Raw genomic sequence first — 70,687 nt, forward strand, 5'->3', positions numbered from 1 at the left:
CAAACCGGCTTACAATCACCCTCCCCACAAGAGACACCCTGTGAGGTAGGTGGGGCTGAGCGAGAGTGACTGGCCCAAGGTCACCCAGCTGGCTTCATGCGGAGGAGTGGGGAAACCAATCCAGTTCCCCAGATCAGAGTCCGCCGCTCCAAACCACCGCTCTTAACCACTACGCCACGCTGGCTATGAGGCTGGACTAGATGGACCCGTGGTCTGATCCAGCAGGGCTCTTCTCCGGTTCTTAATTTATTAATAAAACTCACAGAGCAATGCTGTAGACATCCAGCCAGCTCTTCTGCTTTGGAGTATGGAAGTGGTGGGAGTGGTGCGTGCAGTCGGGGAAACGGCTTTGAACACGCCCATCCCTCCCGCCTCCTAAAATCTGCACAGGCTTCCAGGCAAGATAAAAAAAAAAAACCCAGGCGAATTGCTGGGTAGATACACTTAAGGATCTGGACGCCCTCAAACAAAAGCGCATGATGAATGTTGCCTTTTTGCAGCGATAGGAGGAGTCAACCTGAAACGCAGGTCACGCGCCCGCAGGCGCCTCATTTACTATTTGCAGAAGAGCCATTATGTTAAGAATTCCTTTCCCCCAGGTTATGGTACGTCTGGCCGGTTTCATCACTTCCCACCTAAGCAGCTTTTTCAGTCATTCTCTCCGGGCGTCCGCCTTAAAGCGGAGATGGCATCAGAGTGAAAGACGCCGGGGAAGAAGGCATCTCGTTGGGAAAGCAGGAAGACGCGGGTCCACGCAGGAGCCCGCAAAAAGCACAGCCTGAGGGTTTCGGTTGTGCTGGGGACGAAACTGCTTGCAAGCGAAGAGACGGCTAGATCTCAATCTGTAGGTAGACGGCGGTCGTCCAAAACCAGACACAAGGCCAAAAAAATGGCTATCTTCTGAGAAACCTCCCTGAGAGCCAGCGTGGTGTAGCGGTTAAGAGTGGTGGACTTTAATCTCGAGAACCTGGTTTGATTCCCCGCTTCTCCACATGAGCGGCGGACTCTAATCTGGTGAACCGGGTTGGTTTCCCCGCTCCTACCCATGAAGCCAGCTGGGTGACCTTGGGCTAGTCACAGCTCTTAGAGCTCTCTCAGACAGCGTGGTGTGAAAGCCAGCATGGTGTGGTGGTTAAGAGCAGTGGTTTGGAGCGGTGGACTCTGATCTGGAGAACCGGGTTTGATTCCCCACCCCTCCACATGAGCGGCGGAGGCTAATCTGGTGAACCGGATTGGTTTCCCCACTCCTCCACATGAAGCCACCTGGGTGACCTTGGGTTAGTCACAGCTCTCTCAGGGTGTCTGTTGTGGGGAGGGGGAGGGAAGGTGATTGTAAGCCGGCTTGAGTCTCCCTTAAGTGGTAGAGAAAGTCGGCATATAAAAACCAACTCTTCTTCTTCTTCTTCCTCCTTGCCGTTACAGGGCCCTCACCTGTGTCCCTGTTCAGAATAGCAGGTATGCAACAAGATTCCCCTGGAATTACAAAGTAGAACTGAGATCCTGACAGTGGAGGAGGAATCTGACCAGATTTCCCTTCCTCTCCAACGCAAACCTCAAAGCAACTTCTTAACAGAGAGGCAAACTCACTATGCAGACTGAGGGAGAAGGGCTAGATTCAAGTCCAGTAGAACCTTAGAGACCAGTAAGATTGCCAGGGGATCTCTCCCCACCTACGAAAAGACCCCAGAGCCGTCCACAGTGAGACAGTTTGCATTATGCCTTCCCCACGTGCAGAATTAGCATGCAAATTAAGGAAGTGGTTATAAAGCAATGCTCCTTTCCCCAGAGGGAGAAAGGAAAGCATGGGCTATGCAGCTGCCACATAGCCAGAGCTCAATAAAGGCCAGGAGCAGAACAACTACATACAGTAGGTGGAATCATAGAGTTGGACGGGACCTCCAAGGTCATCTAGTCCAACCCCCTGCACAATGCAGGAAAATTCACATATACCTCCCCCCCTCCCCCCCAGTGACCCCTGCTCCACGCCTACGAATGAGCCATGGCTCTTCCAACGCAGGGAAAAAAATTCACAGTGACGTAGGGAAAGAAAAGAAGATGCGAGGGGGCAAAAGAGCCTCTTCCTAGGATTATTTACCGACTTCGCGGATACCCCATTTTTCTGGCCAACAAAGGCCCCAAGCTGCTGACACTCTCCCTTTCACCTTCACAACAACCCAGAGAGGTAGGTTAGGTAGAGAGTGTGTGAGATGCAGGGCAAAGGGCAGGGTGGCAATGGGTGTGCACCCCCCCCCCACCGCCGCCACCAGGGCAGAAAGGAGGATGCCAGAGGAGGGTGCCGAGTTGTTTTCTGTTGCCCAAGAAGGTCAGACCAGAACCAACGGGTTGAAATTAAATCAAAAGTGTTTCCGTCTAGACGTTAGGAAGAATTTTCTAACAGTCAGACCGGTTCCTCAGTGGAACAGGCTTCCTTGGGAGGTGGTAAGCTGGATGGCCATCTGTCAGCAATGCTGATTCTATGACCTTAAGCAGATGCTGAGAGGGAGGGCATCTTGGCCATCTTCTGGGCATGAAGTATGGGTCACTGGGGGTGTGGGGGGGAGGTAGCTGTGAACTGGCCTAGATGACCGTGGTGGTCCCTTCCAACTCTGATTCTAGGTGCTCACCTGTAGACCGCCACAGCTCTATGATTCTCCTTAAAGGGTAGAGAAAACTGGCATATATTCTCCCACCTACGATAGAGAAAACCAATTCTTCTGATTCTATGACCTTAAGCAGATCACGAGAGGGAGGGCATCTTGGCCATCTTCTGGGCATGAAGTATGGGTCCCTGGGGGCGTGGGGAGGAGGTAGTTCGGAATTGCCTGTGTTGTGCAAGGGGTTGGACTAGATGACCTCGGCGGTCCCTTCCAACTCTACGATTCGAGGCGCTCACCTGTGGACAGCCACCGCTCGGTTCCGCAGGTACTTCTGGGCCGTCATGACCCCCACGAAGAGGAAGTTCTTGGCCGGGGGGCCGCGGCCCTGGGGCTGGTGGGGCCACCGCAAGCCCCCCGGGGGGTCTCCGTGCAGCAGGGCCCCCGCCAGCTTGCCCCGGCACCCTTCCAGGCCGGCCTGGCTGCGGCGGCCGCCGGTCTTCAGCTCGGAGGCCCGGGGGAGGATGAGCCGGGAGGCCACGAGGAAGCCCACCACCAGTCCCACCAACACGCTGAGCCAGGAGCGGCGGCTTCTGCCAGCCATGCCCCCGACCCCCGGCCTCTGCCCCCCACCCCGCCTCCCCAAAACTGATGGGCGCCCCCCCCCGGGGTGTCAGATCCCTGCAACTGGCTTCCTTGGGGTCCCAATGCGGAGTCAACCCGGATCAGCTCCCTGCACGCCAGCTGCCTTGTGCGGGCCCCCTCCCCAACCCAGCCACGGGGCCCCCCTTGGCTCTGCCGCCCCCTCCCCAAAACTGATGCGCCCCCCCCCCCGGGGTGTCAGATCCCTGCCACTGACTTCCTTGGGGTCCCAACCCGGATCAGCTCCCTGCACACCAGCTGCCTTGTGCGGGCCCCCTCCCCAAACCCAGAAACGGGATCCCCCTCGGCTCTGCCGCCCCCTCCCCAAAACTGATGCGCCCCCCCCCACGGGGTGTCAGGTCCCTGCAACTGGCTTCCTTGGGGTCCCAATCCGGAGTCAACCCGGATCAGCTCCCTGCACACCAGCTGCCTTGTGCGGCCCCCCTTGGCTCTGCCGCCCCCTCCCCAAAACCGATGCGCGCCCCCCCCCCGGGGGGTGTCAGATCTCTTCGGGAGAGGGGCGGAGGCCGCGATCCGGAGCCGATCCGGAGCCGATCCGGAGCCGATCCGGAGCGGCGACGCCCGGCCGGTGGCAAGCGACCCCTCCCCAAACCCGGCCAGAGACCCCCCCTCCTCGCTCGACCACTCCCCCCTCCAAGAGACTCAACGCCTCCTCCCCCCTCCCATCCCCTCGCTAGCCCCTCCCCGCCTTAGCCCAAAAAAAGACCCCCTCCCCGGCTTTGTGCTCCCCCCCAATCCGAAGCCCCCCCCCCTCGCCGGCCCCCCCGAAGCCGCCCCCTCCTCCTCCCCGCGGAGGGCCCCCGGCGCCCCCCTGCCTGCTAGCCGGCCCGGCGGGGCTCCTCCGTCCCGTCCCGGCCCGGGGAGGCTGGCCGCGCATCCCCCAGCGGCTCACTTCGCCATGGCGCGCCGGGGGAGAAGGCAGGAAGGAGGGCGGGCCGGGCCGGGCCGAGGGGGCGGAGGGAGAGGAGGGGGGCAGCGAGCCCCTGCCCGGCGCCTCCCTGCCTGCGTCCCTGCCCGCCCCCCGCCCGCTGCCCCCGCCCCCGGCTTGCAGGGAGGCCGGAGCGCACGGAGGCAGGGAGGCGCGCGCGGTCCTCCTCCTGCGCTGGCAGGGCGCGCCGCTGGAGGAGGAGGGGAACAGCTGGAAGGGGAGGGAGGGGAGGGGGAGGAGGAGCCGCCCCCTGGTTTTGAAGGGGAGGGGCTCGAGGCTGAACCTTCGGGGTGCCAACCTCCAGGTGGGGGGCGGGGGTGAGGTCTCCCGCTACTGCAGCCGGTCTCCGCGGGACGCGCGCGGTTCGCCTGCAGAGCAGGCCTGCTGGATCAGACCCGGGCCCATCGAGTCAAGGCACGAGCAGCAGCAAATTCCCCCTTCCGCTCTCATGTCAAAGATGAGACTATTCCAAATTTTTTCACATGGCTGCCTCTCTTTTGTTTTACACTGGTCTTGCATGGACGAGATCCTGGGAGATCCAGATTTGAACCCCACTCTGCCACAGAAGCTTGCTGGGTGACATGAAAACAGAAGGAAAGCCCTGCTGGATCAGATCGAGGCCCATCAAGTCCGGCAGGCTGTTGACACAGCGGCCACCCAGGTGCCTCTGGGAAGACCACAAGCAAGACGGCTGCAGTAGCATTTATTCTGCCTGTGTTCCACAGCGCCTAAGATGATAGGCATGCTTACAAGAACATAAAGGAAAGCCCTGCTGGATCAGACCAAGGTCCACCAAGTCCAGCCGTCTGTTCACACAGTGGCCAACCAGGTGGCTCTAGGAAGCCCCCAAACAAGACAACTGCAGCAGCATCCTCCTGCCTGTGATCCACAGCATTTCATATAACAGGCCTGCTCCTCTGATCCGGGAGAGAATAGGCATGCATCATGACTAGTATTCATTTTGACTAGTAGCCATGGATAGCTCTCTCCTCCATGAACATGTCTACTCCCCTCTGGGAGACAAAAAAGACTGGATAAAAAAGATGCTGGAACTGACCGAGATGGCGAAGCTTACAGCTTTGATAAATCAGAATGATAATGAACAATTTGGGGGGGGGAATGGGAGGCTTGGAGAATGTACTGTGAAAATTATTTTTTAACGGGACCATTTAAAGGATACTCATTGATCTAATCCCTTACTCATATTTTGTATTAATTTTTATAATTAGGTATTGATTTAATAATGTTGCATACAAGAAGAACAGGTTAATTAAAATAATATTGGGATTAGTTCCATTAGCAAAAGATTATACAATTTAACTTTAGATGGAAGAGGGAGAGGGGGAAGTCATTTGATTGTTAAATTAGAGGCACTATTGGTTTTCTTTTTATTATTATTATTACATTGTTTTTGTTGATATATTAAATGAAGAAAAATAAAAAAAAATTTTTTTGAAAAAACATGTCTACTCCCTTCTGAAAGCCTTAGAACATATGGACTTAAGAAAAACCCTGCTGGATCAGACCCAGGCCCATCAAGTCCAGCAGGCTGTTCACACAGTGGCCAACCAGGTGCCTCCAGGAAGCCCATAAACAAGATGACTGCAGCAGCATAGTCCTGCCTGTCTTCCACAGCACCTAATGTAACAGGCGTGCTCATAAGAAGACAAGAAAAAGGTGGGCTCTACGGCGTTATGCCCCACAGGACGCCCTCCTCTCCCCAAACCCCGCCCTCCTCAGGCTCCACCCCCAAATCTCCAGGTATTTCTTAATTCAGAGCTGGCAACCCTGTTAAATATGACTACTACAACGTACTAAAATATTTTATACTATTTTAATATAGTAGGCTAATCTGGTGAACTGGATTTGTTTCCCCGCTCCGACACACGAAGCCAGCTGGGTGACCTTGGGCTAGTCACACTCTCTCAGCCTCACCTACCTCACAGGGTGACTGCTGTGGGGAGGGGAGATCGTAAGCCAGTTTGAGCCTTCCTTAAGTGGCAGAGAAAGTCAGCATATGAAAATCAACTCTTCTTCTTCTTCAATGTCTTTTGTGTTGCTAGCCTGGGCCATCTCGTTCAGAGCAGTATAGCTAGTAAGAAATCTATTTTCCATGCATTTTGTCGCAATTTCGGGTAGGAATGCCACAGCCTACTAGCTTCAAGAGCTTGGAGGGGGTTTAGCATCCATGTAGGCCTGCGCACCCAGACGTACTTACCAGCAACAAGTCCCACTGAATTGTGTTGGATTTGTTTCCGAGTAAATGCCCCAGGATTGGGCTGGGTGTGTTTTGGGGCTCGCCACACATCAGCAGGCCGTGTGCGAAACCGTGCCAAACATCCGTTCAGTGTCCACAAACAGGAACCCGGATCTAACTGGTCATAACAAACCAAAAAACCAACGGCGAGACAGATCACGTCAAACGAAAGACCAGCCTCAAACCCAAACGGCGGAATCCACACTGAGAACTTTTTTCTCCGTATGTTCATGTCAAAACTGCAAGTGAGACGCAACAGACTTTTTTTGTTTTTTGCGCATGAGCCACACGGCCTCCCTCTGATACACGCGGTAAAAACTCTGGACCAAGTCATATGCAGGCGGGTGACTTCACGGGCCCCGCATCATGCACAATCTCTCCGGCCCATTCTTTTCTTTAAATATTTTTATTCATTTTTATAGGGGATACAGAAAAAGAACTGATAGGGGAAATCTTTACATTTCATTTTGTATCTGTGCCCAGCATAACCCTTCTACATGTCCTTACCCCAGAGTATGTCTGTACAAATAGATACAGAGTGTAACTTGTAATTCAAGCCCCTTAACACTTCATTTCTATTCTGTACTTCGTCGATATCCGCTACAGAACAGTTATAACTGTAATTTTCAGCTAGTAACTCATATTTCTGAACTTCCATTTAAAAAAGTTTAACTGTTTCTCAGAAATATATTATCAAAGACATAATAATCAATTCTGTTTAAAATTGCTCAGCCCTCTCGTTCCAACGTGATTATTTTCTATGTATCTGTCCAAAAATGGCTGCCATTTCTGCTTGTAGTCCTCAATCGGCTTTCTTCGGAGTAAATTTGTTAGCCCTGACATGGTTGCAAACTCGTACAATTTTGTAATCTAATCGGTTAACTCCAGAACATTCTTGGTTTTCCAGTACTTCGCAAATAGGTGGGCCATTCTTTTCCCTGGCGCCCGGAAAACCGGCCTTTATCCGAGCCTTTGATATGCAGCCTAGTGGTCGAGGACTATTTATTTTGACCGGCAAGTTATCTTCAAGTATCCTTAAGATTACGACATTTGGGAACGGGCCTGTTTGATGCCCCCGGTCAGCAACCTACAGCCTGGGGTTCAACATTAAACTTTTGGACTGCCAGCTATCAGGACAGCTGATAGCCCCTTTCTTCTCTGCTGCGCACCTGGTTGGAGATAAACATGTGGCTCGCACATGATGCGGCAGAGAAAGAACAAGAGGAATTGTGTCCTTCACCGGAGCTAATAAGTTACATAAAACAGAGTTGAAATCCCAGCCAAGAGCCACGCCAATCCCTGCAGGTAGCTACAAACGCAGTCTTGGCTCGGAGCATTTCAGCTTGTAAAAGGAAATGCGGGAATTTAATCCATTATTAAGATATGCTGGAGGCCTGTTTTCCCTTGCCAACAGCATCCCTCATTATGAAAAGGGTGGAAGCTGGGAGGGACGAATGACAGGTAGAGATGGAAAATTACTTCGATGTCTCGTGCTGTGTTTTCTTTCGGTTTGTTGCAAAACTAGAGTCAGTCGTGTACAAGTGGTTAGTGCCCGACTAGGCTCCGGGGGAGCCAGGTTCGAATCAATGGCTAAGCGGAACCTCAATGTTCAGAAGCAGTTTTCAGCAAATATCAGTTGATGGAGGCAACGCTGCCCTGTTCGTTTGTGGCTTTCGTGGAAATATCCGGTAGGACACTGCAGGAAACAGGAAACTGGATGAATGGTCAGAGTCTCTGGGAGATCCAGGTTCGAATCCCTGCTGTGCCACAGAAGCTGGTTGGGTGACCTTGGGGGCAGTCACTTCCTCTCCTCCTAACCTACCTAGCAGGGTTGGTGCAAGGACAAAACAGAGGAGAGGAGGATGTAAGAAATGTTGGTTCCCCGTTGGGGAGAAAGACAGGGTGCCAACATAGTAAATAAATGTGTAAATAGATGAACGTGTATCTACTGTAACATTCTTCTTGCAAAAAAAGAAGCAGAGATTATTTCACCGGGACCCTTTTCTTCCAACGGCTGTGCGCCTAGCGAATGTCGCTCCTCTGTAGTCATGGCGCTCTGAGCCTTCTGGAAAGACCGCGGTAATAACTTGAGGGATGAAGGGCCAATTCGCTGGTGCCAATTCAAGGGGCATCTCAGCTTGGGGAAGTTGGACGAACAAATACCAAGTTCTGGGTCAGTATAGGATGCTGAACATATATAGCATCTTATTCAAACAAAGTAAACTTTCACAACTGTGGCCATAATAAAGTCCTCCGTACATAATGTCCAACCATCACCATGCAAAGTGTGCAATGAACAGCAGTAATACCAACAATTAATTGTTTGCAAGCAGTTCATGAGTTAAACATGCTGCAGAATGGAATAGTGATCAGCTCCAAAACAGTTCTCAAGAGCAAAGCTGCCGGAGCTGATCACTATTCCGTGGTTAAATTGTGTTGGAAATTATGTATGGAGGACTTTATAGCTACAATTGTGAACGTTTACTGTTTGAATAAGATGTTCTATATGTTCGGCATCCTATACTGACTTTCATTGATCTTCCACTTAGTATAGAGGTGTTTTTTGACTCGCTCTAGCAAGCTCTGGGTGGCATCGCTGAAAGAGCGTGAGCCGGGCAATTGTGACGAGAGATTTAATTTCAAGCCAAAATGCTGCAATCGAAGAACCCGCAACCGCCTTCGCAACCAGTCAGGCCCCAAAAAAGGAATAATAGAATCATAGAGTTGGAAGGGACCATCAGGGTCATCTAGTCCAACCCCCTGCACAATGCAGGAAATTTACAACTACCCTCCCCCCACACCCCCAGTGACCCCCACTACATGCCCAGAAGATGACCAAGGTGCCCTCCCTCTCATCATCTGCTTAAGGTTATAGAATCAGCATTGCTGACAGATGGCCATCTAGCCTCTGCTTCAAAACCTCCAGGGAAGGAGAGCTTACCACCTCCCGAGGAAGCCTGTTCCACTGAGGAACCACTCTAACTGTTAGAAAAGAGCTGGCATAAATGCAAAGAAGAGCTGGTATAAATGCAAAGAGAAGGTTGTGTGTGTGCTGCCAAGTAACAGCTGACTTAACGGTGACCCCATAGGGTTTTCAAGGCAAGAGACGTTCGGAGATGGTTGTCCATTGCCTGCCTCCACATGGGCTGAGAGAGTACTGAGAGAACTGTGACTGGCCCAAGGTCACCCAGGAGGCTTCATGTGGAGGAGTGGGGAATCGAACCCAATTCTCCAGATTAGAGTCGGCCGCTCATGTGGAGGAGCAGGGAATCAAACCCGTTCTCCAGATTAGAGGCCGCTGTTCACTTGGAGGAGTGGGGAAACAAACCTGGTTCTCCAGATTAGAGTCTACGGCTCTTAACCACACCACACCACGCTGGCCCTCAACAATGAAGGTGTATTGGCATTAAAAACAGAAAAGCAAAACAAAAAACAAAAAGCACCCTGGTTCAAGGGAACGGCAACATGCCTTGAAATCACAAGAATCTTCTGATGGGAAAAGTCGGCAGCCAGTATGGTTTGGAAGCAACCAAGGAGCCAGGTGAGCAGGGGAAAAAAAAGAAAAGCCAGCTAACAGAATGCCTGCGAATCTTCCCTGACGGCGGGCCGGAAGATGCTGAAGGCAGGACAAACACGCCAGTCAAGGCACGAGCAGCAGCAAATTCCCCCTTCCGCTCTCATGTCAAAGATGATACTATTCCAATTTTTTTCACATGGCTGCCTCTCTTTTTTTTTACACTGGTCTTGCATGGTGACTAGAGTCTTGGACAAGATCCTGGGAGATCCAGGTTCGAACCCCCACTCTGCCACGGAAGCTTGCTGGGTGACATGAAAACAGAAGGAAAGCCCTTCTGGATCAGACTAAGGCCCATCAAGTCCAGCAGGCTGTTGACCCAGTGGCCACCCAGATGCCTCTAGGAAGCCCACAAACAAGACGACTGCAGTAGCATTAATCTGCCTGTGTTTTACAACACCTAATATAATAGGCATGCTCACAAGAACATAAGAAAAGCCCTGCTGGGTCAGACCAAGGCCCATCAAGTCCAGCCGTCTGTTCACACAGTGGCCAACCAGGTGCTTCTAGGAAGCCCACAAGCAAGACAACTGCAGCAGCATTGTCCTGACTGTGTTCCATGGCACCTAATAGAATAGCCATGCTCATAAAAAGGTAAAGGTCCCCTGTGCAAGCACCGGGTCATTCCTGACCCATGGGGTGATGTCACATCCCGACATTTCCAAGGCAGACTTTGTTTGCGGGGTGGTTTGCCAGTGCCTTCCCCAGTCATCTTCCCTTTACCCCCAGCAAGCTGGGTACTCATTTCACCGACCTCGGAAGGATGGAAGGCTGAGTCAACCTTGAGCCGGCTACCTGAAACTGACTTTCATCGGGATTGAACTCAGGTCGTGAGCAGAGCTTTTGACTGCAGTACTGCAGCTTAAAACTCTGCACTACCATGCTCACAAGAACATAAGAAAAGCCCTCCTGGATCAGACCAAGGCCCATCAAGTCCAGCAGTCTGTTCACACAGCAGCCCAACCAGGTACCTCTAGGAAGCCCCCAAACAAGACAACCGCAGCATCATCCTGCCTGTGTTCCACAGCACCTAATATAATGGGCATGCTCCTCTGATCCTGGAGAGAATAGGTATGCATTATGACTAATATCCATTTTTACTAGTAGCCATGGATAGCCCACTCCTCCGTGGACATGTCCACTCCCCTCTTCAAGCCTTCCAAGCTGGCCGCCATCACCACATCCTGGGGCAGGGAGTTCCACCTGGAGCCAGCTGCACACTTGCAGCCTAACCTGCCTCACAAGGTCGTTGTGAGGATACAGTGGAAGAGAGGAGAACGACGTCAGCCGCTTTTGGGTCCCCCTTTGGGGAGAAAAGCAGAGTTCGAACGAAGAGAAAGAGAAATCAAAAAATAAAATTATTTGTGCCGTTTTAAAGGCAAGCCTGCTCTGAAAAGGTGTCCTCGGGCTTCCACCAAGCCTGCAGACGGTGGAAAAAAGCATACGCGCACACACACTTTTTTGCCCATTCAAAGTTAACAGTGGAAAAAAAATAAATCTGGGCAAGCGAGCGCCGTCGTCTGTGTCACAATTATTTCCAGCCACCCTCCCCCTTTTTTTCCAGGATGACGCAGATGGCTCGCAGCTTCCACCAGATTTCCGGCACCCAAAGCAGCTCCGCTTGGCCCTTGGCTGGGCCGGCAGCTTCAGACGGCCTCAAAAGCGCCGTTCCCCCTTGGCAGCCACGGGGCAAACTTCAACCGGGCTTGGCGCTGTGATTGATGGAGGTGGCTCGGGATCCTTCTGCCGCTCTTGGGAAAATTTGGATCAATGCTGCCCCCCTGAGGACTTAGAAGATGAGACGCAAAAGGCCTGGCATGCGCCAGTCTGCACATTGCCCTTTCATCTCTCCTCTTGACACAAGGAAGTTGCCTGACTGAAATCTGGGCCACACACTGTTGGATATAGGGTTGTTTTTTGCATTAAAGTTGAAGAAGTGCTGGTTTTTATACTCTGCTTTTCTCTACCTTTAAGGAGTCTCAAAGCGGCTTACAATTGCCTTCCCTTCCTCTCCCCACGACAGACACCTTGTGAGGTAGGTGGGAGCTGAGAGAGTTTAAAGAGAACTGTGACTGACCCAAGGTCACCCAGCTGGCTTCATGTGTAGGAGTGGGGAATCAAACCCGGTTCACCAGATTAGAGTCCGCCGCTCACGTGGAGGAGTGGGTAATCAAACCCGGTTCTCTACATTAGAGTCCGCTGCTCTTGGCCACTACACCACGCTGGACGCACACTCAAAACAACTTTATGCATACATAGCTGGGAATGGTCCCCTCCAATACAAGTTCTATTTGAAGCGTGCTTCAGCTCATTCTCCCCTCTCTGCCCATGTGGCAGGCAAGAAAGTTGATTGATAACTGTGTGACCGCCTTCCAGCACTTCCAAATACAGATCTCCATCTCTTTTAACCAGCTCTTGGATCTCTGTGCCTCCCGACCTCGCCTTGTCATACCCGCCCCTTTGTTTATACTAAGATATATGTATTTCATCGGCCCTGGTTAGTACTTGGATGGGAGACCGCCAAGGAATGGCAGGGTCGCTATGCAGAGGAAGGCGATGGCAAACCACCTCTGCTTCATCACTTGCCCTGAGAACCCTACTTGACGGGACTTTACATGTGCACATACATATTTCTGCCAACGGACAGTCGGCAGAAGTGTTCACTTCATGCAGAGTTAATTGAAGGGTTAAATTCATGCATCTGATGAAGTAGGCCCCACCCTCCCCCCTTCTGTGTGCATGTGCAAAGTGCCGTCACGTCACAGCCAACTTATGGCGACCCCTTATGGGGTTTTCAAGGCAAGAGATGTTCAGAGGTGGTTTGCCATTCCCTGCCTCTGCATAGCAACCCTGGAATTCCTTGGTGGTCTACCATCAAGTACTAACCAGGGCTGACCATGCTTGGCGTCTGAGATCTGATGAGATCAGGCTAATCTGGGCCATCCAGGTCAGGTTCCCCCCCCCACACACACACACACAACCACTTAAACCACAATAAATGTGTCTGCCTTCAAAATGGCCCTAGACTCTGCTCCAAGAAACTAATGAGATTAGGAGAGCCAGTGAGGTGTAGTGGTTAAGAGCGGTGGTTTGGAGTGGTAGACTCTAATCTGGAGAATCAGGTTTGATTCCCCACTCCTACACATGAAGCCAGATGGGTGACCTTGGGCTACTCCCAGCTCTCTTCGAGCTCTCTCAGCCCCACCTACCTCGCAGGGCATCTGTTGTGGGGAGGGGAAGGTGATTGTAAACCAGCTTGAGTCTCTTAAGTGGTAGAGAAGGTTGGCATATAAAAACCAACTCTTCTAATGTAGTAACCCTCTGCAATTCTCAACCACCATTGATCTTCCCCTCTAAATCAGTTTGGAAATTCCAGTTGGTGCAGAATGCCACAGCTCGGCTATTACCGGGAGCTAGATAGAGCATGCATATTACTCCCAATCTACAGTCACTCCACTGGCTGCCCATAAGTTACCCAAAAGTATTGGCTGTCATCTACAAAGCCCTTCATGGCCTCAGACCCCCATATCGGCGAGACATCCCTCCCCCTATGCTCCGCCACTACAGCTTTGCTCTTCCGAGCAAGGTCTTCTGCAGGTGCCAACCTGCAAACGGGCAAAGTCAACAACTGCCCCTTAGTAAAGGTAAAGGTCCCCTGTGCAAACACCGGGTCATTCCTGACCCATGGGGTGACATCACATCCCGACGTTTCCTAGGCAGACTTTGTTTTACGGGGTGGTTTGCCAGTGCCTTCCCCAGTCATCTACTCTTTACCCCCAGCAAGCTGGGTACTCGTTTTCCCGACCTCGGAAGGATGGGAGGCAGAGTCAACCTTGAGCTGGCTACCTGAAACCGACTTCCGTCAGGATTGACCTTAGGTCATGAGCAGAGCTTTTGACTGCAGGACTGCAGCTTACCACTCTGTGCCACGGGGCTCCTCAACTGCCCCTTACATGTGCCTTTTTCGTGGTGGCCCTGTCCTTATGGAACGGCCTGCCTGAAGAAGTCAGGAAATCTCCAACTCTCCTGGCTTTCTGCAAACTGCAAAATTGAATTATTCAGGAGGACTTCTCTACACAGACAATAGGGTAGCACTGATAATAAAAGAATTCGCAGTTACTTGGATAAATTATTGGGGACTGTGGTCTGTTCTAAGGTGTATAGTTTGCTGTGGGTTGGCGCCCGTTGTGTGATTGCGCATCGTTTAATGTGTCATGTTAGCACATGCTTTGCTTCAGTTCTGTTTTTCAGACTTCTGGTTGGATCTAGTCTGGAGAAGAGGAGGTTGAGGGGGGACATGACTGCTCTCTTGAAGTATTTGAAGGGCTGCCACTCAGAGGAGGGCAGGGAGCTGTTCCTGTTGGCAGCAGAGGAGAGGACTCGTAATAATTGGGTTTAAACCTTGGGAGGAAAGGTACCGGCTGGATATTAGGAAAAAACTTTTTTCAGTAAGAGTTGTTGGACAGTGGAATCAGCTACCTAGGGAGGTGGTGAGCTCCCCCTCACTGGCAGTCTTTCAGCAGAGGCTGAACAAGCACTTGTCACTGATGCTCTAGGCTGATCCTGCATTGAGCAGGGGGTTGGACTATGTCCTGCATGGCCCCTCCAACTCTATGATTCTATGATCTTCAACCCCAAATCCTATTCCATTTGTTTACTGAACGCCCCCGTCAACTCGGTCCCTGTTAAGTGAGAAAGGCGGACTAGAAATAATGCAAATGACTAAAATAAAAATAAACCAATGATCTGTATGGATGCATTTAAGATTGTTACAAGGAGACCAGAGAACACGGTTTTCCCCAGAGCAAGCCACGCAAGTGAGACTTACAGCTCGCATCAGACACAATTTATCAAGCTCACATACATATTTCTCCATAGGGAAAAACCCCCACCATAGAAACATCTAGACCGCAAATGTTATATTTTTTTCCCATACAAAGCAGGTAACATTAAAAAGTGACGTGGCACAAATTGTTCCCCCCCTCCCGCCGCTGACTTAGCTTCAGTGGTCCCTAGTGGCACGCTGGCCATTTGTAAGGACGACGTCATTCCATGCCACTCACTACAGGGATTCAACGAACCTCTCCCGCGAACCATGACGGCCGCACCCAAGAACCGCACGACGTCACCTCAAAGTGCACGAGCGCGTGGCGGAGCTCTGTGCACGCTGACGCAGGCACAGTGGGTAGCCTTTTGAGTACTCCAGACCCTTGAGAGTCTGAAAAATCAAGTCCTGAAAACTGGATTTAGAAGCACTTATCCGATTAAGTTTGCTGCACCAATGGAAAACTTTAAGAAGATTGTGTAAGTCTTTGGAGTGCCAGGCAAGCGGTATTCACAACGCTCACCGTTTTACACACATCTAAGCAAACGGTGCGGGTTTGACAGTCGACGACTGCACTTCCTCAGAGTTCTGTTAATTCCCAGAACACCAAAAGCAGCACATACTTCAGCTTTGGTGACTGAAACAAGGAATGGCATGGTCGCGACGTGGACCACTGCCTTGAACACTCCACTAGGTGCTGGAGGACAAAAAGAATTAAAAAACTGATAGGCTTCCTGTTAACAATCCACCATTTCTTTCATGCACTTTGAGTCAAGGTCAGCGGCATTAGAATCTTTTCTTTTCCCACGCATTTGAGGCTGCTGCTACGGTGCTGCAACAGCCCTCCCTCCCGAATCCCTGCACTGAGCAACCTGCAGACAGCGACAGTCGAAGGGGTACACAGTCTGTGCTGGCCGGTGTCGATGGGCGACACCGGCCAGGTTAGCGTCATCCGCCTGACGAAGGGCCCCTGCGTCCTGGTCGCCACGCACAAGACCCGCCACCTTCTCCAGAGAGGGGGTTGTAACCTGGGGGGGGAGAGAGGAGAGAGATTGTCACGTGACCCCTTCCGGGAAATGGGGAAGTCAAACACAGGAGAAGTCAGACAGAGGGAAGAAAACGAGGAAGGTTCAGAAGCAGAGGAGAGCAAAGAAGAGTTGGTTTTTATATGCCGACTTTCTCTACCACTTAAAGAAGCATCAAACCGGCTTACAATCACCTTCCCTTCCCCTCCCCACAACAGACACCCTGTGAGGTGGGTGGGGCTGAGAGAGCTCTAAAGAGCTGTGGCTAGTCAAGGTCACCAAGCTGGGGAGAGGCCGTGGCTCAGTGGTAGAGCATTTAATTGGCATGCAGAAGGTCCCAGGTTCAATCCCCAGCATCTCCAGTTAAAGGGAATAGGCAAGTAGGTAATGTGAAAGACCCCCGCCTGAGACCCTGGAGAGCAGCTGCCGGTCTGAGTAGGCAATACTGACTTTGATGGACCAAGAGTCTGATTCAGTATAAGGCAGCTTCATGTGTTCATGTGGAGAAGTGGGGAAACCAACCTGGTTCACCAGATTAGCGTCCACCACTCATGTGGGGGAGCGGGGAATCGAACCCGGTTCTCCAGTACAAAGGGCAGGGCAATCAAAAAGGCCATCTGTACTGTATGTGATGTGTACCATCTGACTACCTTTCAGCAGCTCTGCCTATGCCCTCTGTGTGCCATCTGGCATGATACACCCACTGAATGCAACACAGCAATGCAAAACTTAACAGTACATTTTTGTACCATGCAGGATTTAAGATCATATGTACATCCATAAGTGCCATCAAGTTGCAACTGACTTATGAGAGCCAGCGTAGCGTAGTGGTTAAGAGCGGTTGACTCTGACCTGGAGAACCGGGTTTGATTCCCCACTCCTCCACAAGAGCGGAGAGGCTAATCTGGTGAACTGGATTTGTTTCCCCTCTCCTCCACATGAAGCCAGCTGGGTGATCTTGGGTTAGTCGCAGCTCTCTCAGCCCCACCTTCCTCACAGGGTGTCTGTTGTGGGGAGGGGGAAGGGAAGGTGTCTGTAAGCCCGTTTGATTCTCCCTTGAGTGGTAGAGAAAGTCGGCATATAAAAACCAACTCTTCTTCTTATGGCGACCCCAGCAAGGGGCTTTCGAGGCAGGTGAGAAGCAGAGGTGGTTTTATTTATTGACTGGACTTTTTACCCCGTGTGTGGGTGGGACAGGACAAGAGAACCACTGGGGAAGAAAAGGGGGCCAAGGCAGGCTTCCTGTGTTCAGGGGCAGTCTTACCAGTGCTCTGCGTGGCTCTGTCAAGACACCTGGCAGCATCTTTCTCAATTTTATCTCAAGATAACCAGCAACTTGACCCAGGCCCCCCCCCCCCCAGATGCCAGGCAGGTACATTTCTGATATCCCCCCCTCCCTTCAAGGCAGCTTGCCATTCCAGGCCTAGGGAGCAACATACAAAAGGGTGGCACAGTAGTGGTCAGAGTGATGGAGCAGGATCTGGGAGATCTGGGCTTGAATCCCCCCCCCTCTGCCATGGGTGCTCTCCAGGTGAGCATGGGCCAGTCAAATACCCTAACCTACCTTGCAGGGTTGTCGGTGAGAAAAGGGAGGAGAGAAGAATGATGGAAGCCACCCACCGGGAGAAAGGCTGGGTATACAGGAAGTAAATAAAATAAAATAATCACGCACAAACCCCACCCCCAGACTTGACAACTGCTGTCAACCAGAAGTAGCTGCCCCTGATTTGCTTACCATCACTTCGAAAAGGTTTTTTCTCCGATTTGGGTTTTGCGGTGGCAGCTGACGTCGAAGGTCGGGGATCAGGTTCCTCCTGTTCAGAGAAGATATTAGTCAGCTCCAAAGTTGCAAGGACTCTGATCTGAGATCTCTTGACCTGCCTCCCAGCCCCAGAAGTCAAGACTCACCGCCGGGTTCTGTCCGAGAGTCACCTTATAACTCTTCCCTTCCTTCATGCTTTCCCACTTGGCAATCTTCTGTCTCCTCTTCTCCTCTTCACGCTGAGACACAAAGGCAGAGCTGGGTGAGGACAGTTAGGCCCGACTTGCTCAGCTCCCATCAACCCAAAAGCCTCCCCTCCCCAAGTCTCCTGCCAGCATGAATATGCGTATTGGGGGGAGAGAAAAAGGGCAGAAAACCCTCGGCAGGTTGCAATACACAACGGATCAGGCAGCAGTGTTGAATTGAGGAAGTATTTTCACAGGGCTTGAGGAATGAGCAGCTGAAAGATTTCCAACTCCCCCTCAATACTAACATTTACATTCTGTTAGGGACAGTTATTGTGCAGCACAGAAAACTCCCCACCAGGAAGGAACATGGGATGACCAAGAAGACACACCTCCCCTTCCATATAGGGAGAAATTAAACGAGTGAATCAATCTGCCCCTGTTATGTATCACTGCTGTTATTTTTGTGGGCCCCTGACCTATAACCCCTCCTTTCTTTGGAAGGGCAGCCTGGTTGGCTAAGATGATAACGTGCTCACGTTACAGATCGATTTCGTTCACAAGAATGCACAAAGATGACTTGGTAGACCCTTAGTCTAGTTTCACAGTTTCCTTCCTACACAGGGAAGAACCATACAAAGAGGCCGATTCTCAGACCGATTCTCAGAGGGCAGATTCTCCCAAAAACGTAACCAGCAAACAAAGCTCATCCCGGACATCCTAATATTTGTTTGACGCGACGGAAAACAGCTACAAAAATCAAAACAGTTATCAGAGAAAACAAACAAAAAAAAGGTAACAAAATACCACATTAGGAACATTGAGAAAAAGAATTTTGTGTTTGACCAAGCATTTGCTTGAGCAACAGAGGAACCGCTGCCCGGCTGGGACAATTACCTCTTTTTGTTTCTCCCGGAAAATTGCTGCTTGCACGTTGATTTCTTCCTGCATCCTCTGACGGGCTGCCATCATCGCTTCCTCTCGCTGAACGATAGCATCAGGTTCTAGCCCAAACAAGCAAAAGAATGATGAGAAACGTCCGCCTCTGAGACGGCACAAGTGTCTTTGTGCTCCCGTGAGCAGCGCAAGCCATTCTAAAAGAAGTCAACGTCACCTTCATTCTACTGGTAATATGCAGAAGTTGCAGCTAACCTGTTCAGCCTTCCGCCTTATTAGACTGCTTAAGTTTCACAATCAGAGGCAGAAAACCTCCGAATCCCAGTGCCAGGAGGCATCATCAGGGGAAGGCCTCAGCCTCTATGTTCTGTTGTTGGCCCTCCAGAACAACTGGTTGGCCACTGTGTGAGACAGGATGCTGGCCTAGAGGGACCGCTGGTCTGATCCAGCAGGGCTCTTCTGATGTTCTTATGTTCTTATTAGGGAAAGGCCTCGGCCTCTATGCCCTGTTATAGGACCTCCAGAGGAACTGGTCGGCCACTGTGTGAGACAGGATGCTGGACTAGATGGACTGCGGTTCTGATCCAGCAGGGCTCTTCTGATGTTCTTAAGTGGTCTAACCTTCAGGTCTAGTATAGGGTATAACAACACACTAGTTCAGAAGTCCCATCAAGAAGACTAAGGATAAAGTCTTAACTAGCGATGATGTAATTAGGAATAGCCAGGCAGAACTACCCAGCTCTGTTGGAAGAATGCAGTGAAACTGGGAAATCCAACGTTCCTGTCTTTTTCAGATGCCCTTTTTTCAAGACAGCCTGCTCTAAAATTATTGAACCCCTCATCGGGAAAATGGGCGCTGGAGGAGAGGGTGATTGGACAAAAAGGTTTTTGTTGGGTGATAATTCCACAATTACCTCTCAGGTGGCTAAATATTGTGCGGTTGCACACAAGGAACATCATCTTAGAGTATTCCCCCAATCTAATTTGGAAAACATACAACCAGGTATTTTATATTGAGATTAGTCTTGGTCCAAAAATTTACTTTTTGTAAGGTTGTCTCTGTTTTATCTGGCAAATAGCCATAAATAAATAATAATTATTATTATTTCTGCAGTAAACACTTGAGCCAGTAAGAAGGTGGCCAATCGAAAGCACCACATGCCCTGTTTCAGGAGGAACTATCAAGTGTAAGCTACATCTGGTAAAAGCAATCCAGCTCTTCCTTTAAAACGTAACTTAGTTCCACCTGGGAGCATTTCCTAGGCATAACATCTGGTGTAACTTAGGTTGTGTGTTCTGTCTTCTGAGATGTATTTTTTTGCCTTATAAACCAATTGCAATCAGGACTGACGATGCTGTCAAGCACAGGTTGTCTTTGGTGCCATGCTAAAAGCTGTCTTGTTCAGCCTGGAAAACAGATAGTGCTTCGTGACTCTCAAATGTCAGGCTGGCTTTGTTTCTCTAGAAGGCAGCTTTCGCATGAGGTTTATCCCTGAACAGCACATCGATAACAGAACTCCAGACAAAAGGGAAAAACTCCTCAAGATCCTCTGAGTTTGCCTATCGTCTCAGGCTTCTGTCTGCACAAATTCTTTATATTGCAACCGGACGCTTCCCGAGAAACAAGGACAACAGGCCCCTGCGTTGAGAGCCTTACAGCAAAACTTCTCAAATCCGTACTAACCATACGCAGGTTGATGTGAGCGGCGCTCACGGATCTTTCTGGGGACATTTTGCGCCAGCAGATATATCGCAATAAGGCCGAAGAGGATGAACCAGCCATAGTCTGCAAACAGGGACCACACTGGGAGGATAAAGAAGACAGTTATGAGCAGGCTTGAGTATTTATGAACTTCATTTATACCCTGCTTTTCTCCCCAACGGGGACCCAAAGAGGCTGACATAATGCTCTTCCCCTCCATTTCATCCTCACACCAACCCTGAGAGTACAGGGCACAGAATTAGGGCATGGGTGTACATGCGTCAAGGTGGATGCCAATTTCTTCTAGGGACGGTGGATGCGGCTGCGTGTATTTTATCGACTGTCCAACCAAGATACAAGGGATGAATATACCGGTAAACGTGAACAGGGGAATACTATATGCTAAACTGGCAACCTATCACAAGGGGAAAGCTAGCGTGGTATGGTGGTTTAAAAAGGTAAAGGTTCCATGCTAAAGGCTCTATGCAAGCACCAGGTCATTGCTGAGCCGTAGGGTGACATCACATCCCAAAGTTTACTAGGCACACTCTGTTTACGGGGTGGTTTGCCATTGCCTTCCCCAGTTGTCTACACTTGACCCCCCCCCCCCAGCAAGCTGGGTTCTTTTTACCAACCTTAGAAGGCTGAGTCAACCTTGAGCCGGCTACCTGAAACCGACTTCCCTCGGGATTGAACTCAGGTCGTGAGCAAAGCTTGGACTGAAGTACGGCAGCTTACCACTGCCACGGGGCTCCTTATATGGTGGTTTAATCTCCAGGTATTTGCCAACCCTGATTGGCCACTCTATTTATACCCCATTTTCTCCTCAATGGGGACCCAAAGAGGCTGACATAATTATCTCCCCCTCCATTTCATCCTCACAACAACCCTGAGAGCATAGGGCACAGAATTAGGGCATGGGTGCATTTGTGTCAAGGTAGATGTCAATTTCTTCTGGGAAGGTGTGTGTGTGTCAATTTCTCCATGCTACAAAGGAGTAGAAGGCAGAACTGATTACAGTATCCTATGAAGCAATCTTCTTAATCTAGCATTTCTAAATAACTAAGTTTCTAGGCCTCCAGTTGGATACCAACTAAACTTTCCAGCAGCAGAATGGAAATGTCCGGCCTCCCGTACCCCACTGCTCTTTACAAACGGCTGTTCCGGTGGGGACAGGGTACTGGGGAATGACATGAAGAGGGCCCGCAGCAGAAACTGGGGATCAATGGAAACAGCCTCCCCCTGGGAAATTTAATTTGGATCCAATCCCACCTAACTGTGGGTAGATAAAGGTGTGCATGGTGGTTGTGTGGACAATACTGACTTTGATGGACCAAGGGTCCAATTCAGTAGAAAGCAGCTTCAGGTGAACATAAGAACATAAGAAAGGCCCTGCTGGATCAGACCAAGGCCCATCAAGTCCAGCAGTCTGTTTACACAGTGGCCAACCAGCGGCCTCTAGGAAGCCCACAAGCAAGACGACTGCAGCAGCACCATCCTGCCTGTCTTCCACCGCACCCAAAATAATAGGCATGCTCCTCTGATACTAGAGAGAATAGGTATGCAGCATGACTAGTATCCATTCTAACTAATAGCCATTAATACCCCTTTCCTCCATGAATATGTCCACTCCCCTCTTAAAGCCTTCCAAGTTGGCAGACATCACCACATCCTGGGGCAGGGAGTTCCACAATTTAACTATGCTGTTGTGTGAAAAAATACTTCCTTTTATCTGTTTTGAATCTCTCACCCTCCAGCTTCAGCAGATGACCCCACGTTCTAGTATTATGGGACAGGGAGAAAAACTTCTCCCTTTCCACTCTCTCCAAACCATGCATAATTTTATAGACCTCTATCATGTTTCCCCTTCGCCACCTTCTTTCCAAGCTAAACAGCCCTAAGGTGTTCATGTGACTCTTAATCTGGAGAACCGGGTTCAGTTCCCACTCCTCCACATGAAGCCTGCAGGGTGTCCTTGGGCCAGTCGTACACACACACAGCCTAACCTACCTCAAAGGGTTGTTGTAAGGATAAAATGAAGAGAACGATGTAAGCCACTTTCAGTCTCCCCATTGTGGAGAAAGCTAAGATACAAATGAAGCAAATGAATAAAGGCACCGGAGACACCCCTGTACATCCACCAGCAATATGAGGCAAATCTGTTCCTGCGCATGGAGGTTCCATTTTTGTCCCCCCAATCCACATCTAGCAAGACACGGCAGAATGCTCCTGCAGATGGAGGCTCAATTTTTGGCTCCCCCCCCCAACAACCCACACCCTATAGCAGTATCAGGCTGCTGCTGCACACGTACACTCCATTTCTGGCTCCCCCACAACCCACTAACAGTACGAGGCAGACTGCTCCTGCACATGGAGGCTCCATTTCAGGCTCTCCCCAACCCACATCTTCTAGCAGTACGAGGCAGACTGCAACTGCACGTGGAAGCCCCATTCTTGACTCTCCCACCCACATCCTCTAGCATTACTGGGCAGGCTGCTGCTGCTGCACGTGGAGGCTCCATTTTTGGCTCCCCCCTCCCCCACAACCCACACCCTCTAGCAGTATCAGACTGCTGCTGTACACGTAGACTCCATTTCTGGCTCCCCCACAACCCACTAGCAGTACGAGGCAGACTGCTCCTGCACCTGGAGGCTCCATTTCTGGCTCCCCCACAACCCACTAGCAGTACGAGGCAGACTGCTCCTGCACCTGGAGGCTCCATTTCTGGCTCCCCCACAACCCACTAGCAGTACGAGGCAGACTGCTCCTGCACCTGGAGGCTCCATTTCTGGCTCCCCCACAACCCACTAGCAGTACGAGGCAGACTGCTCCTGCACATGGAGGCTCCATTTTTGGCTCCCCCCCCTCCCCAACCCACAAACGTGACACAGCCTCAAAAGCCGCCTCTCCTTACCCGCGGTGAGGGCGACGTTCTCCACGACCGGCTTTTGGAAGGGAGGATCGGCCATCTCACCGCCGCCGGCACCCACCGCGACAGACCGAGCCGGAACTACGCGTCAGCTGCATCCGGGTCCTCTCTCCTCACCCCGTGACGCCGCCAGCCAATGAGGAAGTCCTACGTCATAGCTCGCCGACTCTTCCAAAAGCCAATCAGGGCTTGGAAGGGGTTCGGCCAATAGGGAGGAGGGAGGAGGCGTGGCCCAGGGCTGAGAGCCCGGGTGGAATGGAACGGCAGCCAATCAGGACAAAGGGGCGGAGCAAGGGCGGACGCACGAGCCAGGTTGGACCGGGAGTCTGCGCAGTTTGGGCTGAAACGTCCGGACGGAAAACACGCCTCTTTACAGCGCAATCCCATCTAAACCCACTGAAATGAATGGGCTCAGACTGGAGTAACAATCCTTAGGGTGGCTCTGTTCACACCGCAACCCTATGCAGTTATTCCAGTCTAAGCCCACTGAAATGAATGGCTTAGACTTGGGTAACAATCCTTAGGGTGGCTCTGTTCACAGCACAACCCTATGCAGTTATTCCAGTCTAAGCCCACTGAAATGAATGGCTTAGACTTGGGTAACTCTCCTTAGGGTTGCTCTGTTCACAGCGCAACCCTATACAGTTATTCCAGTCTAAGCCCACTGAAATGAATGGGCTTAAGACTTGGGTAACTCTCCTTAGGATTGCTCTGTTCACAGCGCAACCCTATGTAGTTATTCCAGTCTAAGCTCACTGAAATGAATGGGCTCAGACTGGAGTAACTCTCCTTAGGGTGGCTCTGTTAATCACCCACTTTCATAGCGCAACCCTATGCAGTTGTCCCAGTCAAATTCAAATTTCTTTATTGGCATAGTACAATCTGCAGTATATAAAAGGATAAAAGTTAGAGTAAAATAAAATTAAAATAAATCATTCCTTAGTGTTGTGTTTCTACTTCCGACTAGACTCCCATCGGTTGACTACTATCAACCAAAAACGTGGCAAAAGTTTTGACATCTCAGGTTATTCCAGTCTAAACTCACTGAAATGAACGGGCTAAGACTGGAGTAACTCTCCCTAGGATTGCTCTGTTAATCGCCCACTTTCACAGCGCAATCCTATGCAGTTTTCCAGTCTAAACTCACTGAAATGAACGGGCTAAGACTGGAGTAACTCTCCCTAGGATTGCTCAGTTAATCGCCCACTTTCACAGCACAATCCTATGCAGTTACTCCAGTCTAAACTGACTGAAATGAATGGCCTTAGATTGGAGTAACTCTCTTTAGGATTGCACTGTTAATCGCCCCTTTCCTGTTTTTCCACCGAAGTTAGTTCCCAACCCGCTCAGATAAAAACATAGAGCTGGAAGAGAACGCAAGGCTCATCTAGTCCAACCCCCGCACAACGCCAGAAATTCACAACTCCCCCCACCCCACACACACACTCCAGAGTAGACAATTCTGAGACATGATGGACCAACGGTCTTGAGTCAGTATAAGGCAACTTTACATGTATAGGTTGGAAGGGGAACCATACATTAGCATGGGTGGGAGGGGAACCAAACTGATTACAACACTACACTTGCACACACACAAAAAGACATTTTATTTATACTTCAAAATGTACAGTATGAAATTTACAAGCTATGATTCAACTCACATAAAGCAACACAGCCTCAGGAACAAAAAAAACCCTACTCTAACATTCTGGCTCTTAAGCACCCAAATGAGTCGACCAACAGTTATACAATCGAATTCCGCAGTTCCTCCAGAGGCAGAATTTTTTTTAAGTTCCATTGGCCATTGTATCTTCCTCCATATCTTCTTCGGCTTCATCCGATGGACCTGCACAATAGAGTTAAATTGTTAGGGCTTCAATTCTGCCGACGGTTGATGTCCGTTCCCCAAGGTCAGTGCCTTCAGGAATAGCAAAGCCCTTCCCTCATTCTAAAAAAGCCATTTGTAAGGGATGATGTACTCATGTCAAAATCAGCATAGCTGACTGTTTGCACCAGGTGCACTTTCAAATCCTTAAACTGCATCTTTTGCAGGAATGCTGCTAGTCACAGAAGGCAAGAGGCAGTCAGTGCTTGGTTCATTTAGCATCTGATGAAGTGTGCTCTAGCTAGAGTTGCCAACCTCCAGGTACTCAACCAATTAACAGCAGTCACAAAAACGTGCCAAATTACTATATAGTATTGGTTCTTGTAGGTTATCCGGGCTGTGTGACCGTGGTCTTGGTATTTTCTTTCCTGACGTTTCGCCAGCAGCTGTGGCAGGCATCTTCAGAGGAGTAACACTGAAGGACAGTGTCTCTCAGTGTCAAGTGTGAACTCTTCCTACACACTTGACACTGAGAGACTCTGTCCTTCAGTGTTACCCCTCTGAAGATGCCTGCCACAGCTGCTGGCGAAACGTCAGGAAAGAAAATACCAAGACCACGGTCACACAGCCCGGATAACCTACAAGAACCAATGAACTCTGACCGTGAAAGCCTTCGACAATACTATATAGTAATTTGGCACGTTTTTGTGACTGCTGTTAACTGGTTGAACACACAGTTCAGCAGGCTAACCTGATTTTTGCAACCTCCAGGTACTAGCTGGAGATCTCCCGCTATTACAACTGATCTCCAGCCGATAGAGATCAGTTCCCCTGCAGAAAATGGCTGCTTTGGAAAGTGAACTCTATGGAGAAAAGATGACTGAGAGGTGATATGATAACTATCTTCAAGTACTTGAAGGGCTGTCATATAGAGAGGATGGTGCTGAGTTGTTTTCTGTTGCCCCAGGCCAGGCCAGAACCAACGGGTTGAAATTTTCTGGCTAAACATTAGGAAGAACTTTCTGACAGTTAGCATGGTTCCTCAGTGGAACAGGCTTTCTCATGAGGTGGTGGGCTCTCCTCCTTTGGAGGATTTTAAGCAGAGGCTAGAGGGCCATTCGACAGCAAGGCTGATTCTATGACCGTAGGCATATCATGAGAGAGGGCAGGAAGGTTTGCATCAGTGTTTGGCTCTTGTGGCCCTTTCTTGCATGCCCACGGTAGTGTCGATCACCACTTTAGAGTCAGGAAGCAATTTTCCTCCAGGCCAGATTGGCCAGAGATCCTGGAGGGTTCCACCCCCCATCTTCTACGAGTGGAGTATGGGTCACCGGGAGTGTGGGTGGGAGAGGTAGTTGTGAATTTCCTGCATTGTGTAGGGGGTTGGACTAGATGACCCTGGTCGTCCTTTCCAACTCTATGATTCTAAGGCTTCCTCTCAACGTCTGGTTTTTCCATAGAAGGAACTCATTGTACAAACGTGCATTCAACCATTCTGAAGCGGTGAAGCCCACACACGGGCCTCAGTGAGGACTAGGCCTTTATGACAACCTCACGCTGGAGAGGAACACACTTAATTGAGGTATTCTTCATGTTCTTTCCCCCATTCTTTGCCTTCTGCACCTGAAGTAGATGCTCGACCAATGCGTCACAGCCCCTCCCCAATGCACTGTTCACTGTTTAACAGGGAACTTTTTACCGAAAACATGCATGTGTACTCCACGTCTGTTATTTACGGGTTAAGCAACATTATTAAAAACAGCCATCTGCAACACAAGCTGCCCAGTCTCAAGTAACTTCTTGGGCCATAAGAGGTGCTCAGCATCTCACTGAAGAGCTGGATGCTGGTGCTCACCTGCTTTTCGGTCTCTGCCAGGTATCTGGCCAGCCTGCAGCAACCCCTTGAGCCGCTCCACTTCAGCCAGAGTTGTGGCGTTAGCGATGGCATTCTTGCAGAGAAGAGGAAAAAAACCCAGTTTCACTCAGTCAACGTTCACAAGAGACGAGAACGCACTACGCTTATTTTGCAGGGACATCCACAGCAAGTTTGCGAAAGGGCTTGCCTGCGCTCTGAACCAAAGCGCAAGGTTGCTTCAAGATTAGTGCAATCTCATGTCAGAAATGTTAGTTTTCGCATCTCTAGCCTTTTAGTATTTACTCCATATTTAACTGGTATCACTCACTAACACCCAATTTCCCTCTTTTAGGAACAGAGTTATAAAGCTCTAAAAGCATCTACGCTTAGCCTTTTGCTAAGAAAAAGTACGCAATCAGCAGCTGAGATGCACAACTTGCTGTCAACGTCCTGGCACACAGAAGTATATTTTAAATTGGTGCAAAGGGCCATCAAGTTGCAGCTAATTTATGGCAACCCCGTACAGTTTGCAAGGCAAGAGGTGAACTGAGGTGGTTTGCCATCGCCTGCCTCTGCATAGCAATCGTGGACTTCTGTGGGGATCTCCCATCCAAGTAGTGACCAGGGCCAACCAATATCAATATCAAAACCTTTATTGGCATAAAACCAGGGTCAACCTTGCTTAGGCTTCCGAAATCTAATGAGATCGGGCTAGCTTGGGCCATCTATGTCAGGGTAAGAGATGTTCAGAGGTGGTTTGCCATTGCCTGCCTCTGTGTAGTAACCTTGGACTTCCCTGGTGGTCTCACATCTGAGTACTAACCTGGGCTGACCCTCCATAAGCTTCTGAAATCTAATGAGATCGGGCTAGCCTGGGCCATCCAAGTCAGGGCAAGAGACGTTCAGAGCTGGTTTGCCATTGCCTTCCCTCTGCACAGTGACCCTGGACTTCCTCGGTAATCTTCCATCCAAGGACTAACCGGGCCAACCCTGCTTAGCTTCCAAGATCGGGCTAGCCAGGGCCATCCAGGCCAGGGCATCTTTTAACTGAATGGCAATTAAATGGCAACAATTTTCACCTCCAACCCAGTAGGTGAATACCTCACAGTTCCCCATCTTTATCTGAAAAGCTGGGTTTCCTGGTAAACCCCTTCATGGCATTACCTTGATGGCCTCAACATCTCCCGGCGAGGGTCCTGCTTTCTTTTTGTCCGTCGGCAAACCGGCACCTGGGTTGAAACTTTAGAGGGGAAAAGGTGCCTCGTTAGAACTCAAAAGGATCCTCGTCTGCTTCTCCAAGCTTCCAAAGAGAAGCTCTCCGGAAGCACCAATTTCCAATCAAGTGTAGTATCTTATCTTTGTTAACAAACTGATACAGGGGAAAGGAAGCCTCCTTCAGAAACACCAGCCTTCTTCGCTCCCCACCCCCACTACATTTCCTTAAGCCAAAAGGCAAATTGCAGATGGGATTTAATGCCGACGAACGGGTTGCATTTTATGATGCACCAGGGACACACCCAACTACTTCTGCAAAACGGTGACTAGTTTGCCGCTCAAATCTAGGAAGACTGGGGCTCATTGCGGGCAGCTAAGATTGCCTTTGGGCTGCCTGAGAGGCTCTCTCGATCAGCTGGCCACCCAAGTGCAGCGGCAGACAGAGTACGTGTTTCTGAAGACGGCTGCCCATTTTCAAAGCTGTTATCCGTGTCTTACGTTTTGGTTCTCCTGGCAATATCCTTTGCAAGCTGGGCACCCCGCTTGCCCTTGAACATTTTCTCTGCCTCCTGACGCTCCTACAGCGACACCACACACACAAAGTTAATGCAACGTCAACAGAGCTCTTCTCCCCCCTCCCCCATGGAAATAGCATAACAAGGTGGCAATTGTAGACAGAACGTTAAAAAGGACGCCCATGTCAAGATTAAGCCTTTGAGCTTGGGTGAGCTCCCCAATAGAACACAATAGACTTTTGTCTTCTGCTTCCTTTCAGGTGGAGAGGGAGTCTATGAAGAGAACTGTGTATTTACTTGTCTGATTGAGATTCAAGTCCAGCAGCACCCTAAGGACCAATAAGATTCCCAGGGTATAAGCTCTCGAGAGTCGAAGCTCCCTCCATCCATCTCTCGAAAGCTATACCCTGGAAATCTTGTGGGTCTTTACATAAGAACATAAGAAAGGCCATGCTGGATCAGACCAAGGCCCATCAAGACCAACAGTCTGTTCACACAGTGGCTAACCAGGTGCCTTTAGGAAGCCCACAGACAACTGCAGCAGTATTATCCTGCCTGTGTCCCACAGCACATAATATAACAGGCATACGCCTTTGATCCTGGAGAGAATAGGCATGCATCATGACTAGTATCCATTTTTACTAGTATCCATGAATAACCCTCTCCTCCATGAACATGTCCACTCCCCTCTTCAAGCCTTCCGAGTTGGCAGCCATCACCACATCCTGGGGCAGGGAGTTCCACAATTTAAACTACAGGCATCGCCATCTAGGATACCAGAGGGGCCAAGCACAGCCAGCCTGCCATGAATATGTGGTATGAGAAACTAAATCTAGCCCTTCTTGTCATGATCAGCTTCCCTTGCTACAGCCCAACAGATAATAAGGGCTGGATCCAAAGGTCACATTCTGGTGGAATAAAATGCTTCTCCCAGTGAAGGGGAACTTTCCTTCCCCCGCCCCACAAGCTCCCAGAAATGCTGCTCTTGGAGGACAGGAGACCCTCTGGAACAGTGGGGTGAGAGGGAATGGTGATCTGCAGTTGAAGGAATCAGCAAGAGAACTACTCTTCCCCACTTTCTATTGGCAGGAAATGACTGATGGACTGAAGCATTCCCATTGCTGCTGGTTTAACAAACACATGGCAGAATACAAGAATATGACAGAACGCCCCCAAATCTTCCAAAAGGAGCCTAACTTTGTCATTTGGGCAGACCTGCGTTGGCTGCAGGTCTCAGATGCACATTCTCCCTCCCACTTACTTGCAAGATCCAGAATACCAACAAACCCCCACAATCCCCAATGACACAACCCACCATGCGCAACCCACCCCTTCTGTTATACCGCAGTTAGCAATGGACAGAAAGGCCTCAATGGGACCAAACACACATTCAATGCTAAGCTTCTCAGACAAACAAATAGCGAGTGCCAACAGACTTACTTTTAATTTCACTTTCTGGAAGTCCAGCACTCTGACTTGCGGGGCCTTGTAGATGACATACAGCCTATAATGCTTCTTATTCGTTACAGGATTTCTCAAAATACTTAACAGAAGTAGGGAGAGAGGGTGAAAGGAGAGAAAGGTATTCACACATTTTAAAACCATGCACTGTTGAAGAAGAGCCTTTCATATAAAGGGTTACATCATATAACTATTCTCACACGTAGCTTTTGTTTATAATATGGCAGCATCCACTATTATATTAAAATCAATCCAGGTCTTTGATTCTCTTGGAATTCAAAGGTTATGCAAAGCTTACATTTATTTATTTTACAACAATTATACCTTTAGGCAGGCCCTTATCCAGCTGACCTCAACCTGTGTGTCTTGCAGGCTGATCTTGGACCAGTACTTCTCTCAAACTAACCAATTTTGCAGGGGGGGAGTGGGTAAAAGGGGCAGAACGATGTATTACCTGCCAAGCATAAGGTTATCTTTGCTTGCTTTTTGCCATCAAGTCACAGCTGACGTATGGCAATCCCATAGGGCTTTCAAAGCAAAAGGTGATTTGCCATTGCCTGCCTCCTTGTCACACTCCTGGCATTCCTTGGAGGTCTCCCATCCAAATACCAGCTAGATTCGAGGCGGAGAGTGTATGACTGGCCCACGGTCACCCAGCACGTTTCCGTGGCAGATTGGGGATTCGAACCTGGATTTCCCAGGTCCCAGTCTGACACTTCAACTACTACACCACACTGGCTCTTATAAGCTTACCTACCGACTCTAAATATTGCACTTGTATGTTTTTAAAGCACCGTGTTTGTGTCCAGCTTTACACTTAAAACAAACAAACATGAGGACTAGAAACCTTTAGGAAAATAAAGCATACGCTCTCGGAAGCGCAAGTCAGAAAAACGCTCCAGGCGCTGAATGTTGACAACCTCCAGTTACAAGGCAGACAGACTAAATTTGCGCACAAAAATGAAGGTGTGCCATACCTCAGGTAAGTCAGTGATTTAATTGTGGCCAAGGGATCAAGGTCGCCCTGAAAGAGAACAGAAAAGAAGTGGATTTCAAAACATGTATGTTGCAGTATAGTTCACAGGCAGCTCAGAAAGCTGCCATTAAACAAAACTGACTCCTTCAAGATCAGTTGATTACACAACTGAACAAAAAATCACTATGAAGAAGTGAGCTGCGGCTCACGAAAGCTCACACCCTGCCAGAAATTTTGTTAGTCTTTAAGGTGCTACTGGACTCTTGCTCTTTTCTACTGCCAAGAAATTACCAAGTTCACTTTGTAAAAAAGTTGTAAAGCTTTTTAACGATGTTAGGTAAGTTTTCTTCAAATGCGAATGATTCACTAACAGGTCTTCTCGGGCTTTTTGCCTGGAAACATTTTTTTAAAAAGAAGTCTGCTGCCAGTTAAGAGTTTCAGACATCACCAAAATTAGCATCATCTAGTGCAGGGGAATCGAACTCAATTGTTATGAGAGCCGGATATGACATAAATGTCATTTAGTCAGGGTGGGCCATGCCTCACCAGCCCAGATCGAGAATGGGGTGGGGGGTGGGGGTTGCCTTGGCTGGCTCGAGGGCTGGATAAGAGCTTTTGAGGGGCTGGATCCAGCCCACAGGCCTTACGTTTGACACCCCTGATCTAGTATTTCACCTCCAGCTGCATCCCCAAGTTCAGCAGCAGGCGGCAGAGAGAAGGAGTTCTTTTAAGATGCTAGGTTTCTCCAGCTGGCTTTGGTTGGGGATGAGGGCAGGATACAAAACCACAAAATAGATATAAATAAATAAACTGCTGGTGGAAAGCAAGCAGGCCTCGCTCCCCCTGCCTTCTCAGAGAAACACCTGCCAAACGCAACTTTCCAAAGGGAAGCTGCCACCCACAGCTTCCCTTTGGCTCAGGGAATATCTGGCCCAAGTGACAACATTTGGGCAGCCAACTAAATGGCAGGCCAACTCCGTCTGCTGCCAAGATGAGCGCTGTTCCTCTACAGAGATTGTGTGTGTGTGTGTGTGTGTGTGTGAAGTGCCGTCAAGTCGCTTCCGACTCATGGTGACCCTATGAATCAATGTCCTCCAAAATGTCCTCTCTTTGACAGCCTTGCTCAGATCTTGCAAATTGAGGGCCGTGGCTTCCTTTAGAGAGTCAATCCATCTCTTGTTGGGTCTTCCTCTTTTCCTGCTGCCTTCAACTTTGCCTAGCATTATTATCTTTTCCAGGGACCCTCGTCTTCTCATAATGTGACCAAAATATAATAGCCTCAGTTTAGTCATTTTAGCTTCTAGGGTCAGTTCAGGCTTGATTTGATCTATGACCCACTTGTTTTTTTGGCAGTCCACTGTACAGAGATTAATGGTATAAAAAATGGCATAAGCTAGCCCTGAAACACTAGAAGAATCTGAGTTTTGCATGCAGAGGAGTTAATAGTATCAAGCTAAGACTACTGGAATCTTGGCGGCGTAAACAAGCACAAGATTTCCCAGCTGCAACTGAAGGCACATAGCCAGTTGCTGTTTACAATCACAACACGCAAACACAAACTGAGCGGCCAGGGAAAAAGAAGTTCCCACCCATAGTTTTATTCTATTTTTTCCTCGAAAAATATAAACAGAATTCCAGGGGGGGGGGGTGTTTGCTAAAACTGCGGTCCTCCACGACCCTCTTCTGTGTAAACAAAAATACAATTAACAGCCTCAAGCGTGCCAGTAAGGATGCAAGGAGAGGAACCCCACCAGTCATAATGACAGGCGGTTTGGCAGAAAACGTCAGCTCCTTCAGCACCCAACCAACTTTTCATGGCACAGAATGTGGCCGTAAATGACAAAATAATTATTTTTTACCAATCAAAGAGGGGGCTTTATCAAGGAAAATATTTTTTCTCTGCAGAAATCATCCAGATTTATCATCATTTAGAACAATACATTCCAGGAACTTCTCAGACCGCCCACACTACTCCATTAGAATCATAGAGTTGGAAGGGACCACCAGGGTCATCTAGTCCAACCCCCTGCACAATGCAGGAAATTCACAACTACCTCCCCCCCACACCCCCAGTGACCCCTACTCCATGCCCAGAAGATGACAGAGATGCCCTCCCTCTCATCATCTGCCTAAGGTTGTAGAATCAGCATTGCTGATAGATGGCCATCTCGCCTCTGCTTTAAAAACTCCTGGGAAGGAGCAGTTACCACCTCCTGAGGAAGCCTGTTCCACTGAGGAACCGCTCTAACTGTTGGAAACTCTTTTGATTTAATTTCAACCCATTGGTTCTGCTCCGACCTTCTGGGGCAACAGAAAATAACTCGGCACCCTCTTCTATATGACAGCCCTTCAAGTATTGAAGATTATTTGACAATTTAATGATTTGCCATGCTTTTGGGTTACAGAACGTGGTGGGGGGAAGATATCTATATTGACTAAGGTTTTAATAAAATTTATGGAAATCTTGATGCTGGTAAGATTATGCTACACCGTGAAAGTTAAGAGCGTTGTACTTAAAATAAGCACGGAATTGCCCTTCTTTTCACCAAATCCATTTCCTCGCTCAGGCACGCGAAGGAACCAGTAGTGTCTGCAGACACGCAATCTTTAAAGCTCAAGATGTGTGCTACCGGGGACCTCAGACCAAGGGAAGGAGCAGCTGTGTTGCCAAATGTTTATGAGGGAAGAAAAAAACTGTTTACTCAAGAGGGAGAACAGCGATAGAACAGGCTGCAAAGCTGCAAATGATGATCTCAGCCATATGAATATTTTGGCACTCAACACTTAGCAAAATTCGGCCACCCCCAGACAATTTGCTTTATTGTTTATATCTCTGCACACGCAAATCCTAGTGAGCAGAGTAGTTGTTAGCAACCAAAGACGTTTCCCATTTAATACGGATTTTGCTACTTGTGAACACATGAAGCTGCCTTCTGCTGAATCAAACCCTTGGTCCGTCAAAGTCAGTATTGTCTACTCAGACCGGCGGCAGCTCTCCAGGGCCTCAGACAGAGGTCTTCCCCATCGCCTACCTGCCTAGTCCCTTTAACTGGCGATGCCGGGGATTGAACCTGGGACCTTCCGCATGCCAAGCAGATGCTCTACCACTGAGCCACAGCCCCCCCCTTGTGCTGGAGGGCCTGTGGTTTTTTTTAAGCATATTTGAGCCACTAGGACCTGAAATGTGCATTCACCACCATCCAAAGACTCGCACACAGCCCCCAAATCTTCTTGGCTTGCACAAGGCTGTGTCAAGGCTTCAGACGTGCTGACAGAATGCCCACATGGGAGGACAAGTTAACAGCGGCCCTCACACAACATGCCCAGAATCAAAACATGCCATCGCTCAAAAAGGATATCACAGGGAAAGTACAGAAGAGGACAACCATGGCAATTAAGGGGTTGAAGCACTTTTCCTACGAGGAATGGCTGGAGAGTCTGGTACCTGAGTCTAAGGAAAGCGATGTCTAAGGAAAGCGATAGCTAAGGGAGGGACTTATTGGAGAAACTACTTTGCCCTGTTCCCAGAGTTGAAAGAGGCTGGGAAAAGGCTTCTCTTTAGAGGGCCACTGCCAGTCACAGAATGCTGAGCAAGATCAGCCAACACGCTGAGTCACCATAAGGCACCTTGCTCGGTAAACTCAAATATGGAGGGGCTGTGGCTCAGTGGCATCAGCTTGGTATGCGGGTCACAGGTTCAATCCCCAGCATCTCCACTTGAGTGGACCAGGTAGCAGGTGATGTCAAAGATCTCTGCCTAGGACCCTGGAGAGCTGCTGCCAGCCTGAGTAGACAATACTGATCTTGATGGACCAAGGGTCTGATTCAGTAGAAGGCAGCTTCATGTGTTTAATATGCTAACACAGGCTGCGTGAGATCACAAGGGTGCGATGCCCAGTGGCATGCACCAACAGGCCAGCGGCACTCCAAAAACTGGCAAGAGCCACTGCTGGGTCAGAGAGAGGAGACCTCAAGAACAGCACGCTGCATGCTCAGGTTGGCGTGGCTCTTGCCAGCGCTGCTTCCTTGAGCACATGAAGCTGCCTTATACAGAATCAGACCCTTGGTCCATCAAAGTCAGTATTGTCTACTCAGACTGGCAGCGGCTCTCCAGGGTCTCAGGCAGAGGTCTTTCACATCACCTACCTGCCTAGTCCTTTTAACTGGCGATGCCAGGGATTGAACCTGGGACCTTCAGCATGCCAAGCAGATGCTCTAGCACTGAGCCATGGCCTATCCCTATGAAGCTGACTTATACAGAATCAGACCCTTGTTCCATCAAAGTCAGCATTGCCTACTCAGACTGGCAGCGGCTCTCCAGGGTCCAAGGCAGAGGTCTTTCACATCACCTGCCTGCCTAGTCCCTTGAACTGGAGATGCCGGAGATTGAACCTGGGACCTTCTGCATGCCGAGCAGATGCTCTACCACTGAGCCACAGCCCCTCTCCATGGCTCTCCAGGGTCTCAGGCAGAGTCTTTCACATCACCTCCTTGCCTAGTCCTTTTAACTGGAGATGCCGGGGATTGAACCTGGGACCTTTTGCGTGCCAAGCAGATGCTCAACCACTGAGCTACTGCCCTTCCTTTGCAGACCCTGCCTGCCACAAAAACAACCAAGAATTCAAACCTGTTTCCAGTCTCTCTCCAAAGGTGAAACCCCACAAATTCAACTTCATCACCTCCTTCACTTGAATTTGGCAGCACTGTAAAGTTGTGTGCCCTCCAAAGAAGCAGCTGCGGCTCTTAAGGTTGCTTGTCTCAGTTCCTTCAGACATGGGCACTCTGTTTCAACACTCTGTTAAAACTGTCTCCCTAGAGATTTAGGCAACTGGCACGGCATTGTTTCGTTCAACTTACCAACTCCATGATATTATTGTTGGTAAGAATGAGTTCCTTCAGATTTGGTAAAGACTGTTCAAGTCCCTCGCCTATTCGGCTGTAACAACAGAGGGGGGAAAGAAAACAAAAGGCAAAGGATTAATTGAAGAGGAGGCCATGTTATCTTGTTCCAAAAGTGGCAGCTTTTTCTTCAGCTGACAATTGCTTGATCCACAGCCTATAGCAGGGGTGGGGAACCTCTGGACCGCTGGCCGGATGCGGCCCGCAAGGCCATTTTGTCCGGCCCCTGGCCCGCCTGCCAAGGCCTGGAGCTCCATGGCCCACCTGCCGAGACCGGGAGCTAGCTATTGCTAGCCAGGCCCTTCTCCCGGCGCTTTGGGCTTTGCAGGGAGGCAGGAGAGCATGCTAAAAGCTGATTGGGTGACTGTGGGGGGCGTTTCCCCCAAGTCTCCCCGCTTCCTGTTCCTGGAGAGAAAGTTGTTGGGGGCACCCGAATCTCCTGCCGCTATCCCCGGCCTGCGCCCTGGCAGCGGCAGCGCATTTTAAAGTTGTTGGGGGCACCCGAATCTCCTGCCCCTCTCCCCCACTCTCATTGCCCTGCCGATGGCTGCGCTGCACCCTCCGCTGGCTCGGTGAGCTCCGACGCAGCTTTCCCCTCACTCTCCCCCGAGGCCAAGGTACGTGCGTGTGTGTGTGTGCAAAGGCAGGGGAAGCCACGGAGGTTTCTCCCCCATCGCTCCCAGCCACCCGTGCAGCTGGGGGCTGGCTGGCTTTTGTGTGTGTGTGTGTGTGCGCACGAAGCAGGGGGAAGCCGCGGAGGCTTCTCTTTGATTGCTCCCGGCTGCTCACGCGGCTGGGGGCTGGCTGGCTGGCTTGCATGTGTGTGTGTGTGTGCGCGCGAGCGCACACAAAGGCGGGGGAAGCCACGGAGGTTTCTGCCCCTTTGCTCCCAGCCACCCGTGCAGCTGGGGGATGGCTGGCTGGCTTTTGTGTGTCTGTGTGTGCGCGCGCGCACGAAGCAGGGGGAAGCCGCGGAGGCTTCTCTCTGATTGCTCCCGGCTGCTCACGCGGCTGGGGCTGGCTGGCTGGCTTGTGTTTGTGTGTGTGTGTGTGCGCGCAAAGGCGGGAGAAGCCGCAGAGGTTTCTCCCCCTTTGCTCCCAGCCACCCGTGTAGCTGGGGGATGGCTGGCTGGCTTGTGTGTATGCGCACGCGAAGCAGGGGGAAGCCACAGAAGCTTCTCACTGATCACTCCCCGCTCATGTGGTTGGGGGCTGGCTGGCTTGCGTGTGTGTGTGAGAGGGGGGAAGCTGGGAACCCCTCCCTTTCTCTCTCTCTCTCCCTCTCTTTTCTTCCTTTCCTTCCTTCTTTTCCTCCTTCCCCTTCCTTCTCTGCAGAGTTTCTCCAGGTGGTGGCTGGAGACCTGGCAAGCCTAGCGTGCCTGTATGTGTGTGAGGGGGGAAGCTGGGAACCCCTCCCTTTCTCTCTCTCTTTCTCTCCCTCTCTTTTCTTCCTTTCCTTCCTTCTTTCCCTCCTTCCCCTTCCTTCTCTGCATAGTTTCTCCAGGTGGTGGCTGGAGACCTGGCAAGCCTAGCGTGCCTGTATGTGTGTGAGGGGGGAAGCTGGGAACCCCTCCCTTTCTCTCTCTCTTTCTCTCCCTCTCTTATCTTCCTTTTCTTCCTTCTTTCCCTCCTTCCTCTTCCTTCTCTGCATAGTTTCTCCAGGTGGTGGCTGGAGACCTGGCAACCCTAGCGTGCCTGTATGTGTGTGAGGGGGGAAGCTGGGAACCCCTCCCTTTCTCTCTCTCTCCCTCTCTTTTCTTCCTTTCCTTCCTTCTTTCCCTCCTTCCCCTTCCTTCTCTGCATAGTTTCTCCAGGTGGTGGCTGGAGACCTGGCAACCCTAGCCTCTCCCCCCCCAATACCTACAACTGGTATGGCCCTCGAATGATGTTATAAATATGGAAATGGCCCTTGGCATGAAAAAGGTTCCCCACCCCTGGCCTATAGCATAACAGGCACCAAAAACAGGCCCCAGGTTGCTCGCCTCAGTTCTTTCAGACCTTGGCACTCTTTTTCAGGGCTGCTGAAACACTCACCTTAACCTGTTGTTGTTCATCAGCAACGTTTTCAGCCTTCTCAGCAGGGGAAACCCATCCAGCTTCCGAATCTCATTGTCAGAGAAGTCAATGGCATCGAACTGGTCCAGAGTTGCACCCAAGTTCTCAATCACTGGAATCTTATACCCTGGGAGAGCAGCGTGGGAGAAGGTGGGGGGAAAAGTTAGCTCCGATCAACGAAGGGAAAGCTGGCACATTGTAGTGGTTAGCATTGGACTAGGATCTGGGAGACGGAGGTTCAAATCCCACTCTGCTAAGGAAGCTTGTTGGGTAACCTAGGACCAGTCACACACCAGGCTGGTGTGAGGATAAAATGGAAAAGGGAGAGAATGATGTATAAAGGATGTTTGTTTTGCCATAGTCACATATTCAGTTAACTTGTTCATCCATTCAAATCTTGATATTTCTCTGTCTTCCATTTTGCTACATATATTATTCTTGCCGCTGTCACCATGAACTTGAATAATTTGCTGTTTTTTAATATTACTTGGTAAGATATTTAATAACATGCTTTTCGGATCCATGGTGAATTTGTTTTAGTATCTTTTGCATTTTCTTGCTTTCTTACACGTCCACCACATATAATATAAAGTTGCATCTGTGTTCTCGCATTTCCAACACTTCTCATTATACCCTTTTTTAGCTTTATACATAACAGATTGATTTCAGAATTAATATGAAATATTTTTTCTTTTAGAAAGTGAAAAAGGCTGCTTAAGACAAGGTTTTTCACGCTCAACGTATATCATGAAAAGGACTGCCCTTTTCAAATGGGAAAAGTGGGAAATTTGGGGGAACACTGAAAAAAACAACCCTCCTACAAATTACTCTCTCTTTTTGAGAGAAATGCTTTCTCTTACAAAGCATTTCACTCATTCCAAAAGGTACAGATGAGAAAAGTTAAAAATACACATGCTATGGTAGCCTAGGGTACAGAAGTCTGCAGGTCCTTCAAGAGTATTTACTATGCTTGCAGTTTCAAAGAAAAATATGGTATTCATACTTTTAAATTCCACAAACATACCAAACACCATATATTTAACATTTGCTAGCAAAGTTATACATTGTGCTTTTAAAAAGACGTTTAAGCCTTCCAGGAAACTTACACACACACATATAACATTTCTAGAAAGGCTTAAGCGTACACATATGTGTGTTTGTTTAAATTTCCTGGAAGGCTTAAATGTTGTTTAAAACGCACAATGTATAACTTAGTATACACAAACACAGTGCATTTTAAACAACGTTTACGCTTTACAGGAAATGATAAATATTAGCTAAGTTAGGAAATTTACATACACACACAGGAAACTTACATACACACACAGGAAATTTCCCGTGAGGCTCAAACGTATGTATATGTGCGTAAATTTCCTGTAAGGCTTAAATGTCTTTTAAAAAGCACAATGTATAACTTAGTATACACACACACAGTGCATTTAAACGATGTTTAAGCTTTACAGGATATTTTATATAAACTAGCTAAGTTAGGAAATTTACATACATGAACAGGAAACTAACAAACACACACAGGAAATTCCCTGTGACGCTAAACATACGTATATGTGTGTTTGTGTAAATTTCCTGTAAGGCTTAAACATCTTTTACAAAGCACAATGTATAACTTAGAACACACACACACACACACACACACACACACTGCATTTTAAACGACGCTTAAGCGTTACAGGAAGTTTTATATGCACTAGCTAAGTTACGCATTGTGCATTTTCTCCCCGCCCCACTTTTTATAATTGTTATTTGATTTTTTAGGGTACAGAAAAGAAAAAAAGGAGGGAATAAGGGAAGAGGGGAAAGTAAGCACATCGTTGTCCGTGCCCTTAATAAATTGCTTAGTTAAGAGCCAGCGTGGTGTAGTGGTTAAGAACGGTGGTTTGGAGCGGTGGAGTCTGATCTGGAGAGCCGGGTTTGATTCCCCACTCGGTGGAGGCTAATCTGGTGAACTGGATTTGTTCCTCCACTCCTACACATGAAGCCAGCTGTGTGACCATAGGCTAGTCACAGCTCTCTCAGCCTCACCTACCTCACAGGGTGCCTGCTGTAGGGAAGGTGATTGTAAGCCGGTTTGATTCTGCCTTAAGTGGTAGAGAAAGTCAGCATATAAAAGCCAGCTCTTCTTCTAGGCTTACCCCCAGTTATATCCCTTTATTCACATACAAACCTTTCATTAGTAAATACTAACTCATGTCATTTCAATTCTATTCCATTCTGGGTCACTTTTTAAGGAGGGTGGAGGGTCAAAAGGGTATTTTTGCTTTGTTGAAATTTATAACTTTGTATAATTATAACTGATACTCTTTTGTATTTTCTTTTTGTTTTTTATGATTACTGTATTCGTGTTTTATATTATAAAAACAAAAATACACTAAAAAATAATATTCTATTCTATTTCTCAACATTAAGCATTGTGCATTTTCCAAGGCGTTGAGCCATCATAGGAAAAGGTTGCATGTATTTCAACGCCCCCCCCATCCCAGTTTCCATTTTTTTTGGGGGGGGGGAACCCGCTTCCTTTTGTGGCTCCGAAATTGCACACCTCTAGGCCCCCAACCCCACCATTCAAGGGGCGAAAGTTCTCCCCCTTCTCGGCCGCCCACTGTTGACCCGCAGCCCCGGCTTGTTCATCCATTCATTCATTCGAATCTTGACAGTCACGCTTTAGAGCCCGCTCGAGGTCGACAAAACGCCAGGCGTGACCCTCGCGCGCCACCGTCGCCCAGTACCAACGGCCCTCATCCGTCCGTTCCCCCCCCCCACCGGCCTGCGGCCTACTAAGGCCCGGCCGCGAAGCCCCGCCGGCGCCTTCCTCACCGCGCAGGTCCAGCTCGCGGTCCCGCACGGCGTTGGTGTACTGCGCCGCCTGCTCGATCAGCTCCGCCGTCAGCTTCACCATCTTGCCGCACGCGCGACGCGGAACCTCCTCGCCGCCGGGAACGACGTCGGGGCAACCACGCATGCGCGCCGTCCCTCCCGCGCGGTTCAAAGAGCCGAGCGCCGAGACGCTGATCGAGGCAAAGGAAGGCGAGCGCCGGGGCATCGAGCGGCTGCCTTTGAAGGCTTCCCTGTCGCTATGCAGACGGCCTAAGGGGGCGGGGTTGAGAGGGGCGGGGTTGAGAAGGAAGCGTGAGCCGTGCAATTTATGCATGGGAGGTTTTGCCTTGGATTTGCCGCTCTTTAGATGCACTTTTTCCCCATCCATATTCTTAAAACTCAACAATGGCCATTTATGCATGGGAGGTTTTGCCTTGGATTTGCCACTCTTTAGATGCACTTTTTCCCCATCCATATTCTTAAAACTCAACAATGGCCATTTATGCATGGGAGGTTTTGCCACTCTTTAGATGCACTTTTTCCCCATCCATATTCTCAAAATTCAACAATGGCCATTTATGCCTGGGAGGTTTTGCCTTGGATTTGCCGCTCTTTCGATGCACTTTTCCCCCATCCATATTCTTAAAACTCAACAATGGCCATTTATGCATGGGAGGTTTTGCCTTGGATTTGCCATTCTTTTGATGCACTTTTTCCCCATCCATATTCTCAAAATTCAACAATGGCCATTTATGCCTGGGAGGTTTTGCCTTGGATTTGCTGCTCTTTCGATGCACTTTCCCCCCATCAATATTCTCAAAACTCAACAATGGCCATTTATGCACGGGAGGTTTTGCCTTGGAATTGCCACTCTTTAGATGCACATTTCACCCATCTAAATTCTCCAAACTCAACAATGGCCATTTATGCCTGGGAGGTTTTGCCTTGGATTTGCCACTCTTTAGATGCACATTTCACCCATCTGAATTCTCAAAACTCAACAATGGCCATTTATGCCTGGGAGGTTTTGCCTTGGATTTGCCACTCTTTAGATGCACATTTCACCCATCTGAATTCTCAAAACTCAACAATGGCCATTTATGCCTGGGAGGTTTTGCCTTGGATTTGCCACTCTTTGGATGCACTTTCCCCCCATCCATATTCTCAAAACTCAACAATGGTCATTTATGCATGGGAGGTTTTGCCTTGGATTTGCCGCTCTCTAGATGCACATTTCGCCCATCTGAATTCTCAAAACTCTGCATGGGGGCTTATTGTTTTGAGAATTTGGATGGTGGAAAATGTGCATCTAAAGAGCGGCAAATCCAAGGCAAAACCTCCCCTGCATAATTGGCCAATAAGTCCCCATGCAGAGTTTTGAGACTTCGGATGGGGAGAACGTGCATCGAAAGAGTGGCAAATCCAAGGCAAAACCTCCCATGCATAAATGGCAAAATGCCATTTTTGTGTGTCTTTCGAGAGGAACAAAATTCCATTGCGACTAAATTTGCTGTGGAGTAGAGAACGTTTTTTCATTTTCAAATATTTGCATCTTATGTTAGGGATAATTAGGGTAGCCAGCAGACGTGGTGGGGAAAAAATGGGATGTTATTTACCTGCATGTCATAGACTCATATAGAGTTTGAAGGGAGTACCAGGGTCATCTAGTCCAACCCCCTGCACAATGCAGGACTTTCACAACTACCTTCCCCCCACACCGCGTGACCCTTACTCCATGCCCAGATGGACAAGATGCCCTCCCTCTCATGATCTCTCATGAATAGCTTCAGCTGCCCATTTCCACACATTATGCCTCTATTAAAAGGTTAGGACACTTTAAGGGTGCTTTCACACAGGCCGAATAATGCACTTTCAATCCACTTGCAATGCACTTTAATGATGGTTTGCAAGTGGATTTCGCCATTTCACACAGTGAAACCCAGCTACAAAATGCATTGAAAGTTGGTGTGACAAACAAGCAAAACACAGGTTCCGGGGACCTAGACATGCAGGACTTATGGAGTGAAATATAATTATGTAAAAGTAATTTCTAATTAAGAAAAGCACAGAGATCAAGCATTGGTTTATGCCATGCCCGTTGACAACTCTGCATGGAGTCATTGGTTTGCACATGTTGATGGGTTTAGTACAACCAGTGAATGGTTTCTGAATTTTGCTTAATTATAATTTAATTATATATATAATTATGATTCACCCTCTATTTCCTGTGTTTCATCATGTAGGGGTGCCAGCCTCCAGGTGGGACCTGGAGATCTCCTGGAATTACAACAGAGGTCAGTTCCCCTGGAGAAAATGGATGCTTTGGAGGGTGACATTATACCCTGCTGAAGTCCCTCCCCTCCCTAAACCCCACCATCCCCAAACTCCCAAATCACCAGGAAATTCCCAACCCAAAGCTGGCAACCCTATGGTTCCCTTGTCTCTGACATTTGCTTGTTACACGCAGGACTGTCTTATCCCATAGAAACCTCCTTTCAGAAGCCAAGATGGTGGTGAGTACAATTGCCATCTCTGGATTGGGAAACACCTGGAGATTTGGGGGTGCAGGGTGGAGAGGGTGGGCTTTGAGAAAGGGAGGGGAGCGACCTCAGCAGGGTGTAATCCCCTAGAGTCCACCCATTTTCCCAAGACACACAATGGCAATGTAAATGTCAAAAGCAGGTGAGCTGTGGCTCACAAAAGCTCATACCCTGCCAGAAATTTTGTTAGTCTTTAAGGTGCTACTGGACTCTTGCTCTTTTCTACTGTTAGTGGAAAGAAGGCAGCCTAAAGCTGTATTACTATTATTTGAGGAGGGGTGGACTTTAGCAAACAACTTCAATACCACAGGTTCCCCCGCTGAAGAATTCCCTTTTCAATGATTTTTCTTTCGTTGAGAACCACACGGTGGCATACCAGCCTCAAACATTTTCCCACGGATTCTCTGTTCCATACCAGAAAAGCTTTTTAAAAAAAACTGACAACAGTTTGCACAGGCGGCAGCAGAAGGGTGGCAAATCCCATGCAACGGAAAGGGATGAGCAAGCGACAGGTAACAGGTATGGTAAATAGCTGGTGAACACATGAAGCTGCCTTATACTGAACCAGACCCTTGGTCCATCAGAGTCAGTATTGTCTACTCAGAACAGCAGGGTCTCAGGTAGGTCTTTCACATCACCTACTCCCCTAGTCCCGGGGATTGAACCTGGGACCTTCAGCATGCCAAGCAGATGCTCTACCATTGAGCCACGGCCCCTCCCCAGAATATAAGTAAAGCCATGAACACACGAAGCTGCCTTCTACTGAAGCAGACCCTTGATCCATTAAAGTCAGTATTGTGTACTCAGACAGGCGACGGCTCTCCAGGGTCTTAGGAAGAAGTCCGGCTCTCCAGGGTCTTAGGAAGAAGTCTTGCATGTCACCTACTTGCCTAGTCCCTTGAACTGGAGATGCTGGGGATTGAACCTGGGACCTTCTGCATGCCAAGCAGATGTTCTACCACTGAGCCACAACCCCTCATCCGGAAAAACACACTTTGCAGTCAGCCTGAGAGCTTGCCCTTACTCATAAAGAATAAATCGTTATACATTGCTATACAAGCTGTTTCTGTTTCTCTTCTGAGATCCACAGCAGCACACTGCTGGACGTAGCCCGGGTCTCCCACTGTTTATCTGCTGTTCAACTAATTTGGCTGCTTGAGGCAAGCTTCCCCCCCACCCTTGTCACCAGCGAATCAGTAAAATGGGAACAGTAACAGCACGAAAATGAGATTGTAAAGCACTCGACGCTCCAGATGTGCTGTGCAAATGATAAAGGATGGCACATGCCCTGGGGCACAAGCCCTTTGCCTTTTTGATTTGCACTTTGGGTGCAAAACAGGGCTAGCGCTAGAGTGCCATTTCTGCACATCCCTCAGGCATTTTGAAATTTACTGACGGCATCTAGACGTTCCAAATGTTCTGTCTCTGGCTTTACGTTCCGTCCGTCTTGTTTAATATATATCCATTAGCAACAGCAATAAAGCCGATAGCTAGTTGTGAAAATTAAGATGGTGTAGGGTTGCCAACTCTGGGTTGGGAAGTTCCTGGAGATTTGGGAGTGGAGCCTGGGGAGGGGGCCTCAAGCAGGGTGTGACGCCATACAGCCCACCCTCCAAAACAGCCATTTCCTCCGGGGAAGTGGTCATCTGGAGATCAAGTGCAATCCTGGGAGATCTCCAGGCCCCGAAGTAGCTTCACCTGCCCCAAGCGGAGACGGGTGTAGCTAATTTGTGAATCGCAACACCAGCCTGACTTTTGGGCACGCTCTTCTTTAAAGCAACTGCTGAAATATGTACCTCTGAACATGTACGGAGCATCCTTCTCCCCCTCCCCCAAGCAAGCACCATTCTGCCGCCTGCCTTCACGTGCTTAGAGTTAAGGGGCTTCCATACCTGTCTGAGCCCCAATACCTTTTAGAAATTCACCATTGCCTCTTCGACAACAGAACCCAAACTGTTTAAAGGTTACGACATGGCAACAGCCTATACCATTGCTCAACTTCACACTGGCATCCTATATATGCCCATTTGCACCAATGCTTCCATCTGCGTTTGCAAACTCTCCCTTTTAGTCTTTGGAACCAAAGCAACGTTCCTCTCTGCAGCAGAGTCCTGCTTTGGCAGCGTCGGCTGCAGAAGCAGCTTGTGGGTTCGACGCCATGTCCGCTAACATCTCTGCCCATGTGGTATTTGCTCAGGGCCCGCCGGTATTTCTACCACTGCTCCTATTTGCAGAGATCTCCGAGCGGGACGATCTTGGACATGTCAAGTGACCCGACGGTCGCCATCTGATAATTATAGCCCTGGGGCCAAGAGGAAATTGACTTCTTGAAATCACGGATCCTCAGCATTTGTCCTCTTTGTACTGTGGTTTTGTGGCTGAATGAAAAAACAAACAGACCCCAAACATGGATCATTGTTTCTTTGTGATCACAAAAGTCTTCAGGGCATTGCTTGGCAAAGGACAAACACCACCACCACCCCCAACATCTGATGGATTAAACAGAATGAAATGAATTCTTGCCAGGTTTGCTATTTGGATCCAATATATTCTGATGCTGCGTGGCGTAGTGGTTAAGAGCGGCAGGCTCTGATCTGGAGAACCGGGTTTGATTCCCCGCCACGTAAGTGGCAGACCCTAATCTGGAGAACCAGGTTCGATTCCCCACTCCTCCACATGAAGCCTGCTGGGTGGCCTTGGGCCAGTCACAGTTCTCTCCGAACTCTCTCGGCCCCTCCTACCTCACAGGGTGTCTGCTGTGGGAAGGGAAGGCGACTGTGAGCTGCTTTGAGACTCCAATAAAGGTCGAGAAAAGCAGGGTATAAAAACCAACTCTCCTTCTTCTTCCCCAAGGCAATCACATTTCCCGTAGCTGACTGAGTGGGATTATTTTACTGCTTACAGAAAAGATCTGTAATGAACAGGGGGCAAGTGGGGTGGGGCAGATTGAAAAAAATAAGGCATCAGAATGTGCATATTTCTGTATATCAAATACTGGTCCCAAAGAGTAGGGGGGTGGCCTTTGTCTTTATGCCCTGTCCAAGCCCTTCCGCATATGTTGAACTGGTGAGTCGGATCTATGCCAATAAAAATTTGGATTGAACTGAAACCCAGCAAACCAGCTCTTGCATTCTTTACATTCATTTGAAACGATTCCCCAAGAGATGCTGTTTTCTATTTTGTCGCCCACTGCACTGAACAGACACGGCATGCAGGGAGCACGACCGGAGACAGTCTTGCTCCGTCTTCGCCAGGAGATTAAGAAACCACGCTAGAAGCATGCGAGGAAGAAGAAGAAGAAGAGTTGGTTTTTATATGCCGACTTTCTCTGCCACTTAAGGGAGAATCAAACCGGCTTACAATCACCTTACCTTCCCCTCCCCACAACAGACACCCTGGGAGGTAGGTGAGGCTGAGAGAGCTGTGACTAGCCCAAGGTCACCCAGCTGGCTTCGTGTGTAGGAGTGGGGGAACAAATCCGGTTCACCAGATTAGCCTCCACCGCTCATGTGGAGGAGTGGGGGATCAAACCCGGTTCTCCAGATCAGAGTCCACCTCTCCAAACCACCGTTCTTAACCACTACACCACGCTGGCTCTGAGTATACCCTGGCAGGCGGCAGCGATCCATGCGAAGGGCTGACAACAGAAACAAGAGCGCCAAGTTTCCCCTCTCCCCTCTCTCCTGATCCTGCCCGAAAGAGAAGAGACAGCAACCCAATAATAATATACTTCATTGACTGAACCAAGTTATTATTTAAAGATATTCCCCATTTGCCCTGAAACACACTACAAAGCCAAGCGCTCTTGTGTTCCTACCCCTTCCACATTTCTGCCATCCTGGCCGCAGGACAGAAACATGTGGTTCGTGTTCTTCTGGCATGCTGCAGGCCAGCTGCAGGGAGTTCCTTTGGCAGAATTTACTACCCTTTATTTGCTGCAGCTCTACTTCGTTTGCCCTCCAAAGAGCTCAGAGTGGTTTCCGTCTGGTTCCTAGAAGCTCTCCGATTCAGGCAATTTACACGCCATGCAAACGGTATCTAGACTGAACGCCTGGGAGTGCCCAGTACTGAAGCTATAGGGCAGGGGTGGGGAACCTTTTTTCCACCAAGGGCCATTTGGATATTTATAACATCATTCGCGGGCCATACAAAATTATCAACTTAAAATTAGCCGACCAAGCCCCAAGCAGGCAGTTGCCCCAGATGACCCCCCCAGCGCAGGCGAGCAGGCAGGCATCCAACCGGTGGTGCACTTGCCCACCTGGTGGCACAGGATGGTCTGTTGCACCAGCCAGCCCTCTCCCCGGCACATTCTCTTCCCCCCCCCCGTGCATTCTGGCCCTGCCCCCTTTAACCCCTCCATTGTTGCCACGTCCGCCCCCAGCCCTCTTTTAGTACAGAGGGAATATGTTTCTCCACCGCCCGGGTGGGAAAGGGTTAACATGGTTTCTTGGGCAGTCCTAGCAGCTCCATAGCTAAGGACTCTTCTGCAAGGGGGGAAAAGGTTCCTTTTCTCGGCAAAACAAACTCACATCCGCCTTGAATAGAGGCTATTCCTGTCCGCGGGAGGGGGCGGATCGCCAGTCTTAGATCCTTCTGAGCTAAAGATCTGCCAAGACCCTCGAAGGGCCAGTCCAAATGATCTCACGGGCCTTAAATGGCCCCCAGGCCTGACGTTCCCCACCCCTGCTATAGGGTGATTTGATCAGACCCCTGGATGGAAGAGTGTTCCGTAAAGTATAAATTGTATACTCCCACTATACTATGCACGGTATGGAGACAATGGACAGGGAGAAGCTTTTCTCCCTCTCTCATAATACCGGAATGTGGGGTCATCAGCTAAAGCTGGAGGGGGAGAGATTCAAAACAGAGAAGAGGAAGTATTTCTTCACACAACGCATAGTTAAATGGTGGAACTCCTGGCCCCAGGATGTGGTGATGGCTGCCAACTTGGAAGGCTTGAAGAGGGGAGTGGACATGTTCATGGAGGAGAGGGCTTTCCATGGCTACGAGTTGAAATGCATACCTATTCTCTCTAGTATCAGAAAAGCATGCCTGTTGTATTAGGTGCAGTGAGACACAGGCAGGACAATGCTGCTGCTGTTGTCTTGTTTGTGGGCTTCCTAGAGGCACCTGGTTGGCCGTTGTGTGAACAGACTGCTGGACTTGATGGACCTTGGACTGATCCAGCGTGGCTGTTCTTATGTTCTTATGTACTGTAATGTTTTTTTAAAAAACTGCACAGAAATATTCTATTCCTCATAATAAAATAAAGCCGTTTACTTAGTCAGCTAAAAAAAAAACATACAGAGTAATTCATCAGGACTATAAACATTTTATTCATGTTGGGTCACTCTATCGACTCTTTTTTTTCCTGGCCATTGATCCGTTCCGCATCAAAAAGAATGTACTGGCTTTCATTATTCATCTGGCCAAGTTCGAGAGAGGCGGTACGAAAATGTGGGTTACTTTCAGCCAGGGCGGCGGCAGGGAGGGAGGGAGGAGGAGGAATACATTTAGAAAACGCACTTTGTAAAGAGCCAATTAACATTTTTTTTTACTGCCAATTTCATGGGCGGAAGGTTTAACTTATTAAAACGGCCGACAATGTGAATTAGAACCGGCGCTATGAGAAGGGGGGGGGGGGAAGAAGCGTTGTCTTTGTCTGAAGGGTAGAAAAGAAACGTTGTCAACTTTTACAAGGATGTCATCAGAAAGGAAAGTGATGCTTTTTTTAAAAAAGGCCCCATAAAAATTATTTTTTAAAAATTCTATTAAAGGACGACAAGGAACTGTATAACTTATTTAAAAAAAAAACAGTAAGACAACATAGCCAAATCTAGTTTAACACAATTATATAAACAGCACAAGACATACTACACAGTGTGTGTATATATTTTCACATACATACACACACACACATATATATATAATATATTGTATAGTGTATATATTATAGCGAATACATTCAGATGTGTTGTACAGAACTGTTCTGCAGAAATGGCGGCTTTCTTTCCCTCCTGGTTGGCTGAATGGGACCGTCTCTTGGAAGGGATTTGTGTAGGATGTCACTGGACAGGAATGGGGTTGTCAGCAAGTTACCGGCCGGCCAGACCCAATGAAGCCGTCCATCAAAGCTGGCGGGGTGGTGGTGGAAGTGAGCCGCGCAAACCTTTGAAGAAAGCCCTCTCTCGCCTCTGGGAGGAGATGCTTCTAGCTTAATTCCGCCGTCAGGAGCCGAGGTCGGGGATAAGGCTTCGATCCTTCCGGGTCCACACTAAACGCATCCTGGCAGGCACGCTGGATCGATCCGGGGCCTGGTCGCTGAGGACGGCTTGCAGAAGACTTGGGGCTACATTCCTGCCAACGCTCGATTGCCTCTTTGGTTGCTGGCAAACTCCAAACTTCCCATGGCCAGCTCGCTACTGCAAGGCAACCTGGAACGTGTTTCTTTTGCCGAGATGCGCTGTGTTATAGTCCCTCTATCGCACTGGAACAGAATGCCACAATCCTACGCTTTCTGCCTAAAAGGTTGCAGTGTTTACTTTTTGGGGGGGCCGGAAAAGATGCCCTTTTCTTCTGCAAGGTGAAAAAAAGAACTTAACTTTGCAGGGGTTTTCCGTGCAGCTGCGCGGAGGTGTAATTTGGAACGGTCGCTTGCACGGACCACGCTGTTCTCCATGAGCATGGCACATCTGTGAAGGACTCGTGTTGGCATTCGCATCAAAAAAAGACCCAACAAATAGACAATGAAGCCATCTAGATTCGGGGGGTACCAGATGCGACGCCGTAGAAACCAACCGACAGGAGATATTAAAGCAATCAGAGTGGCAAGCTGAAAGCTTCAAGCCAGCGTCGGGCGTAGCTCCCCAAGGCTGGGGGGTGGGGGGGAAGGGAAAACTTTGTCCTAGGGATTTGGCACCACAAGGCTTCCAGACGGCAGACACTAAACGCATGGCTCAGCCCGCCAAGAGACACGTCCGACAGCAGAACTGTATAAATGGCTTGCGTTCGCACAGCTTGTTGGATTTCACCATCTCGCAGAACACGTCGTCAGCTGGGAAAGCGTACATTTTGCAAAGAGGAGGGGAGGGAATAATGAAACATGATCAGACGTTTCAGCCAGAGAAACAAGGGCACACAAATGCTATCCAGTACCGGAGAAGGAGGAGGAGGAGGAAGATGAGTTGGTTTTTATATGCCAACTTTCTCTAACACTTAAAGAAGAATCAAACCAGCTTACAATCACCTTCCCTTCCCCTCCCCACCACAGACACCCTGTGAGGGAGGTGGGGCTGAGAAAGAGAACGGTAACTAGTCCAAGGTCACCCAGCTGGCTTCGCGTGTAGGAGAGGGAAAACAAATCCAGTTCACCAGATTAGCGTCCACCGCTCATGCGGAGGAGTGGGGAACCCAACCTGGTTCTCCAGATCAGAGTCCACCGCTCCAAACCACTGCTCTTAACCACTACGCCATGCTGGCTCTCACTGGAAATAACAGCCGGTCCCTTCGTCGGACGGTTAATGATGGAGAAGGGTTCTTGCAAGCTGCTGACGTGGCCTCCATGACAGAGCCAGGCACTCAGGGGTGAAGAATTATATTTCAGTCTCAACTTTTGTTTGGAAAAAGAAAAAGAAATCAAGGCAGCTCTTCACATGCCAACTAGCTAAAAACAGGCTGAAGGAAAGGGGTCTTGCTACCTTTCCTTCACTCTCCTGCAGAGTTGCTGGCATAGTCCGAGAAGGACAGATCTCTCTCCCTCTCCGGCACAGAATATCCGTGTCTTACACCCAAGCTAAGTAAAAGCTGGGAGACCTGAGATGGACTCACTCAGTATGGTGAGAAATTTATTTGTATGTGGCCATAGGCCTTCACAAAACATCATCCACAAAGTAATACAATATTTAAAAAAGACATGTACAAGAAAATAAAATCTAGTAGGGTTAACATGGATACGAAGCACCAAAAACAACATCATTTGTGGGATTCTGCTCTAGAGCTAACTATCTTAGCTCTTATTTTCCTTGCTGCCAGAGCAAACAATGATGTTCTATGAGAAATATACTCATTGGAGTCAGACAGCAAGAATATGATTTTCTTCTTTTCTGAGTGGAGGTTTGTACCCACTAGTAGCCCATCCAGAAACTTAGTCCTGGGCTGTGCATAGAGTGGGCAATGGAGTAAGTAATGGGGTAAATCCTCCTGCACACGGGTATTGCAGATTCACAAGTGTTGATCCTTGGGGATTTGTTTGTACAGCCCAACTAAAACAGCCGTTGGCATGGTTTCAAAGCGTAGAGCAGAAAACGCTGCTCTAAGGTGATAATTTGAAATCTTAGCTAGATACCGGGCTCTAAGGTGGTCAACTTTGAAGTAATTTGAACCATGGTGCAGACTGTGCCTTCTGAATTAACGCCCTGCCAAACAGGGCATCACACCTAGGACTCACTCAGTAGGGCAACTGTCTGCCAATCCACCCAGCTGCTCCGGAGTGTTGATTGTGTGTGTGCACGATTGCACACACACAATGACGTCACTTCCGGGTTTACCCCCGGAAGCGCCGCATTGGCACAGCTGCTTTAGCACGCAAACCCCTGGCAGGGCCAGGAGGGCTTTTGCCCAGCAAGGCTTTTGATCGGCTGTGCAGATTTTTAAAAACGATGCTTTGGCAGCAGCTGCCACCACCACAACACAAGAATCTTCACTGTGTGCCTGAAGGTAATCTGGGGCAACCATTTTGTAGCTGGCTCCACCTCCTGCTGCAGCCATTTTATGGAAGCCATTTTGTGGATGCGCCCACCACGTTGTGTCAGAATTCCAAAGGTGCCCGCAAGCTCAAAAAGGTTGGGGACCCCTGGCATAGATGGTAATGATCCTATAAAAATTTCGGTGCCCGTGGACCGCGCGCATTTCCCCCTTAGCTGCCCTCCCATGTGATAACAAAGATCAGGTTCCATTTGAATTCCAGAATCTTTCCCCACCAACCCAATCATTGCCACTTTCCGTAAGTTTGAAACTCATCCCAGATCCTCATTTCTCCACTAGTTCTTTTTTTCATTCGATGGCCTTTTAGGCATGAGTTGTTTCTGTCACCATCAAGCCCAAGTGCTTCGGAGCTTTGTTTTCATTATGCATGTATTTCCCAACCTTTAGAAGTCACCTTGCTCTCCCCTCGTGTCTTCCCCGCGTTTTGTGGATGCTTTTTTACCCCGAGTTTAATGTCTGCCTCGATCTTAAATTAAAAGCTGGTCCTGTGCGTACTTGTCAATTGGGGTTTTTCTCCCCATGCCCATTCTCGCTTCTCCCTCCCACTTGTCATTTCCCCCCTCATCCAACCCCTTCCCACTAAGCTGGAATACAATGAGGCTGCTTATTTGGTCAGTTTCACAGCAAGTGGTGGTCAATTTCAGACCTCAACCTGATGAACAGGTTGTTTGCGACCAGTGAGAACGCAGAAATGATCACAAACAACCAACACTACTGCTTATTTGGTCAGTTTCACAGTGAGTGTTGGTCAGTTTCAGACCTCAGCTTGACTGAACCATTTTTTTGTTTGTAACTAGCGAGAACGCTGAAATAACCACAAATGACCTATGAGGCTGCTTATTTGGTCAATTTCACAGCGGGTGTTGGTCAGTTTCAAACCCCTGTCAGTTTCACAGTGAGTGTTGGTCAGTTTCAGACCTCAGCTTGATCGAACCATTTTTTTGTTTGCAACTAGCGAGAACGCTGAAATAATCACAAATGACCTATGAGGCTGCTTATTTGGTCAGTTTCACAGCGAGTGTTGGTCAGTTTCCAACCCCTGTGCCCAGTGATTTGAGAATTCAACTGTAAATACTGTGCGTCAAGACAGCAGCATAACGGAAACAATCCGTACATAAAAGGCCATTGTGCGGACAGAAAGTGACCACAGTGGACTCAGCCAAAGTTGCGCATCGACACATGTGTTCATGCAACTTGGAACCCAAAACCATCATTCTGGGCAAGCACATACCATTGTGGCATCTGTTGCTGGCCACGCACGAACCGCTCAGCAAGCTGAAGCCTTCTTGACACCTGAGGCATTTCCTCCCAGAGATGTCACAAGCTGCGCAATGGTCGTCACATCTGAGTGAGAGAGAAAAGTAGATGAAGAGCCGACAGCCGTAACTGGGGTACAGACAAAGCCCGTGCAGTTGGACACATCTAGCGCACTGAGCAGTATTCACAAGGCTACCGGCTCTTGTTCTTGCACACACACACACACATATATATGTAAATGAGAAAATTGCTCTCTACCACTCTTTATATTATTTACTTCATTATATTATTATAAGATCACAGTACATTCTCCCCGTATTGTCAACCTTCCCTGGGAGATCTGAAGAAGCTAAAGTTTCCCTTCTCTTAGCAGACTACTCCTGGGAGATAACCAAACAAGTAGCCAAATTTTGCCTTCAGTCTAGTGGGATCTGCAAACGGCTGACAGAAAATCTAACCCCATAGATGATCTTTCTTTCTCCTACTCAAATCATCTCTCCCAGAACCATTAACAGTCTTACTATTTTAACCTAACCAGAGCTGATCTTGCATCAAAATAAATTTGATTTGATTTATTATATTATTAACTTCATTTCCACCCCAAAGGGGACTCAAGGTCGACTCAGCCTTCCATCCTTCCGAGGTCGGTAAAATGAGTACCCAGCTTGCTGGAGGTAAAGGGAAGATGACTGGGGAAGGCACTGGCAAACCACCCCGCAAACAAAGTCTGCCTAGTAACTGTTGGGATGTGACGTCACCCCATGGGTCAGGAATGACCCAGTGCTTGCACAGGGGACCTTTACCTTTTTAAAAAAAAAAAAAAAGGTAGAGAAAATCGGGGTATAAAAACCCAACTCTTCTTCTTCTTGCAAAACTCAAAGCAAGCAGGTTAGTGCTTGCTTTCTGCCAGGGGTAAGAATGAGCTTCCCACGCCTGAAGCGCTTCCCATGCTAACTTTACACCAGGTTCAGGCCGGGATGGCAAATAGAAACTTTACCTTCTGCAAACTCTGTACTGGAGCCCGGGTACCTCTTCAGCATAAAAGCCTTCACCGCACTCTGGAACGCACCTCCACTCGTAGGCGTGGAAATTCCTGGCACATTGCATACATTCCTCTCGGCTTGGCCCTAAGGAGCATGGGAAAAACACGGCCCCCACCTGTGAGTCACAGGTACAAATCCCCACTCCGCCACGAAAACCTTGGTGACCTTGGGCCTGCCGGCCACGTGCTCTCACCCTAACCCACCTCGCCGGGTCGTTGTGAAGATAAAATGAAGACGGGAAGAGTCATCACTCTGGGCCCCCATTAAGGAGAAAAGTGGGGCATTAATAGGGTTGCCAACTCCGGGTTAGGAACTGCCGGAGGAGGGTGGGGTTTGGAGAGGGGAGAGACTTCAATGCCTTAGGGTCCAATTGCCAAAGCGGCCATTTTCTCCAGGGGAACGGAACATAAGAACATAAGGAAAGCCCTGCTGGATCAGACCCAGGCCCATCAAAGTCAGTATCGTCTACTCAGTGGCTCTCCAGGGTCTCCGATGGAGGTCTTCCACATCTCCTACTTGCCTGGTCCCTTTAACTGGCGATGCCGGGGATTGAACCCGGGACCTGTATGCCAAGCAGAGGCTCTACCACTGAGCCACAGCCCCCTCCCCACTCACGCCCCTCCTCTGCCATATCTGCCCCCGTCCTGTCCTGCCTATACCACTTCAGACTACTGGTGGGGGGTTATACGACTGCAGGTTCCCCCCATACATTTCATACAGAAAACTAGCATGTCAGGGAATCTGCTAGAACCCTTCTTACAGTTTTCTGTCGGCATTCGGATTGTTCAGAAGAGCCGGACCGGCTTTGCTTTCTCTCCATAGTGAAAGGTTCTCAAATCCCAAAGGTCTGATGCAGACAAACCCACTTCTCTTTCGCCCTCCCTTCTTCCCAAACCGCATCAGGCGCAGGCGGTGCCCGGAGAGGAATGCTCACGTACCCGCACACGTCTGGCAGTTGGTGCTGCAGCCCTCGCATCGCACCGGTTCCTTGATCAAGTTCGTGCCCGGCCTGCATCCTGTGACGCAGTTGTTGTCCACGAGGCTGCCAAGGAAAGCAGAGAAGAACATTAGGCATCACAGCCTAGAAGTAGGCCCACAATCTCTGCCGTGTTAGAAACTACTCGTCCGTCTTCAAGGTTCATTCCCTAGCCATGAGGTCTAGAAACTTGAACACACGAAGCTGCCTTCTACTGAATCAGACCCTTGGTCCATTAAAGTCAGTATTGTCTACTCAGACCGGCAGCGGCTCTCCAGGGTCTCAGGCAGAGGTCTTAAACATCACCTATTTGCCTAGTCCCTTTAACTGAAGAAGCCAGGGATTGAACCTGGGACCTGCTGCATGCCAAGCAGATGCTCTACCACTGAGCCACGGCCCCTTCCCATGGCTCTCCAGGGTCTCAGGCGGAGGTCTTTCACATCACCTACTTGCCTAGTCCCTTTAACTGGAGAAGCCAGGGATTGAACCTGGGACCTGCTGCATGCCAAGCAGATGCTCTACCACTGAGCCACGGCCCCTACTCCATGGCTCTCCAGGGTCTCAGGCAGAGGTCTTTCACATCACCTACTTGCCTGGTCCCTTTAACTGGAGAAGCCGGGGATTGAACCTGGGACCTTCTGCACGCCATGCGGATGCTCTACGAACTGAGCCACGGCTTTTCAAAAGAAAGCTCACATTCAGTCCTGGAGATGTATGTGGTGGCTCCTTGCTTGCTTGGACACATCCCAACAGCCTTGGGATTAGGGAGTATTTTAAAGGACAAAGGACCTCAATAATCCGCCTTCTTTCTTTTTTTTTTCTTTATTAAAAATACGGCTAACAGACAGACATATACAGAAGCATCTACAAAAGACAATTTCCAACAGCCCAAACAAATAAAAATACAATAAAACCAGAGTGATCCTACACCAATGCTACACAAATTGATCCTTAAAACACTTGCTATGAAAAATCTGCTTTTCGTCTATCGTAATGTTATTTGTAATAACTTTACCAAACGAATTTTGCCGGATTTTAATAGCGGCGGCACAAAACTTAGCAGTGGCAACAGAGACCCTAGGATTTTCATCTTTGCGCAGCTTTTTCGCCCACTGCGCATCCGAGCAGCCTGGTAGCTTATTAAGTCAGGGCAGAATAAATTTGGCATGAATCTTCTTATAAAATGGACACAATGATCTGCTTTATTTTTCTCCCATTCTCAAGAAACCTCTATTGCTTTTCAAATCTATATATCTACTTAGTTTTGGCGACGCTGCAACATCAGCTGCTCCCCGACCCTTAGCTGAGACCAAGGAATATTAGCAGCCCATTCCATTCCATTTTTAGCAGGCGCAGCATCGCAGCTCTCTATGGGGCGACTTTAGTATTCCCTGGAGGTCACATGAACACATGAAGCTGCCTTCTATTGAATCAGACCTTTGGTCCATCAAAGTCAGTATTGTCTACGCAGACCAGAAGCGGCTCTCCAGGGTCTCAGGCAAAGGTCTTTCACATCACCTACCTGCCTAGTCCCTTTAACTGGAGATACCGGGGATTGAACCTGGGACCTTCTGCTTGGCAAGCAGATGCTCTACCACTGAGCCACAGCCCCCCCCCCAAAATGAGTTGGCTCTGCACATGAACATACATGAACACATGAAGCTACCTTCTACTGAATCAGACCCTCGGTCCATCAAAGTCAGTATTGTCTACTCAGACTGGCAGAGGCTCTCCAGGGTCTCAGGCAGAGGTCTTTCACATCACCTACTCGCCTGGTCCCTTTAACTGGAGCTGCTGGGGATTGAACCTGGGACCTTCTGCATGCCACGCAGATGCTCTACCACTGAGCCACTGCCCCTCCCCAACTATAATAATAATGATGATGATGCTCCATTTGTTATGAAGACATGCAACTAACTGATTGTTTGAAGGCTGAGTAATTTGCTTAACAAGTCCACAACCGCAGCTCATTTTGCCTGTTTGAGCTAAATGTTCTTTTCTGTAAGACCTGCCTTTTTTTCCCGGCGCACGTACAACATCTATCCTTTTATGAGAACGGTCTCTGAGCTTCTCTCTTGCCATGATTGCAACCTCTCTCTCTCTCTCATCCTCCTGCGCCCACCAACCAACCTACCCAACCCAAAGCAATAATGAATTTTTTAAAAAAGGGCACAGAGGGGAAAGGGGGAAAAAAAGATTGCTGGCCGTCTCTTCTGAAGAGCGGCGTTGATGGCATCTTTAGGGGGTTTCAATCCGGCTAACAAAAATTAAAGTCCTTTTGGGGACCAAAGGAGCAACAGCCTGGCTTATTTATTTTTTTAAATTAAACTTCCAGACTTTGAGGAAATAGGAAGCATTTTTCTTAAGCACACAGATAGGAAGCCATCCCCACACACCCCAAGGTCTCCATCACAAAGAGCTCTCAGAAGCTCTGGTAATAAAAAAGGGGATGGAATCAAAGAAATTACCTGTCTCTCAAAGTGAAAACTTCCCCATCACACACACACACCAGGTTCTTGAATCATGAACACCCAGAGGCAACTTGGTGTTTTTTTGCAGTGTTGGCCTGCAATGTACAAAGATGCCTTGGTACCGAGATTGCCAAGAACCCAACTGGCGCAGGGAATCCTCCACCCCAAGTTCATGTTGCCTGGTGGCAGTGGGGGATAAATTAAAATTTTTAATTAATTTAAAAAATTTAAAAACTCACCAGTGGTGACATCACATCCAGGTACAACCCAGAAGTGTCAATGGGCAGCTCTAGGCAATTCCTAGAGCTTCCACTGTCATCACACTCATGCTACTGCCCCCCACACCATGCTCTAGCTTGGCTTCTTCACTGGTGATTAAGAATGGTGGTTTGGAGTGGTATACTGTAATCTGGAGAACCGGGTTTGTTTCCCCGCTCCTCCACACGAGCGGCGGAGGCCAATCTGGTGAGCCGGGTTGGTTTCCCAACTCCTCCACACGAAGCCAGCTGGGTGACCTCGGGCTAGACACAGCTCTCTTACAGCTCTCTCAGCCCCACCTCCCTCCCAGGATGTCTGTTGTGGGGAGGGGAAGGGAAGGTGGTTGTACGCCAGTTTGATTCTCCCTTAAGTGGTAGAGAAAGCTGGCATATAAAAGCCAACTCTTCTTCTTTAGTGGGAAACACAGTGCCGATGGACAGCGCCAAACAAGAGAGAAAACACAGTGCCTATGGACAGCGCCAAACAAGAGAGAAAATATAGAACAAGTGCTTTGTGCGGAAGCAGCCAGTCACGCAGTGAGTTTAGTGGCTATGTGAGAATTCGAACCCATGTCTTCTGCCGTCAAGGTCTAACAGAGTATCTACCACACTGGCAGAAGTCCCTGAGTTCAAATGTTCCGGTGCAGACCAGGAGATCTGCTCCTTCAAACCCGAGCGAAGACAACTTCTTCAAGCATGTGAACTTTCTAGGTAAGAATGACAGACAGCTGAATCACACCATAAAACAACTCCAAAATCCCCCTGGGGAGGGAGGGAGGGGGAGAAGCCTTTTTCTCAATTTTTGAAATAAGCAGAGACTGGAAAGTTGCTAGCAAAAAGCTCTTCAAGGTGACAAGAGCGATTAGGAGCCCAAACTTAAAAGGCGAAGGCGCAATAAACAACAAACCGTGTACGGATTGCAAGAAGAAACCTGACAAGAAGAAGCCGTTTTCCCCCCGTTGCCAGGAAGCAGATAATCTTTTTCGGAAGGCTACAATTTTCTACTTCAGCAAAGGTGTCATTATTGAAACAGTCTCTTCAGCCCAATTACCGCCCCATAAATGAATCAGTTGAAGTTTGGAGGGCCTAGCGATGAAATGTGGCAATCACGGAGGTAGCCTCGGGAGTCCAGCCCGACTAATAGTTCAGAGAAAGCCGCCGGTGTCTGACATCTTTAGTTCTTCTTCTGTCCCAGGTAAAACGGTTATCGGCGAGAGCCATCTTCCTCTACGCTGCAGAAATGCAATGCATCATGCTTCTTATGAAGGCAAGCCGAGAAAAAAATGTGCAAAGCGCCAGAAGTTACAAAGCGTTTATCTAATCACTTGCAGCTACTCCAAAGTATTACAAAATACTAGTACCATCAAAGGTGCAATTAAATTGAAAACATGTATTAAGGGTAAAAGGTAAAGGTGCCCTGTGCAAGCACCGGGTCATTCCTGACCCACGGGGTGACGTCACATCCCGACGTTTCCTAGGCAGACTTTGTTTGCGGGGTGGTTTGCCAGTGCCTTCCCCAGTCATCTTCCCTTTACCCCCAGCAAGCTGGGCACTCATTTGACCGACCTTGGAAGGATGGAAGGCTGAGTCGACCTTGAGCCGGCTACCTGAAACCAACTTCCGTCGGGATCGAACTCGGGTCGTGAGCAGAGCTTGGACTGCAGCACTGCAGCTTACCACTTTGCACCACGGGGCTCTAAATATGTATTACACGTACAAATAATGAGCAAACGCTAAAAGCAAAAGTGTTGATAATATAACATAAAACAGTGACACGTTTGCCAGCTAGTATTCCGTTTCGATATCCTTCTTCGGACTCTAATCTTGAAATTCAACCACAAACAGAAGTATAACTAGTACAAATATCACACATTTGCCAGCAAACCTGTCAGTGTTTGAGGTTATGTCATCAACACTTTTGCTTTTTGCGTTTGCTCATTATTTGTATGCTGTAATACATGTTTGCAATTTAATTGTACCTTTGATGTTACCGCCAATTTGTAATACAAGTGATTAGTTCAATGCTTTGTAACCTCTGGCGCTTTCCACATTTTTTTTTCTCTGTCTCCTATCAGAGGCTTCTCCCCTCCTCTTTTTCTCTTATGAAGGCAAGAAAATGGTTGGAGTAGGGTTGCCAACTTCCAGGTGGTGGCTGGAGATCTCCCAGTACTCTAAGCAACAGAGTTCAGTTCTTCTGGAGAAAGTGGCCGCTTTGGAAGGTGGACTGTATGGTTGTTTATGCATGGGTACTTTCACTCACATTCGCCCCCGGTCTATCTCGGTTGTTCCTTGGAGTTATGCATGAGTTTTCCATCCATTAGAAATCCTGGGACTTCCCATTCCTCTATTAACCCAATTCTTCCATCTCCCCTGAGCTCAACCCGGATGAAATCCCCATGCATAAAGCAAAGTGCGGGACATGCAAGCTTGGTTTCTCTCAGCCAGTTACAAAGCAGCATGTCAAGGGGCAGGGATTCAAATGCTTCTTGCTTCCTCCGAGTTCTTTCTGTGCAGAAGAAAGGCTTTTAAAAATGAGGCTTGGGTTTCTCTCCCCTCCCTTCCTTTCAGATAGCGCCGTATTTTGTTTTTAAGATGCTTTTTAATGCGGCAATTGGGTTGGGTGGGGACTTTTCTCCCACAGTAAGCACTACAAAGTAAGCCAATTGCAAAGCAGCATTTCAAGGGGCTGGGATTCAAATGCTTTCTGATTTGAGCTTGGAGGCTGCTGGTGCATAGATTCCCAACAGGAAAGTGGGGGTCCAGCGAGCAACGAACCTCAGGTAACACTCCCATGCATAAATGACTGATGGCATTGAGGACCCTCCCTCCCAGATCCATGTTGGGAAGCTCTTGGGAGATTTGGGGAGGGAGCCGGGGAGGGAAGGGACCTCAGTAGGGTACCATGCCATCGAGTCCATCCTCCAAAGCAGCCATGTTTCTCAAGGGAACTGATCTCTGTAGTCTGGAGATCTGTAATTCTGGGGGCATTATACGTGTAAACAGGCAGAGATACCCTGCATGCCAGTTTAGCAGAATCTCTTCCAGACGTTTAGGGGCCTGGCAGCATAAGTTTAACCTCTTTCTCCCTTCTGTGGTCAGCAGCTGTGCCACATGCCAATGCACCAGAAGACCGGAAGACAAAATCTCATCTACACAGCTCCGCCGAGAATGAAACCACGCTTGTGCAATGAAGCACAGGCAGGATGAAGCTATTGTTTAGAAACCCTCTAGAACCACAGCCAAAGCTCTCGCTGTCGTAAAAGCCGATCGGAATCGTTTAGGACAGTTAAAGAGGGCAAAAATGCAATCGCGGGCTGCACTAGCCGACCTCCAAAATTCAGTGCCGCCAATAAAGCAAAGCTGGTCTCACAAAAACCGTTGGCAGCAGATACAACTCTGGCAAATAATCCAGATGGTGGACACAGTCTGGGGAAAGTATGGAGAGTCTTGGTTTTGCACCTTAATCCCTCTTAGAGCTAAAAAAAAAGAGCGAGCAAAGCTTCTAGTTAGACAAAAGATCTTGGCTATAGAAAGACAAATAGAGCTCCTGAGTTCCCCAGCTTACTTGGCTCCTATCAGAACACGCTATCGTTTAGCGCCAGCTGAATATCTGCCTGTTATAGAGCTAAATAGGAGCCCCGTGGCGCAGAGTGGTAAGCTGCAGCACTGCAGTCCAAGCTCTGCTCACGACCTGAGTTCGATCCCGACGGAAGTCGGTTTCAGGTAGCCGGCTCAAGGTCGACTCAGCCTTCCATCCTTCTGAGGTCGGTTAAATGAGTACCCGGCTTGCTGGGGGTAAAGGGAAGATGACTGGGGAAGGCACTGGCAAACCACCCCATAAACAAAAGTCTGCCTAGTAAACGAAGGGATATGACGTCACCCCATGGGTGCTTGCACAGGTGCTTGCACAGGGGACCTTTACCTTTTAATAGAGCTAAATAAGCAAAGGAGAGCCCTAACCCTGGCTAGAGGGTCGGTCTTGCCTTCAGCAATCCTGGAGGGGAAAGTATAGGAAGTTATCAAGATCTGAGTGGGCATGCCCTTGCGGGTCAGGTGAAATGGAAAGTACAAGTCATGCTCTATTTAGGTGTATCTATTACGAGGGAATTCGTCCGAAGCTAATTCTGCCTCTTATTAACACAATGGAATCCAGTTCAGATGAAGGGATTTGTCTTCATTGATATTACGTGACAAATGTCAGTCGTCCTGGCTTGCAAGCGTCCAAAATAAATTAGCACACTTAGCTCTAGTGTAGAATGAGTAGAGAGACCTAAGTGTAGATCAGGCCACAACAGTAGTCAAACAGAGAGTGAAGAATATTGGCCGACAATCGGATCGGATTAGAACACCATCATTTATTACCCCCGCCACGACCAGATATCTGTTGGCGCCAGCCACATATTTGTTTTCCCTTGAAGCAAATAGTCACAGGAGAGCATTTTCACTTGTCAGATGCTCAGGATTGCCCTCAGCTTTATTAGATGGTCATTATAAAAAAATCCCCATGTCTCAAAGGCTTTGTTTGTGTGGCAGTGGGCAAGTCGATACTATGGAACACATTCTATTATTTTGCCCTCTTTATGAAAATGTTCATGATGAACTGATCTCCCCATTGTTGGCGAAATATCCTGGCCAGGACTCAGTGGATAGAGTTAGGATATTGTTAAGCGGTGGGAATCCTCAGGTCACAATCAAGGTCGCCAAATATTGTGCTGTCATTACGAAGCTTCGTAAATCATCTGCTTAAATGATGCTACCTGCACTTATTGTGCTTTTTTCTCGCTCCACCTAGTTTTTTATGTAAAGTGTTCTTAAAATTTATATATATATATATACACACACACACACACACACACACACACACACACATACACACACACACACACACATACACACACACACACACACACACACACACATTCCATCTTTTTAAAGCAGCTTTTATATTGTTTCAGCTGAGGTTTATTGCTGTATAATTTTTTTACTGGTCTGACTGACTGTATTAATAAATTTGATTTGAGTTCAGATGAAGAGAAAATTAAATTCCTCTTATGGGAGGGAGACGCTCAGTGTTATTTGCAGGTAGCTAAGTATTGCTCGGCAGCAATTAAAATCCGCTCGGGAAAGGGTATTAGTGTTAATAAGGTGAATTTTAATTGATATAATTTTATCAGTATTTTGCACAAAGAGATTATTTCTCATGTAATCGGTTTTATTGACAAGGTTTGCATCTTTTCTGGCTAATGCTGTAATAATAAGTCGAATCGAATCACTAGCCGCAAACGCACTGGCAGCGGATGAAAATAAAATCAGGTACAAGTCACCTCGGCAGATAAAAGCAATTCAGATCAAGGCGGCGGCCGTTTCTAAAACACAATAGCTAAGGCGCAACTTGCAGTTGTAAACCACCTTTCCCTTACGGCCAACCGAGTGCTTTGGAAACCCAGCGGAAACACATCGAAAACCGCCTGTTTTCCACGTGTAATAGCAGGGGGAAAGCTGAAAAGGGCAATCAGGATTTAAACCATCATGGCATGTCAGATTTCCTTGGCATCCTGCGTCGTGCCGTGCAAACTGTTCTCGAAGGTTCTTTTATGCACCACAAACCGCTGCGATGCAGTTATGTTTGCTAGTTGACTAATGAGCCGGGAACAATCCCAGAAGGGTTCCAAAAATATTTCCAAGCAGGATCGCTTTAGTATAATTTTTTAAAGGCAAACACAGAATCGGGGCAGAAAGAGACAAGAGATAAAGCCCAGCTCCATGCCCGGGAACGCCGGTCCTTAGATCTGCCCCGATCGAGTGTTTGCAGATCCCGCCGCTCTTGGGAAGTCAACACAGTTTGTTTGGAATAATAATCTGTACGGTACACCGTGCACAGTTTGCCTGTAGAAGGATCTGAGGTTGGCCGGAAAAGGCGCACTTTATAAAATTCAACGTCAACATATTTATTTGCTCCCCACCCCCAACCCATTAGCTGCTTTCTCCGTCTCCTTTCCAAACAGACCAAAACGCAAGATATTTGAATCAAAAGGCGCATTGAGCAGTTAAAGAGAGAGAAATTCTTTCGGGAAACGCTTATCACGGCGCTGGGGGGATGAAGAGAAGAGGGCCCCAGCCTGACAAAAAAAACCATTTCTCCACTCTGAACGAAGGCTGGCCAGGAATAGGTACAGAACAGATTTGTACAGGTTTAGCCTTCTGAAAACTTTAGATTTTGAAAACTATTTCTTTCATCTGGTGTTCCCTCTATGATTCCTCCTTCCGGCCCTGTTTTGATTGTCGTTTTTATGTTTTTAGATGTGCTTTTCAGTTTTGGGGTTGCCAGGCCCTCGCCAGGGGTGGGGGATGCCTTGACCCTGGGTCCTGCCCCCAATCAGCTGGCTGGCAGGGGGGCTTACTGGCAGAGGGGGCGGCCGAGCCTGGCATCTTAGCTCGGGCAAATGGCACAGGGCAGAAAGGCGTAAGCCCCTTATCTCCTCACGGGCTGCAGTTCCAATCTGAATTGGACCGCACACGTCTAGCAATTAGGGTTACCAGCTCCGAGCTGGGAACTACCTGGAGATTTTGGGGGTGGAGCCTGAGAACAGCAGGGTCTGGGAAAGGGAGGGACTTCAATGGGGTATTACTAGGGCTGCCAACCTCCAGGTCCTATCTGGAGATCTTCTGTTGTCACAACTGATGTCCAGCATACAGAGATCAGTTTACCTGGAGAAAATGGCCACTTTGGCAATTGGACTCTATGGCGTTTAAGTCCCTCCTAGCATGGTGTAGTGGTTAAGAGCAGTGGTTAGGAGTGGTGGATTCTAATCTGGAGAACCAGGTTTGATTCCCCACTCTTCTGCACGAGCGGCGGTCTCTAATCTGGGGAACCAGGTTGGTTTCCCCACTCCTATGCAGGAAGCCAGCTCGGTGACCTTGGGCTAGTCACAGTTCTCTTCAAGCTCTCTCAGCCCCACCTATATCACAGGGTGTCTGTTGTGGGGAGGGGAAGGGAAGGAGATTGTGAGCCGGTTTGATTCTTCCTTAAGTGGTAGAGAAAGTCGGCATAGAAAAGCCAGCTCTTCTTCTCCCCTCCTGCCCTCCTCAGGCTCCGCCCCCCAAATATCCAGGTATTTCCCAGCCCGGAGCTGGCAACCCTAGTTGTAACAGCAGGAGATCTCCAGCCACGACCTGGAGGCTGGCAACCCTGCTAGCAATTTGATTCTGCACATGGAACTTCCAGTACACATCTATAGAAACATCTCTGGCAGCCACAAGGACTTTGCAGCAAGGAAATCAGCCATGAATTCAGACGTTGCAAAAAGCTGCAATTAGACAATCGTCTTGTTGAACCAGGGAGTGTTGGTTGGTCACTGACCCAGATAGACCGTTGATCTGATCCAACAGGACTCTTCTTTGGTAAGCATCAGCGCGGTAGATTCTCCCCTCCAATAATGTCCACCTCTATCATTATCCTCTGCCAGAGGGTGAACACCGTTTCCTCCCCCGTTTGGCATTCCTTTACAGCTCCTGCTTTATGTTTTAAAATAGTTGTTATGGCGTGGCATAATGGATAGGGGAAGATTAGGATCTGGGATACCCAGGTTCGAATTCCCACTCTGCTATGGAAGCTTGCTGAGTGACCTTGGGCCAGTTGCACACTCACAGTCTAACCTACCTTGCAGGGCTGTTGTGGGCAACAAAGATGGTGAGGGGTCTGGAGACCAACTCCTATGAGGGAAGGTTGAAGGAGCTGGGTATGTTTAGCCTGAAGAGGAGAAGACTGAGAGGGGACATGATAACCATCTTCAAGTTCTTGAAGGGCTGTCATAGAGAGGAGGGTGCCGAGTTGTTTTCTGTCGCCCCAGAAGGTCGGACCAGAACCAACGGGTTGAAATTAAATCAAAAGAGTTTCCATCTAGACATTACGAAGAATTTCCTAACAGTTAGAGCGATTCCTCAGTGGAACAGGCTTCCTCGGGAGGTGGCAAGCGCTCCTTCCCTGGAGGTTTTTAAGCAGAGGCTAGATGGCTATCTGTCAGCAATGCTGATTCTATGACCTTAGATCATGAGAGGGAGGGCATCTTGGTCATCTTCTGGGCATGGAGTAGGGGTCACTGGGGGTCGGTGCAGGGGGAGGTAGTTGTGAATTTCTTGCATTGTGCAGGGGGTTGGACTAGATGACCCTGGTGGTCCCTTCCAACTCTACGATTCCATGGTGAGGATACAAATTGAGAAGAACGTTGTACGGCACTTTGGGCCCGAATTGGGGAGAAAGGTGGGGTACAAATAAAGAGGCTGGTTTTGCAGAAAACGTCTACCATAAATGTATGCAAATCTAACATCACATTTCTACTTTACCTGAATCCATCTTTGCAAACTGTGCACCTGTCCATCTCCCCGTTGCATTTCTTACAGTTTTGGTGGCACTTCTGACAACGTTTCTGGCCTTTTGGAAAAGAAAGGAAGTCAAGAGCGAAAAACAAATCTGACTCATTGCAGGACTTATCAGTTGCAACCCAGTCCAAGGAACAGCCCACTAGCACTTTGTGGTAGAAGTACTTGTGGGTTTCAGGCAGGACTAGTTGTTCTTCAGCTTAGGACAAGACACACTGAATTCTCCATTTCAAACTTTAACAAAGTTTCTAGCCCTTACAGTTTTGGGGGAAAAGCTGACAAGTATGAAATGAATTGGTTGGTTTTAATGGTGTTAAATAGGAGCCCCGTGGTGCAGAGTGGTAAGCTGCAGTACCGCAGTCCAAGCTCTGCTCACGACCTGAGTTCGATCCCGACGGAAGTCTGTTTTAGGTAGCTGGCTCAAGGTCGACTCAGCCTTCCATCCTTCCAAGTCCCCGGCTTGCTGGGGGTAAAGGGAAGATGACCGGGGAAGGCACTGGCAAACCACCCTGTAAACAAAGTCTGCCTAGGAAACGTCGGGATGTGACGTCACCCCATGGGTCAGGAATGACCCGGTGCTTGCACAGAGGACCTTTACCTTTTAATGGTGTTAAAAATGTGGTTTTATGAGGTATGTTTTAAGTTGTTAGCTGCCTTGGTAGCCTTGCGAGGGTGGAAAGGTGAGATATAAATTTTGCTAGATAGACAGACAGACGGACATGTGCTAATGCTCACAAAGGAGAAGTTCAAATTATAATTGAAAAAAATATTAAGGCTTTTTGATCCTAATATCAAAGGTGAGCTTTTAAATCACAACCAGTCTATTACATCAGCAGTTTTAGATGGAAAATATATTCTGCGCCATTGCAATTAAAATACGCAAAAAAGGGGTGGGAAAAAACTGTTCAACTCTTTTATACTTCTATATTTTTAGTCATCTTAAGTTGGCAAGCCACTTTTGTGTCATGCACTAATTTTGTATATCGTATTAATACCAGATTTTTATCAATTTTTGTAATTTGTAATAGCTTTTACAGTTTTATCAAGTTGGACAATATGATATCTTAACTTCTGGCTGGTCAAATCAGACTGTATTAATAAACTTGAAATTAGTCTATTAGTCTTTCAATCAGAGGGAGCTCAGAAAAAAAAGGCAGGTATATAAATATTTTAAAAATAAATAAGACTCAGGACCCAATGATCACACGTGTCCAGAGGAGGGCGACCAGAATGGTCAAAGGTCTGGAATCCATGCCCTATGAGGAAAGACTTAAGGAGCTGGGTTTGTTTAGTCTGGAGAAGAGAAGGTTAAGGGTTGATATATTCATGGAGGAGAGGGGTATTCATGGCTAGTAGTTTGAATGGATACTAGTCATGCTGCATACCTATTCTCTCTAGTATCAGAGGAGCATGCCTATTATCTAGGGTGCGGTGGAACACAGGCAGGATGGTGCTGCTGCAGTCGTCTTGTTTGTGGGCTTCCTAGAGGCACCTGGTTGGCCACTGGGTGAACAGACTGCTGGACTTGATGGGCCTGGGTCTGATCCAGCAGGACCTTTCTTATGTTCTTATGACATGATAGCCATGTTTAAATATTTGAAGGGATGCCATGTTAATGAGGGAACTAGCTTGTTCTCTGTTGCTCCAGAGACTAGGACACGGAGTAATGGATTTCAACTAAGAGAAAAGCGATCCCACCTAAACATTAGGAAGAACTTTCTGACGGTGAGGGCTGTTTGACAGTGGAATGGGGGGGGGTGGAGTCCCCGTCTTTGGAGGTCTTTAAGCAGAGGCTGGATGGCCATCCGTCGGGAGCGCTTTAATTGTGGGATCCTGCATGGCAGGGGGTTGGACTGGATGGCCCTTGTGGTCTCTTCCAACCTTGTGAACTTGTGAGAGTCGCAAGCATGTAACAGGAACTCACATTACATTACAGCCCTGCAACTGGAAGAGAGGAAGCCAGGACTATTACCGCACGGCTGTCAATTCCTGGACCACATACAGCAGGCCAAAAAGAGCTGAGGACAGGGAAAATAAACCGAGCAACAGGAGCGCACCATAGCACTCTTAATCCCTGGACTTCAACACAGCAGGCTCAACACTGGACTCTCCCTGTCGGTCTCCAGCCCACCCTTTGCTTCCTTACCATCATCAGAGTAAAATCCAGCCGGACACAGCGTCACACACGTATTCGTTTCTTGGTGATGATAGAAGCCGCGCTTGCAAGATGTGCACGTGTTCGGGCCCCTGCCGAGGCACGACTCACAGCCCCTGTGGCATCTGCGGCACTTCCGTTGCGTGCTGTCCCCAAAGTACCCGGGGGGACAGGTATTCACACACTTCCTGGAGGCAAAAAAGCAGCCCGTCAGGGCCCAGTTTAGTTCACATGAACACATGAAGCTGCCTCATACTGAATCAGGCCATCAAAGTCAGTACTGTCTACTCAGACCGGCAGCGGCTCTCCAAGGTCTCAGGCAAAGGTCTTTCATGTCACCTACTTACCCGGTCCCCTCAAGTGGAGATGCCGGGGATTGAACCTGGGACCTTCTGCAGGCCAAGTGGGTATTCTGCCGCTTAGCCACGATTCTTTAACTGGGAGACACCTGGCATTGAACTTTAGCCCTTCTGCAGGCCAATTTGAACAAATGGAGACCTGAGCAGAAAAACAGGACCACAGAAGCACTGGATTCCTGACTGGCTAACAGGGGGCTGGAGACATCAGCAGGGGTTCCCAGCCAGTCAGCAACCCAGTACTTGCATGGCAGTCCTGATGAAGCAGACCTCTGCCTCCTAGCTAGTCAGCAACCCTGTACTTTGCCTCCATTGGCACCTACTGATAGTCACCACATTAGACAGCCTTCCCCTCCATTCTTGCCAGCAAGTCTACTCAGACCGGCAGCGGTTCTCCATGGTCGCAGGCAGAGCTCTTTCACATCACCTATTTGCCTAGTCCCTTTAACTGGAGATGCCAGGGATTGAACCTGGGACTTTCTGCATGCCAAGCAGATGCTCTACCACTGAGCCATGGTCTATCCCCATGAAGCTGCCTTATACTGAATCAGACCCTTGGCCCATCAAAGTCAGTATTGTCTACTCAGACCGGCAGCGGCTCACCAGGGTCTCAGGCAGAGGTCTTTCACATCACCTACTTGCCTAGCCTCTTTAACTGGAGATGCCCGGGATTGAACCTGGGACCTTCTGCATGCCAAGCAGATGCTGTACCACTGAGCCACAGCCCCTCAGAAGACCCATTTTGGAAATCGGAAAACAAGAACAGGGGTCGCTGTCTCAATTGGCGCTGTTCTCCAGTAGTCACACAGTCTTTGGTGTGATAACGCATTATGGGAGCATTTAAGGCCTGTTAATATAACCCCCTTGTATGTCGACTGAATGTGCAGACAGAAAGAACAGACACAAGCATGCTGACCCTGCCTATGCACGAATGCCGACTACACGGGATATTCAAAGTCGGATTCCCCCATCTGTGGTAGGATTCTGGATATTCTGCCTACTCAGATCTTATTCACCTGCATGTGTCAACCTGCCTTAAAGCTGCCCTGCTTATTTCTAGCATCGAGATATCAAATACAACCACCTATGCTGTGCAGCAAATTACTATATCAAAAAACAGCACGAGGGCTCAATATTGCATACAATTTTAATAATCTTATGCTATACACTTAACTATACTAACTTATAACTAACGTATGTTCCTATTACTAAACTAAATCCTATAACTATCAGTAATTAGCACAAATGAGCACAAATCAAAACAAATAGTAAGGTACAATCCAAGCTGAAGAAGCCAGCTATGAAATGTGTGCATAATCTAGAGGACACGTACTTGTGGTGTTATAGAGGCAATCTATCGAGGGCATCTACAGGTGTACCTTGAATATCCTCATTGGATGGATTGTGCCGAACTACTTGGATTGTACCTTACTATTTGTTTTGATTTGTGCTAATTACTGATAGTTACAGGATTTAGTTTCGTAATAGGAACATAGTTAGTCCTAAATTAGT

The 70,687-nt window shown here is 48.7% G+C and overlaps 4 protein-coding genes and 1 non-coding gene across 5 annotated transcripts in view; all 5 read right to left on the reverse strand.

The window, feature by feature from the left end:
- The window catches only part of CHSY1 (chondroitin sulfate synthase 1), a 95,016-nt gene extending 91,818 nt beyond the window's left edge, over positions 1–3,198 (reverse strand). The window contains exon 1 of the mRNA XM_056865658.1: positions 2,894–3,198. Coding sequence (XP_056721636.1) covers positions 2,894–3,198 — 305 coding nt within the window. The remainder of the gene's footprint in view (positions 1–2,893) is intronic.
- A 12,589-nt stretch (positions 3,199–15,787) lies between these two features.
- SELENOS (selenoprotein S) lies at positions 15,788–23,440 on the reverse strand. The gene is given in 7 exon segments (XM_056865657.1): positions 15,788–15,869; positions 17,602–17,680; positions 17,775–17,867; positions 18,711–18,817; positions 20,395–20,514; positions 23,328–23,400; positions 23,402–23,440. Coding segments are annotated over 7 exon segments (591 nt in total). The 3' UTR covers positions 15,788–15,789.
- A 1,689-nt stretch (positions 23,441–25,129) lies between these two features.
- SNRPA1 (small nuclear ribonucleoprotein polypeptide A') lies at positions 25,130–41,065 on the reverse strand. The gene is made up of 9 exons (XM_056865656.1): positions 40,976–41,065; positions 38,123–38,270; positions 36,047–36,125; positions 31,191–31,237; positions 30,193–30,295; positions 28,736–28,815; positions 28,187–28,262; positions 27,023–27,116; positions 25,130–25,188 (listed from the first exon to the last, which is right to left on the reverse strand). The coding sequence occupies exons 1-9, from the start codon at positions 41,055–41,057 to the stop codon at positions 25,130–25,132; spliced, it is 768 nt and encodes a 255-aa protein (XP_056721634.1). The 5' UTR covers positions 41,058–41,065.
- A 9,351-nt stretch (positions 41,066–50,416) lies between these two features.
- PCSK6 (proprotein convertase subtilisin/kexin type 6) overlaps positions 50,417–70,687 on the reverse strand; it is a 101,037-nt gene continuing 80,766 nt past the window's right edge. The window contains exons 16-21 of the mRNA XM_056866094.1: positions 68,811–69,007; positions 66,629–66,716; positions 55,520–55,623; positions 54,536–54,665; positions 53,513–53,625; positions 50,417–50,572 (exon numbers count right to left, since the gene is read on the reverse strand). Coding sequence (XP_056722072.1) covers positions 50,475–50,572; positions 53,513–53,625; positions 54,536–54,665; positions 55,520–55,623; positions 66,629–66,716; positions 68,811–69,007 — 730 coding nt within the window. The 3' untranslated portion in view covers positions 50,417–50,474. The remainder of the gene's footprint in view (positions 50,573–53,512; positions 53,626–54,535; positions 54,666–55,519; positions 55,624–66,628; positions 66,717–68,810; positions 69,008–70,687) is intronic.
- Positions 57,098–57,170, reverse strand: TRNAG-GCC (transfer RNA glycine (anticodon GCC)). The gene has a single exon. It is a non-coding gene; the product is annotated as a tRNA-Gly (tRNA).

The sequence above is a fragment of the Euleptes europaea genome, chromosome 20 (genome assembly GCF_029931775.1).
Source record: "Euleptes europaea isolate rEulEur1 chromosome 20, rEulEur1.hap1, whole genome shotgun sequence".
NCBI lineage: Eukaryota > Metazoa > Chordata > Lepidosauria > Squamata > Sphaerodactylidae > Euleptes > Euleptes europaea.

Coding starts and splice junctions, on each gene's coding strand:
- SNRPA1 (XM_056865656.1), bottom strand. CDS start 41,057: ATGGTGAAGCTGACGGCGGAGCTGATCGAGCAGGCGGCGCAGTACACC. Junction 28,263..28,735: donor ATTGCCAGGAGAACCAAAAC/GTAAGACACGGA, acceptor TCCCCTCTAAAG/TTTCAACCCAGGTGCCGGTT. Junction 27,117..28,186: donor GAGATGTTGAGGCCATCAAG/GTAATGCCATGA, acceptor CTTCTCTGCAAG/AATGCCATCGCTAACGCCAC.